Genomic DNA, 72,089 nt, shown 5'->3' on the forward strand with positions numbered 1-72,089 from the left:
AGTTCCAACCAGTTCTCACAATTGCCACCAATCTGTGCTTACAAGTGCCAGCAATCAGTGGCCATTAGTGATGCCAGTCCGTGCTGGCTATCAGTGCTACCCATCAATGCCCATCACTGCTGCCCATCAATGCTCATCACTGCTGCCCATCAATGCCCATCAGTGCCACCTATCAGTGCTGCCTATCCATGCCGTCTATCTGTGCCCACCAGTGCTACCTATTTGTGCCCACCAGTGCTGTTTATCTGTGCCTGCCAGTGCTGCCTATCTGTGCCCTGTGCCCACCAGTGCCACCCATCAGTACTGCCTATCAGTGCTCATCAGTGCCACATATCAGTGCCACCTATCAGTGCCCATAAGTGCGGCCTATTCGTGCCTCCTCATCAGTGCCACCTAATCAGTGCCCATAAGTGCCGCCTTATCATTGCCCATAAGTACCACCTCACCAGTGCCCATCAGTGCAGTCTATCGGTGTCCACCAGTGGCGCCTCATCAGTGTCCATCAGTGAAGGAAAAAAATTACTTATTTATAGAATTTACTGACAGAAACTAAGAAAAACTTTTTTGGTCTTTTTTTTTTAGGAAAGAATGAAAAACCCAGAAGTGATTAAATGCCACCAAAATAAAGCTCTATTTGTGTGAAAAAAAAATGATAACAATTTCACATGGTTACAGTGTAGCATGACCGCACAATTGTCATTCAAAGTGTGACAGTGCTGGAAGCTAAAAAATGGCCTGGGTAGGAAGGGGGATTAAGTGCCATGTATTGAGGTGGTTAAAGTGGTTGTTAACCCACTGTAACTAAATCATCTTATCCCCTCTGTACCATAATAACAAGTGTCCCTGTGCCTGTGTTATGTAAAAAATCTTCCGATCTGTACCTACATTAGCTCCGCTCCTGGCGCTCAGCAGATTCCTCGGCTCACTTCACTCTCTGGCTCACAGCTCCAGTGGGCGGGGGCCGAACCACTCCGCTGACATCAGCCGGGAGGAGAGGAAGAGAGGAGAGAGAGCCGAACGTTAGCTGTGTGCCAGGAGCAGAGCTCATATAAGTACAGATCAGAAGATCTTTTACATTTTTCGAGACTAATACAGCATGGAGAAGGTCCTCTGGTTTGTGAAACTTCAAGGCCAACATAGGAAAAACACCAATCCTTCAAATTACATACATGGGGATTGCCTTTAGATTGTATGAGGTGTTACAGAACAGTATCATTCTCACAAACAGCACCAGAGACACCATATTTTGGCATCATACAGTATATTTAGCAAGTGTAATTACTTTTACGTTATTGCTTGGCTTAAATGCGGTAGTCCCAATATGATTCATTAAACTTGAACACAAAAGTATTTTTTGGTGGTTATTACTGCGACATTTGATTATTTTTTTTAAATCAGATTTTTTTTTCAATCTGATTGTAGTCATCAAACAATATTAAGTCAAACAATTCAACTACAAAGGGGTGGAATACAGCAAGACCATGAGGTAGTAGAACATTGAATAATATCAAAAGGTCAATTCAGAGAAAGTAAGCATACTGTAGGTCGGGACACATAAACATCTTGTGCATCAGTTTAAACATTTAATCTCCCTAGCGGTGATCCCGAGTCTGGCTCAGGTTGGGATTTTAGTTCCACGAGCGGTAACCCCGAGCCAGACTCGGGATCGCATCGCTGGATACAGGGAGGACACGGATAAGTTACTTACCTTGTTCCCTGGATCCAGCGATGTCCTCCGCATTGTGTGATCGAGCTGTCCTCCCCACGATTCACAGTGCCCGAATGCCGCCGAGTTCCGTTCCCTGCGACGTTACGGCGCACGGGAGCGGAGATCGACGCCAAATTCAAAAAAGTAAAAGTACACAAAACACACACAGTACTGTAATCTTATGCCGCGTACACACGAGCGGACTGTATGGCGTACTTAGTCCGTCATACAATCCGACGGACAGTCCGTCATACTTTCGACTGAACGGACTTGACCACACACGGATGCACAAACAGTCCGTCGAAAGCTTGCGCGATGACGTGTACAGCACTTACGACGGGACTAGAAATAGGAAGTCCAATACACAGCAAAGCACCCTTCCGCCGTGTAAATCCTTTCTGAGCATGCGCCATTCTTAGTCCGTCGAACTAGCCTACTGACGAGCGGATTGTCCGCTGAAACCAAAGTACGACGGACAGAATTTCGAAAAATCCGAAATACTTAGTACGCCAGACTGCACGCTGAAAAAGTCCGCTGAAGCCCACACACGAGCGGACTGTCCGCTGAAATGTGTTTCAACTGACTAAGTACGCCATACAGTCCGCCCGTGTGTACGCGGCATTACAGATTACAGTACTGTATAAAAAAAAATACACACCCCCTTTGTCCCTAGTGGTCTGTGCAGTGCCCTGCATGCACTTTTATATTATAAATACTGTTTTTTTCTGCCTGGAATTTGGAGATTGTCCATAGCAACCAGAAAGTGTCCCTTTTTCAGTGTTTTAGGATTTGATTACATTATTGAATAATTTTTATTATTATTTATTATATTATAAACGTTATCATACCCGGGATGTCTGCTAGATGTTTGTTTGAACAGATTTAAGAGAGTTATTCCTAAGAATTACAGGACTACAATATAAAACGCCAAATTTCCATGCAAAATAATTGTACCACTTTCAGCACCTAAAACCAGAACTAATCATACTGCCAGGGAGGTTAAGGAAACCAAAGTGCAGTACGGTTACAACCAAGCCCTAAAAGACTCAGTTACATCTATTATATACATTCTTAGTCACATATGAGTCTAAGCCATCCCCAGCATTGCGCCATCAGCTTTGGTGGGTTAGGTCTCCCTGACATTACATTTTATTATTTGGCCGTTCATCTCTCAAGAGCTATTCATGGGTGTTGACATTCTAATATCAAACAATGGGTCTCCACAGAACAACCCTTTTCTCCCATACCCCTCCCTGCAATTCTCTGGAGTCCGATGCTTCCTCATTTGAACTTACGATCCCATCCTACTATGTCATCCACATGGAAACATTGTAAACATGATTTTAATAACTATGGGGTCTTCCCATTTCCCCTCTCCACTCCCACCAATTTTAGACTATCCTAAATTTCTACAATGAAAAAGAGATCAAACTTTACGCATACTGACAACTATGGATAAATATCTTGCTTTTCATTTGATACAAAATTGAGTGGTTGACTACTCAAAAAATGTCATCTGACCCATCTTTCTCTTCGATTGGACCATTACAAATCCTTCATATCTCAAACTGTTTTCTACCTTACCATTTGCCAACCCATTTGAACGCTCACTTACATAATTTGAAAAAGTATGCCAGAATGCAGGTCCTTTTCCTCATGTCCCTTCTTTCTCATATATACTCTTACTTTCATATGCAATATGACAAGTTCCAGGATTTATTATTATTATTATTATTATGCAGGATTTATATAGCGCCAACAGTTTGAGCAGCGCTTTACAATATGAAGGCAGACAGTACACTTACAATACAAATCAATACAGGAGGGATCAGAGGGCCCTGCTCGTTAGAGCTTACAATCTAGAAGGGAGGGTCAAGTTGAAACAAAAAGGTATTAACTGTGGGGGGGTGAGCTGATGGAGAAAATAAAAATACAGTTAGGTGTGGGTGGGGTAGGCTTCTCTGAAGAGAAGTGTTTTCAGGGATCGTCTAAAAGCTAATAAAGTAGGAGATAAGCGGACAGATTGGGGTAGGGCATTCCATAGGATTGGGGAGGCTTTGGAAAAGTCCTGGAGGCGAGTATGGGAGGAGGTGATGAGGGAGCTAGAGAGCAGGAGGTCTTGAGAGGAACGAAGAGGACGAGTAGGCTGGTATTTAGAGACTAAGCTAGTGATGTAGCTGGGGGCAGAGTTGTCGATGGCTTTGTATGTAGTTGTTAGTATTTTGAATTTAATTCTTTGGCTGAGCAGAAGCCAGTGGAGGGATTGACAGAGAGGAGTAGCAGACACCGAGTGATTGGTAAGGTGGATGAGTCTGGCAGCGGCATTCATAATGGATTGAAGAGGTGATAGACTATGTAGAGGTAAGCCAATGAGAAGGGAGTTGCAGTATTCGAGGCGAGAGATGACCAGCGAGTGAATTAAGAGCTTTGTTGTCTCATTGGTTAGAAAGGGGCATATTTTGGAGATGTTGCGGAGGTTGAGGCGGCAGGATTTGGACAGTGATTGGATGTGTTGCTTAAAGGAGAGTTCAGAGTCCAGGACTACACCTAGAACCTTGGCGTGAGGGGATGGGCTTATGGTTGTGCCATCAATTTTGACAGTGAGATCAGGGGAAGGGGCATATGGGGGAGGAAAAATTATAAGTTTGGTTTTGGATAGATTGATTTTGAGGAAGTGATGTGACATCCAGACTGATATATCTGATAGTAAATTAGTGATACGTGAGGAGACAGAGGGAGTGAGCTGAGGGGTAGAGAAATAGATTTGGGTGTCGTCAGCATAGAGGTGGTATTGGAAGCCGTGGGAGGCTATCAGTTGACCCAGGGAGGAGGTATAGATTGAAAATAGGAGTGGTCCAAGAACAGAACCTTGGGGGACCCCAACAGAGAAAGGAAGAGGAGAGGAGGAAGTAGAGTTGTAGGAAACGCTAAAGGTGCGGTTGGATAAGTAGGAAGAGAACCATCGTAGAGTAAGGTCACGGAGACCAAAGGTGTGGAGTTTTTTGAGAAGGAGGGGGTGGTCAACCGTATCAAAGGCAGCAGAGAGGTCCAGGAGGAGGAGTACAGAATAATGTCGATTGGTTTTGGCCGTTAGTAGATCGTTTGTTAGTTTTAGGAGAGCAGTTTCTGTGGAGTGTTGAGGACGAAATCCAGACTGAAGGGGATCAAGAAGGCTATTATCAGCAAGGTGGACACTCGGTTGTGGGGGGTGGTGCACACGCGCACCCCCCGCCGCCTCTTAAAGGTCAACATACAGGTACGTGATTCTGCCTTTACGTGCCCTTCTGCCGACGTATATCGGTGTGAGGCGGTCGGAAAGCGGTTAAACGAAAAGAGTGACTTTAAAATGATCTAATTACAGCCTTTTTACTATGTTGCTGTAATTAAAATTGTGTTTTCCAAAAAAGTCATCAAAACTGATGTAATTTTTGCTATTAAAGTATAATGTTTGCAGATTGGTATTTTGCTCTACTTCATAATTTAATTTCAGGGAGTTAAAGATAAGATATTTAGGATACTCGCATTGCTAAATCTGATCATACATTTCCGGTGTTGACATCTGGTTATCATTGGTACTGTTTTTTTCACTGTTGATGATAAACCAAACATTACTTACTCATTGCTAGCAGATAATAAAGGACAGTACTCCTCTTTGTCAAGCCCCTTCTCAATGATGAGGGGAGATTTTTTTGCTCTAAGATGAGATGCTGCCAATTAGTTCAATCCACAACATTGGAAATGACGCAAATGACTATCAAAATAGCATATGGCAAATATGACAAATGGCAAACTTTTCTAGAAAATTATCCCCGCTCCCACTGTTTCCTTGTTTTTTTTCTACAAGTGCAATCTGTAAGTTAGTTTGTGTAGTAATTGACAAACCCAGCACAGAATAATTTATAAAATGATTTTATATTTATATATAAAAAAAAGTTCCTTACTAAATAGCATTAAATGCATATTGCATCTATAGAACATCACTAAACACCACAAAATGTTATAACTTTATTTTTATTTATAACATGAAAAAAATAGCAGTCATATAAAAATAATGGCGAAAAAATTTAAATGTTACTAAGGCCTCATGCACACGAGACGCAGATGAAACCTCTGTTAAAAAAAAGCTGAAACGCGCGTTTAGAAACGCGCGTTTTGCCGCGTTTGCATGCCGCGTTTAGATGCGTTTAGACGCGTTTAGACGCGTTTGCGTTTAAACGCGTTTATAAAGATAACATCATGTAGACCCTCCCCAAGCTCTCAAAGCATTTTTTTTAACTATTTCTGCTATTTTGATCAGAGTGAGCAGCAGCAGCATAGAGAGCAGTTGTACACTTGCATTTGCCGTGTCACTTGCCACGGCACCTGCCACAAGTTGTGGATTGTCCACTTGCCACGTCACTTGCCACAAGTTGGGGATTGTCCACTTGCCACATCACCTGCCACGTCACCTGCCACAAATTGTGGATTGTCCACTTGCCACGTCACTTGCCACATCACCTGCCACGTCACTTGCCACGAGATGTGAATTGTCCACTTTCCACGTCATCTGCCATGCCACCTGCCACAAGCTGTGGATTGTCCACTTGCCACGTCACCAGTCACATCACCTGCCACAAGTTGTGGATTGTCCACTTGCCACGTCCCTTGCCACGTCCCCTGCCACGTCACCTGCCACAAGTGGATTGTCCACTTGCCACATCACTTGCCACATCACCTGCCACAAGTTGTGGATTGTCCACTTGCCACGTCACCTGCCACAAGTTGTGGATTGTTCACTTGCCACGTCACCTGCCACGTCACCTGCCACAAGTTGTGGATTGTCCACTTGCCACGTCACTTGCCACAAGCTGTGGATTGTCCACTTGCCACATCACTTGCCACGTCACCTGCCACGTCACTTGCCACGTCACCTGCCACAAGTTTTGGATTGTCCACTTGCCACGTCACTTGCCACGTCAGCTGCCACGTCACTTGCCACGAGATGTGGATTGTCCACTTTCCACGTCATCTGCCATGCCACCTGCCACAAGCTGTGGATTGTCCACTTGCCACGTCACCAGCCACATCACCTGCCACAAGTTGTGGATTGTCCACTTGCCACGTGACTTGCCACATCACCTGCCACGTCACTTGCCACATCACCTGCCACAAGTTGTGGATTGTCTACTTGCCGCGTCACTTGCCACTTCACCTGCCACGTCACTTGCCACGTCACCTGCCACAAGTTGTGGATTGTTCACTTGCCACGTCACCTGCCACAAGTTGTGGATTGTCCACTTGCCACGTCACCTGCCACAAGTTTTGGATTGTCCACTTGCCACGTCACTTGCCACGTCAGCTGCCACGTCACTTGTCACATCACCTGCCACGTCACCTGCCACAAGTTGTGGATTGTCCACTTGCCACGTCACTTGCCACATCACTTGCCACATCACCTGCCACGTCACTTGCCACGAGATGTGGATTGTCCACTTGCCATGTCACTTGCCACGTCACCTGCCACGTCACTTGCCACGTCAGCTGCCACGTCACTTGCCACAAGATGTGGATTGTCCACTTGCCATGTCACTTGCCACGTCACCTGCCACGTCACTTGCCACGTCAGCTGCCACGTCACTTGCTACAAGATGTGGATTGTCCACTTGTCACATCACCTGCCACATCACTTGCCACATCACCTGCCACGTCACCTGCCACAAGTTGTGGATTGTCCACTTGCCACGTCACTTGCCACATCACCTGCCACGTCACTTGCCACAAGATGTGGATTGTCCACTTTCCACGTCACCTGCCATGCCATCTGCCACAAGTTGTGGATTGTCCACTTGCCACACCACTTTCCACGTCACCTGCCACGTCACCTGCCACAAGATGTGGATTGTCCACTTGCCACGTCACCAGCCACATCACCTGCCACAAGTTGTGGATTGTCCACTTGCCACGTCCCTTGCCACGTCCCCTGCCACGTCACCTGCCACAAGTGGATTGTCCACTTGCCACATCACTTGCCACATCACCTGCCACAAGTTGTGGATTGTCCACTTGCCACGTCACCTGACACAAGTTGTGGATTGTCCACTCGCCACGTCACTTGCCACATCCCCTGCCACAAGTGGATTGTCCACTTGCCACATCACTTGCCCCATCACCTGCCACAAGTTGTGGATTGTCCACTTGCCACGTCACCTGACACAAGTTGTGGATTGTCCACTCGCCACGTCACTTGCCACATCACCTGCCACAAGTGGATTGTCCACTTGCCACGTCACTTGCCACATCCCCTGCCACAAGTGGATTGTCCACTTGCCACGTCACTTGCCACGTCACCTGCCACAAGTTATGGATTGTCCACTTGCCACGTCACATGCCAGTCACCTGCCACAAGTTGTTGATTTTCCACTTGCCACGTCACCTGCCAAGTCATTTGCCGCGTCACCTGCCAGGTCACTTGCCACGTCACCTGCCACAAGTTGTCTATTGTCCACTTTCCACATCACTTGCCACTTCTCCTGCCACGTCACTTGCCACAAGTTGTGGATTGTCCACTTGCCACATCACTTGCCACCTGCCATGTCACTTGCCACAAGTTGTGGATTGTCCACTTGCCACGTCACTTGCCACAAGTTGTGGATTGTCCACTTGCAATTGCAATTGTTTAAAATATTTTTCTAATGGTTTTTCATCATTTGCAATCATTTTTGAGATTTTTAATGTAAAAAAAAAGGTCACCTTTAAAAACGCATATAAACGCAAACGCGGCTAAACGCGGCTAAACGCGGTAGCGGCGTTTTGCCGCGTTTTACCGCGTTTTGCCGCGTTTTGCGTCTGAAACGCAGAAATTTTTGTTTCTGAACGCATTTTTTTGCTTCTGGAAAAACGAGATTAAACGCAACTGCATATAAACGGAAAAAAACGAGACTGTGTGCATGGACACATAGGATAACATTGAATGAGTTCAGGTGCAGTTGAAAAAACTGTCCAACTGCATCTGAACGCGCGTTTAACTGTGTCTCGTGTGCATGAGGCCTAACAATACAACACTGTGTGAAAATAAAGGCAAAATCAGAATAAATCCAATAAGTATGTTAATGTGTAAAACACACCTCAAAGTTCACATATGAAGTGCTAGATAACCAAAATACTGTGAACAATCCACAAATATATGTGCACAAAAAAAATTAAGTCCCAATCCTGGTGTGTCCAGAAGGTGTGCGTACTTCTTTAAATTAAACATTGTGACGTGCAGCCTGATTACCAGTATCACTCCAACCTGCTCACCTTCATAATATGACCTCTACAAGAATGACGTCTAGCACATTTGTATCCATACAGGAATGAATTTTACTCAGCTATCCAGATCAAGAGCTGTTTTTAGGTCCTCCAGAAAGAGGATTCATAGTACTCATCACCACATATGCATCCATAACATGTTCCTTTTCTGCTCTGATTGTGAGTGTTTTTAATCCTTCTTGTTGCATATATAATAAAAGCATTCAGAGAGTACTATGAGAGTTTTTTTTTTCTCTGTCATATGGATGCATATGTAGTGATGAGTATTATGCAAATTAATCTTTGGAATCTCTTGGAAGACTTTGGGATGTGTTTTACACATTAACACACTTCTTGGATTTGCTATGATTTTGCCTAAGGCCGCGTACACACGGGCGGACTGTATGGCCTACTTAGTCTGTCGAAACACATTTCAGCGGACAGTCCGCTCGTGTGTGGGCTTCAGCGGACTTTTTCAGCGTGCAGTCTGGCGTACTAAGAATTTCGGATTTTTCGAAATTCTGTCCGTCATACTTTGGTTTCAGCGGACAATCCGCTCGTGAGTAGGCTAGTTCGACGGACTAAGAATGGCGCATGCTCAGAAAGGATTTACACGGCGGAAGGTTGCGTTGCTGTGTATTGGACTTCCTATTTCTAGTCCCGTCGTACGTGCTGTACACGTCATCGCGCAAGCTTTCGACGGACTGTTTGTGCATCTGTGTGTGGTCAAGTCCGTTCATTCGAAAGTATGACGGACTGTCCGTCGGATTGTATGACGGACTAAGTAGGCCATACAGTCCGCCCGTGTGTACGCGGCCTTAGTTTTCACATAGTGTTGTTTTGTTAGTGATATTTGCTGTTTTTTCATCGTTATTTGTATATCGCTTGACTATTGATAGCTTTTTCTGTGAATGACAGAGGGGTGTGACCGATGTTCAGAGATTTGAGTCAGTGTGCGGTGGTAATGCTATATTATATCTTGGAGAAAGATGTGCCCTATCTCTAGAAGCACCTAAATACAGAGTATGGAGTGGTTGGAGCAGTGCTAATCTGTTAAATAACAGTTTCAGTGTCATGGTGAATAAGTGTCATAGTGACAGTGGGTGACAGCAGTGGCACAGCTCTGATTTGACAATGTTTGGTTACTGGTTGACAGCAGTGGCAGAGTGGAATTTTTGGGCAACTGGGCTATGCCTTGTATTGTGGTTGATAACACCGGCAGTTATCAAAATAAAGTTGGATTCGGGATAAAGTGTTACATTTTTGATTTGTTGAGTGGAAATGACATCTAGTTCTGTAAGCAGGGGTAGGCGGGCACCTATGATATATGTTATGTGTTGGTAATACAAATTTTTGCCTGGTAACATGTTATTGTTTTATGGTTGCCCCTTGTGTCCAAGGAGTTAATGTGGTCAGTTATGTGGATCTTTGATGTTCACATGGTCTAGCTTCATGAGCTTATAAATACCAGAGAACGTCATTGGGAGATGGGCTCTCGGACTGTGTGTGTACTGCGAATGAAGTGCAAGATATAAGAACTTTCCTTTGTGGGAATTGCCTCCAGCAGTAACCACGTCTGGGTCCTGGGACACAGACTTTGCCAATTTTGGATCCTTTAATTAGAGACTTAATGCCGAAAAGGTACAATGCTGGAGTTTGGGGCAGGAGCACCAGGGGTGGCACAAGCATTTCAATGCACTTAGAAACATGTGGATAGGCTTGAGAGATTATGTTCTGTCGTGAACTGTGTGAAAGAAATTCTTTAAGTAAAAGAGGTGTTCTACTAAAGAGTCGTTCCTTGGCCTGAATTAATTTGGGGTCACAGAGTAGTATATGCAAGGCATATTCTAGAACAAGGTTACCTAATGGGGCAGACATTTCAAGGTGAAAATACAGTACAAAGGTCTCATGCGTTAACCCACGGAATTAAAGTAACAGTGTCTACTTAAATTATAGAAGCCAGCCAGGATGCGGGGTGACTTGGTGAAGGTCCTCGGTAGTAAAGAAATTGCAGTGCTTGGGTATTTTCCTAGATGTCAGTAACCTGGAATTGGGTGGTACCAGGTGTCCTAGGGACCTGGCCTGAGAGTCACAGAAGGAAGAGAGAGATGCCTTGGGGAATTAAGAGCACAGTGCAGAGCTTCCTGAAACACACAAACAAATTAATGCCAACAAGAAGCAAGGGGTAAAATGTGTCTAATTATGTCACCTAAAGGGATTAAGGGTAATAATTGGTGGTGTCTAATGCAAGCAATGCGGCAATGGATCAGAAATGCTACAGCGTGGGATTACGGGCTGAAGTAAAGGATGTTCTGAAAACAAGGTATATGTGAAGAAAGAGTTCAAATTAAATGTCCATAAGTGTTGCCCATTGATGGAGAATGTCACCTTAACACCACCTCATGTGTTTAATCAAATACCACTGTTGGCCTCTAGGGACATGATTGCATACTTCTCTCGTGTCCTCATCTGAACCTACTTACACACTGGTTAATGGCTAAGACATGAATTTCTGTATCTATTTGCAAATACAAGGCTGTAGAGCTGCATTACATGTGGACACAGGTAGTAGAGGAGATGTGAGATTATTATTTGCTTTTTTTTTTAGAAAACACACATTTTTAATGTCACTTAAAGCACATCTAAACCCCAAAACATTTTTTCTTTAAAATTTCAGTTTAATGGATTTTAGATGTGGTGGCTGCATTCATTTTTTTTTCAGGCTAAGAACACTTTCTGCAAGTACAGACCTGTTGTTTCTACCAGAAATCCAGAGTCCTTGTAACTTTCTGTATATTGAAATAAGATCTCAAACAATATTATCAGCTTTCCAAGCTATCTTATGTGAGCTACAAAATCCCTTCTCCCTATCTAATAAAGATGAGGAGAGGCTGTCTGTAGTCCAAATCAGGAGAGCAGCCTAAGGTGACAGTAATTCTCCCCCAAAGATGCAGCAAAGCAATGTAGATTTACTAAATAGACTGTTTTCTTTGCAAGATAAGTTGCACTTTGCAGGTGAATTTGCCCCAGAGCTTAGTAAATTAGGTAACACTCTGTTTACTTCCATCATCCAATCATGTACAAGCAAAAATGCAGTTTTTTATTTGTCTTGCACTTGATTGAAAAATGTTATAACATTCACTAAACTCTGGGGCAAATCACCCTGCAAAGTGCAATTTCCCTTGAAAAGTGAACAGTGTTTAGTAAATCAACCTCAGTGGGTGTTGTCACACTAGGGGAAGAGGAGGTTTATTTACTAAAGGCAAATAAACAGTTCACTTTGCAAGGGAATTTGCTAGGGAATTTTACCCAGAGTTTAGTGAATGAGGTCAAGCTCTCCTGACTTTCATCATCCAATCATATGGGATTTTTCCATGCACATCATGATATGTTCTTTGCAAAGTGAAATGTCACTACATTCACTAAGATCTGAGGAAAAATCCCTTGCAAAGTGCAACTTCCCTTGCAAAATTAACATTCTATTTGTCTTTAGTAAATCAACCCTGAAGTGTGTTACAGGCAGGAAGTGAAATGAAAATAAAAAATGCCTTCAAATGACTAGTAAGTTGCATTTTATTACATTATTGTTCTTAGGTTTAGATATGCGTTAAGAAATAACGATTTATAATATTACTATTATTATTATTATGGGAGATGTAATTGTGGAAACTGAAACATGAACTAAAAAAGCCCCTACACTCTAAAAATGGTTTGATAGATTTGCTTAAAGAAATGAAGGAATTTTGCATTCAGCTTTTTAATAAATTACAACATAAAATATACATGAACAAAACCTACATTTCTGTTTTAAGTCAAAATCCAGTACTTGACAACGACATTTTACAAGCTATCCTAACTTAACATTCTGTGGTTTACCAAGTAAAGATATTTAGTTAGGAAAACTTAAATTAAGTGAATCATATGAATTTAGAATTTTATGTTGTGTTAACAAAACTTTGCCATATTTATTACAGGCATGTGTGTAGCACTGAAAAATGTGGACAGTATCTTACATACTTTCACATTGCCCCCTGCCCTCAAGAAACTTACAGTCCAAGGTTCCTTTTTCACATACACACAGTATTAACGAACCAGCATGGTCTTTGGAGTCTCATGCAAGCACAAGGAGAACATGCAAACTCTGTGCAGTCAGTGTTATGACCAGGATTTGAAATGAGGACCCCACTGCTGCAAGGTAGAAGTACTAACACCAAGCCAGTTAGTCTTACATTATCTTAGCACTTCCAGTGTGTAATGTAATGTAATGTGGATGCTGGAAAATAATTTTGACAGACCTTTGCTGCTATACTATTTCTTCCTATTAAGTTATTTCTTTGTTACCATATATAAGCAAATTTACTTTAACAAAAAAAAAATGCAAGTAAATTCAACAAACAATTTTTGAAGCATATAATTATTTGTCAGATCATCGATCTTGAAAGCATTTTCAAATGTATTCCCTAAATATTTAAATGTGGCCATCTGAATTATATACAGGCGGTCCCCAGGTTATGAACAAGTTAGGGACTGTAGGTTTGTTCTTATGTTGAATTTGTTTGTAAGTCGGAACACTACATTTCTAAGTGTAACGCCAGCCTGTGCAGTGATGTGGGATGTTCCAGGTGCTTCTGTACATGCAGTCATGCTATTTGGGGCTCTGGGGCCATGCAGTACGGCAGTGTGGGATGTGTCCGATGCTACAAGATGATTGCTCAGCTGTATCCAGGACCAGTTTGGAGCGCAAGTGACTACTCCAATTGTAAGTAGGAGTCGTACATAACTCACACCACCTCTGTTCGTAAGTAGGAGTCGTACATAACTCATGCCGCCTCTGTCCGTAAGTAGGAGTAGTACGTAACTCACGCCACCTCCAATCGTAAGTAGGAGTCGTACATAATTTATGCCGTCTCTGTTCATAAGTAGGAGTCGTATGTAACTCACACCGCCCCCGTTCATAAGTAGGAGTAGTACGTAACTCACACCGCCTCCGTTCATAAGTAGGAGTAGTACGTAACTCCCACTGCTTCCAATCCTAAATAAGAGTCGTACGCAACTCACGCCACCTCCGTTCATATGTAGGAGTCGTATTTAACTCATACCGCCTCCATTCAAAAGTAGGAGTAGTACATAACTTACACCGCCTCCAATCATAAGTAGGAGTCGTACGTAACTCACACAGCCTCCGTCCGTAACTAGGGGTCGTATGTAACTCGGGTGTTCGTAACTTGGGGTTTGTCTGTATATATTTGGAATTTCTTTAAGTTATTAAAGATTCCAGGTCTCATTTTGTCTTCCATTTTTCATGGAAATATTTAGCCTTGCTTTCTCAAACTCCATTGCCTTTTCTTATTAACCACTTGACCTCTGGAAATGCCCTTCATGACAAGGGCATTTTTTTTTATTCAGCATTGTGGGGAGATTTACTAAAATTGGAGCATTCAGAATCTGGTGCAGCTGTGTACGGTAGCCAATTAGCTTCTAACTTCAGCTTGTTCAATTAAGTTTTGGCATAAAAACCTGGAGTCTGATTGCATTTTATTACCACTTTTTTCCTATATAAACAAAAAAATACAGACAATTTTAACACCCCCCCCCCCCCCCCACACACACACACACACACATTTTTCTTAGTTTCTGTTATAAATTTTTGCAAGCAAATAATCTTTCTTCATAAATTTAGGCCTGCGTTTGGCAAAAATAACCCAAATCCGTGTAGATTTTTTAGTCTTTATAAAAGTTATAGTGTCTACAAACTATAGTACATAGCAAAGAACAAAGAGAAGAATACCGCTCCAGGCAAAATCAGGTGCAGGATGGATCACAGGTGCAGACCTCGGCTCACCACTGTGGAAGACGAACAAGACAAGGAATTGGTCGCATACTGGAACTCCAAATTATCTCGATGTCATATTTATTATCAAAAGGGTCAGACAGATACAGGCAACTATAGTATATATATTTGAAAATTGATCAAGTTTGAGGCCCCAAAATGTCAGGAATGTATAAATCCCCCAAATGACCCCTTTTTTTGTAAAGTACTGTACACAAATTATCCGGTATGGTGAGTTTTTTGTTCACATTTTTTTGTCACAAGTTTTTGGAAAATTAACCACTTGAGGACCGCCGTATTGCCATTGTACGTCAGCACAATGGCACAGGCAGGCATAATCACGTACATCTACGTGATTGCCTTCCAGCGGGTGGGGGGTCCGATCGGATCCCCTCCCGCTGGTTACGGCGGTCCGATTCGGTCCAGGAGCGCTCCGTGATGAGGGGATGGCCGTTGGTTTTCGGCCACCCCCTCTGGATCGCTCCTGGCCAATGAGAAGCTTCCTCCCCTGTGTATTGTTTACACAGGAAGGAGGAAGTGATGTCATTCTCCTCGGGGCGGTCTTTTTGACCGGACTACGAGGAGAACAGTAAAAGTAAGTGTGCACCAACACTACACTGACATGTAGGTACACACAGGCACACAAACCCCCCCCGATCCCCCCCCGATCGCCCCCCGATCCCCCCCCGCCCCCCCTCCCCCCCCAGTCACAGTGTCACTGATTGCATTGATCATTTCTTTACTGATCAATGCATTCAGTGTCAGTTGTGACAGTAAAAACTGTCAGGACAGTTAGTGTTAGGTCCAGGGTAGCCCCCTGTCACCCCCCAATAAAGATTTAACCCCCTGATTGCCCCTAGAGTTAACCCTTTCACCCCCTTTTGCCAGTGTCACTAAGCGATCATTTTTCTGATCGCTGCATGTGTCGCTAGTGTCGCTAGGTAGCTAGTTATTTTTTTAGGTTCACCGCCAGGTTTTTATAGCGCTAGGTACCCCGATATACTACCCAATAATGTTTTTAACCCCCTGATTGCCGCTAGTTAACCCTTTCACCCCCTTTTGCCAGTGTCACTAAGCGATCGTTTTTCTGATCGCTGCATTAGTGTCGCTACAGTCGCTAGGTAGCTAGTTATTTTTTTAGGTTCACCGCCAGGTTTTTATAGCGCTAGGTACCCCGATATACTACCCAATAATGTTTTTAACCCCCTGATTGCCGCTAGTTAACCCTTTCACCCCCTTTTGCCAGTGTCACTAAGCGATCATTTTTCTGATCGCTGCATGTGTCGCTAGGTAGCTAGTTATTTTTTTAGGTTCACCGCCAGGTTTTTATATCGCTAGGTACCCCGATATACTACCCAATAATGGTTTTAACCCCCTGATTTCCGCTAGTTAACCCTTTCACCCCCTTTTGCCAGTGTCACTAAGCGATAATTTTTCTGAACGCTGCATCAGTGTCGCTAGTGTCGCTAGGTAGCTAGTTATTTTTTTAGGTTCACCGCCAGGTTTTTATAGCGCTAGGTACCCCGATATACTACCCAATAATGGTTTTAACCCCCTGATTGCTGCTAGTTAACCCTTTCACCCCCTTTCACCAGCGATCACAGTATAAGTGTCACTGGTGACGCAGGTTAGCCAGTTAGTTATTTAGGTTCCTACCTAATAAAAATTTGAACCCCCTGATTGCCCCTAGTTAACCCTTTCACCACTGATCACCGTATAAGTGTTACGGGTGACTCTGATTAGTTTGTTTTTTATAGCATTTTATATTCAAATCCGGAAGGCAGTGCTTGGTTTTCGGGGTCCCGTACGTGGCTAGGCTCCCAAAAAGTCCCCCACATGTGGTATCCCCGTACTCAGGAGAAGCAGCAGAATTTATTTTGGGGTGTAATTTGACTTCTGCACATAGCATGTGTGAGCAATATATCATTTAGTGACAACTTTGTGCAAAAAAAAAAAAAGTTTGTAATATTCCCGCAACTTTTGGCAAAATATAAAATATTCCATGGACTCAACATGCCTCTCAGTAAATAGCTTGGGGTGTCTACTTTCCAAAATGGGGTCATTTGGGGGGGTTTTGTGCTATTTTGGCATTTTATGGCCTTCGAAACTGTGATAGGTAGTGAGGAGTTAAATCAAAAATTTGCACCCTTAGAAATCCTGAAGGTGGTGATTGGTTTTCGGGGTGCCGTGCGCGACTAGACTCCCAAAAAGTCCCACACATGTGGTATCCCCGTACTCGGGAGAAGCAGCAGAATGTATTTTGGGGTGTCATTTCACATATGCCCATAGCATGTGTGAGCAATATATCATTTAGTGACAACTTGGTGCAAAAAAAAAAAAGTTTGTAATATTCCCGCAACTTGTGGCAAAATATAAAATATTCCATGGACTCAACATGCCTCTCAGTAAATAGCTTGGGGTGTCTACTTTCCAAAATGGGGTCATTTTGGGGGGTTTTGTGCTATTTTGGCATTTTATGGCCTTCGAAACTGTGATAGGTAGTGAGGAGTTAAATCAAAAATTTGCACCCTTAGAAATCCTGAAGGTGGTGATTGGTTTTCGGGGTGCCGTGCGCGACTAGACTCCCAAAAAGTCCCACACACGTGGTATCGCCATACTCGGGAGAAGTAGCGGAATATATTTTGGGGTGCAATTCCACATATAACCATGGCATGTGTGAGCAATATATCATTTAGTGACAACTTTTTGTAAAAAAAATTTTTTTTTTTTTTTTTTGTCATTATTCAATCCCTTAGGACAAAAAAAATAAATATTCAATGGGCTCAACATACCCATCAGCAATTTCCTTGGGGTGTCTACTTTCCAAAATGGGGTCATTTGGGGGGGATTTGTACTGCCCTGCCATTTTAGCACCTCAAGAAATGAGATCGGCAGTCATAAATTAAAAGCTGTGTAAATTCCAGAAAATGTACTCTAGTTTGTAGACGCTATAACTTTTGCGCAAACCAAAAAATATACGCTTATTGACATTTTTTTTTACTAAAGACATGTGGCTAAATAAATTTTGCCCTCAATGTATGACTAAAATTTAGTTTATTCGATTTTTCTTATAACAAAAAGAAGAAAATATCTTTTTTTTTCAAAATTTTCGCTCTTTTTCCATTTATATCGCAAAAAAAAAAAATCGCAGAGGCAATCAAATACCATCAAAAGAAAGCTCTATTTGTGGGAAGAAAAGGACGCAAATTTCGTTTGGGTGCAATATTGCATGACCGCGCAATTACCAGTTAAAGCAGCGCAGTGCGAAATTGCAAAAAGACCTCTGGTCCTTAAGGTGTTTATTGGTCCGGAGCTGAAGTGGTTAAGAAAATAAATAATATTTGTTTTTTTTCATTTCTCGTGGATCAGGGATACTGATTGGTGGCAGTATATAAAGAAAAAAGAATATTATCATTTTTTTTCCTTTTTCTTTTATTAACATTTTTTTTAACATACTCTCATCAGAGTAGTTCGATGTCAGCATAGTGACAATGTACTACTGGGGGGAGGGGGGGGGGGGGGTGTTACAGTGATGGTCACTGTAACAGCAAGTGTTTTAACTGTCATGAATGGCTTTCATTCATGACTCAATGTCTACTATTGTGATGCTGTGATTGGCCCACAGCTATTATATTGTACAAGGTGCTGTGATTGGTACCATGTGATTACTGGTGACCAATCACAGATAACAGATACAATAGTAAACAATGATGTCATGAATGTATTCCATTCAAGAGTGATGTTTACAGGGCCACTGTTAGAAATCATGGGGCCCCCTACAGCCTACCTGATGGGGCCACCAGCCTTGCTCCTGACCCAGCATCCCTACCTAAAAGAATGCAGCTTTGTCTTCAAGGAGGACAAAAGGGCGCATTGGTGCTCAATTAGGGGAGATGGGTGTCCTGATGCTAAGTTGGGAGAGATGGGGTTCTGATGCTTAGTGGGGAGACATGGGAGTCCTGGTGCTTAGTGAAGGGAGATGGGGGGGGGTCCTGGTGCTTGTTGGGGAGAGATGGGGGTCCTGGTGCTTTGTGGGGGAGATATGGTGGGTCCTGGTGCTTAGTGGGGAGAGATTGGGGTCCTGGTGCTTTGTGGGGAGAGATGGGGGTCCTGGTGCTTAGTGAGGAGAGATAGGGGGCACCTGGTGCTTAGTGAGGGGAGATGAGGGGTCCTGGTGCTTAGTGAGGGGAGATGAGGGTCCCAGTTCTTAGTGAGGGGAGGAGGGGGTCCCGGTGCTTAGTGAGGGGAGATAGGGAGTCCTGGTGCTTAAAGGGCCAGTTTTGGGCCACTGCTAGTCAGTGGGGGAGGGGTGCACTGGTGCTCCTTACCTGGCTGTTTGATCCATGTGGAATGCTGTAGAAGAATAATCCCCCTCTCAATTTTCTTATCTGCGGATTTTTCATCTGAATGGATGCCAGGATGCCAGTGCAGTGATAGCTCAGACAATCTCACAAAAGACTCTGCTAGGCTCTGACTGATGACATCATATATTGCAAAGCCCAGCGGAGGAAGTCCATTGTGAAAGTTTTCCTTTGATACCAGTTCTTGTTTACTCAGCTGAACTATCACTGCATGGGCTACCCAGCATCCATCCAGGCATGCAGGCACTTCTAGCAGCTCCTCAGTTTGCCTTTATTACTACTTGGATAAAACTCTTCCTGGCCTCAATCATTGTAGTTTGCCCAGGAGCTCCATTGAAAGCCACTCCATCCAGTGCCTGCACTAAGTCAGGAAGACTGCGGGACAAACTTTTAATGAAAATTATGGACAGGCCCCCCTGTGCTCCCATTGGCTGAGGAGGCAGCAGGAGTCTGCATAGGTGGCACCGCCTTCTGCTGCCTCCTCAGCTAATGGGTATCTCATGTTCCCTCATTAGTCCCTCCCTACTATGTCCTGACATCAATCAGGAGTCCCGCCTGCTAGTGTACTGTGGGTGGGCTAGGAGGACGGGACGATCCTTTAATAAAGGTGATAGCAGCAACCCTTATGTATAGTCCCACTTCCGGGCCCATTTGCTGCCTGGTATGGAAGGGCTGCCTGTACCCCCCTTATCAGTGGCCCTGATTGTTTACCCTGTGTCATGCAAACACCTTAATAGCACCCGCGTGCAGCAAATGACTTGTCAGCAACAAGCAAGTGACTTGTTACTGACAGATAACAACATATGGTTTTCAGTGTTTTATGACAAATTGGTGATTTGTCCGAATACAGTAGGGTAAACCATAGATAAAAGATAAAAGTTCATCATACAAAACATTCTTTTTGAGTCGATAGTTCATCTAATAAAGGTTTTTGGATTCAAGGACAAAAAATTTAAAACCACTTTCAGCATGTAGATGTATGTTTTTTCCAATGTTAATTGAACAATTGCACAGAAAATGTTTTTCATTTTCTGTAAATTGAAAGATCTCTTTCATTATATGCCTCTTATATCTTATCAGTTGTAAGAAAACTTTTGTAAATTGTGTTATATGCATGGTGTGGTCCAGTGTGAGATGAATACGTCTAAGACCAACTGTCATTTTTTTCAGTTAATCAGACCTTAAAACTCCAGGAACTGGAGGGATTTTTACTCACTTGTTTTGGCTCAGGGACAGGAAGTGAAGAGAAATCCCCTCAATGGAACACATATGGGCAAAAAAACTGAGAGGAGTTATAACACTCCCTTAGGCCGGGTTCACACTGTTATGACATACACTTGTGTAAGGCTGGGTTCACACTAGTATGACAAATGCTCCGACATTGGGAGCTCATGTCGCATGATGTGTGAAAAGCAATGTTTCCCTATGAGAGCCGTCTTAACTGGTCCGACACAAGTTGGCCTGACTTTGAAAATGCTCCCTGCACTACTTTGGTCTGACTTTGATCCTACTTCAGCCCATTGAATATCACTGATTGGAGCATGATAGGGTGGTGACATCATAAGGGGTGGGGCATCTGTGTGAAATCCCCCCGGTGACCCCGCCCCATGCCAATATAAGTAGTGGCACACCACACACACAGCATTAAAGCTGGAGAGGGCGTTGAGTCAACATCGGAAGAAGAACAGAGGGAGAAGACAGTGGAGAAGACCCAGCAAAAAGAGCGAGAAGATAGCAAAGAAGACCCAGCAGAGGCAGAAGACAGCAGACATGGGGGGGAGAAATGGAGAGGGCTAGAAGACCCGGAGAGGGGAGAAGAACCGGAGCAAGCTACAAGACATCAGCGGAGGAGGCAGAAGAGCGGAGAGGGGAGAAGAGATTGGAAGAGACGCCAGAGCTGCCTCAATAAATTACTTTTTTTTTTTTACTATTTTTGACACTTTTTTTTAGGTGAATAGGTAGGGGTACAATGTACCCCATACTCATTCACATAGGGTGGGGGGCCAGAATCTGGGGGTCATCTTGTTAAAGGGGGCTTCCAGATTCTGATAAGCCCCCCCACCCACAGACTCCGACAACCAATGGCCAGTCCCCATCAACAGGGGGGCAAGGTGCTTTGGGGTGGGGGTGCAGGGCCCCCCTGCCCCAAAGCACCCATCCCCCATGTTGAGAGCATGTGGCCTGGTAAGGTTCAGGAGGGGGGGCACTTGCTCATCCCCATCCCAGTTCCTGACCTGCCGGGCTGCGTGCGTGTATAAGGGTCTGCTATAGATTTTGGGGGGACCTCATGCCGTTCTTTCGGCATGGGGGTTCCCCCTAAAATCCATACCAGACCGAAGAGCCTGGTATGCTCTTGGAGGGGAACCCATGCCGTTTTTTGTTTTCTTACATTTTGCCTGAAAATTTAAAAGTTGAATCCCTGTTTATTGAAGTCGAGACTTCAAGTCGCAGGGCAAAGCCTGTTCCAAAGTGGTACGATTGTCGTGTTGTACCAGTAAGAACCTGTCCTAAATCAATTCCCTATGAGAGACGTCTTAACTGGTCCAACACAAGTCGGTCCCACTTTGAAAAAGGTTTCTACACTACTTTGGTCTGACTTTGGTCCTACTTCAGCCAATCGAATATCATTGAAGTAGGATCAAAGTAGGATCCTTGCCCTAACCATTCGAATTGTGACATACGACATGGTGATTACAGCAGTAGTAAAAGGAATTCATGTCAACTGGGATTGTTTTGATTGGTCAAAGGACAAGTCAAACTATCTCAAAGTCAAGCGCCCCCCCTCCTGAACCGTACCAGGCTGCATGACCTCAACATGGGAGGTGGGTGTTTTGGGGCAGAGGGGCCCTGCGCCCCCCACCCCAAAGCACCTTGTCCTCATATTGATGAGGACAAGAGCCTCTTCCTGAAAATCCTGGCCGTTGGTTTCCAGGGTTTGTGGGCGGTGAGCTTATCGGAATCTGGAAGTCCCCTGATTCTGGCCCCCAACCCTATGTGAATGAGTATGGGGTACATTGTACCCCTTCCCATTCACCTAAAAAAAGTGTGAAAAATAAAACACATTACACATGTTTTTAAAGTAATTTATTATGGCAGCTCCGGCATCTCTTCTGACTTCTTCTCCCCTCTCTGACTCTTCTGCCTCCTCTGCTGATGTCTTCTGCCTCTGCCAGTTCTTCTCCCCTCTCCGGGTCTTCTCCACTTTCTCTCTGGTTCTTCTCCCTCTGTCGGCTTTCTTCTGCCTCTGCTGTGTATTTTCTGCTGTCTTACTGCTCTTTTGCTGGGTCTTCTACGCTGTCTTCTGCCTCTGTTCTTCTTCTGATGTTGACTCAATGCTCTCTCCCGCTCTAATGCTGGGTGCACGGTGTGCTACTATCTATATTGGCATGGGGCGGGATAATCGGAGGCCCACCCCTTATGACATCACTGGCCATCATGCCCTGGGTGGTGAAGTCATAAGGGGCAGGTCCTCCAGATGATTTCACCTGGTCATCTGAAGGCCCGGTCATATATATATATATATATATATATATATAGCACTGACCCCCTAAGGAGCTGCTGATAATTGATTGGGCCTGCACTCTGCCTCTCAACCCCAGAAAATGAACTGGACCCCCTTGGCACAACTGTGTAGTGATGTTAGTTTAAGACCCAATGGTAAGAGCAACACAATAATAACACAATATATTGTATATTTACCGTCACCCCACCAACTGTAGCAACAGATAGAGTCTCACACCAATTGTAAATTAACCACATCAACGGTTTACTGTGAGGAATTTGTTCAATGCATTAGACACAGCAATAATCCCAATATAAAGAATAAAACTAATAACAATCAAAGTGTAGGTGAAACCCAAAACTCAATAGTCACGTAAGCATATGCAGACAGGAAGAGGGTGGTCCTTTTACCCAATATGATAAATTCCTTACACTGAACACAGACCCACACCCTCCTCAGAGCATACACACATTGAATAGGCAGTACACTATCAGATACAATGCAGCAGTATAATACAGTACATATATCTATGGCATATGCTCAAGGGCTCCCCCTAAGTTGTAATGCAGTGCTCAGGATATGTATAACGCTAAAGAATGCTTTATAGTGAATAGTAAAGTCTCTTGTCTTCTTCCTCTTTAGCTAGCTTATTAAACTGCAGTATTTGTAATCCAGGACAAAAGTAAGTAGAAAATCATAGCAAAGGTGATGTGAAGATAACTGTGTGCTCAGTTATATAAATCACCTGTAGAACTTCTTCCTTGCTGGAACATGCAACTCAAAATTAGCTCTGTAGTACAGGGAAAACGAACTCTGAGGTTTCACTGCACACAGTCTTTGAATAAGTGAAACCACTTCTGTGGGACTACAGGTCTCACCAGCTGTCTGAGACCTATTTGCACAGTAACTAAGTATTAAATCAATCTGGGCAAGTGCCCGCTGACCACACAAGGCCCAGATGCTTTTACTGCTCCACTTCTGATATCTCAGTCCCACTCTAAGCTGGCACTGTCACACCGCACCCTCCTTCTGATGATTGGTGACTGCAATGCAGGAAACATTCGGGTTGTCTTGAGCCCTCCAATCCATCCCCATTCTGATCCAGCACATTGTGTTACGGAATTCCTTGGAGGCCACACAATTCCGCTCTGCACCACACAGGCCACAGTCTTTCAATTGCACCCCACAGCTCCCTGCAGGCTAGTCTTTAATGGCGTCCCAGCCAGAGAGACAGAAACGTGACACGCCTGTCCCTTATATGTCCTTGCCCAGCCGGCTGTTTGGTGGCTTGGCTTTGTGGGTAGGTAAGTGGGGCATTGTGGGTAGTTAGTTCCTTGAATAGTTTAAACATATGAGTCACTTCCTCATTCACTACATCTCCCATAATGCTTTGTATTATGGCTTAATGAAACCAAACAAAAGTCTTAGTGACATCAATTAGAATGGACACTAGGGGGAGCCAAACTATTGTTTAAAGAACATCACATATTTACATAGTAACTTAGGTGGCAAAAACACCTGCACTATATATATATATATATATATATATATATATATATATATATATATATATGAAAAAAATAACATTACAGTTATTAAAATGATTTCTAATGACAAATGATTAGCACACCCATTTAGACAAATTAGAATTTTATCTGGATTGGATTAATTTCCCGGGTATGGAAGATTGCTGGAAATGCAATTTGCAGATCTTTGGATTTTTGTGCCACAACAAATCAGTTTATTCAGCCTGTTCCTGCTACATCACGGTGACCAGCTCATCTCAGTAACTGCTCTCCCTGTACCACTTTCACGGAAGCGCTGCGATCAGCCACAAGGGGAGCCCTCTCAGCATCTTGGCCCCACAACTGGTACGTGACAACTATATACATCCTCTGCCATCTGTTTCATAATGATTAATGCCATATTGTATAGCATGCTTATCTGATGTATATACCAACATCTGTAATATACAGCCAGAGTGTATGAACAGGTTTGACTCTGAAAATTGAAAAAGTTAATGGCATGGACTATTGTAGAAACTGCTATACTGGCAAAAAGCTTTTTCTTTTTTTTTACTATGAGTGTATTTTAAATACTATTTGTGGAGTTTTCTTCTCATTAATGATACTTGAATTGCATTAGTGATATTTCATTGTATTTGCTGAAAAGTGTTAAGCTAATAAAATTGTAAAATCATTTTTCTAAGCTTACTGTGAATTTATATTAGTCTTTTCCAACTATAAAAACAGTATGTTAAAACTTTAGAATATATTTATGTTGGAATGTGATCAAATGCAAAGTTGAACTGAAATGCAGTAAATCAGTAGCACCATCAAAGTATGACTTTATAATTAGTGCATTCATTTTGTTTTTTCTTGCATGGCATTTTCTCTTTATTAAAGTTGTTTTGAGTGAATTATTTACACTGGTAAGACATCAAAGAGAAACTACAGAGCCTTATTTTCTTGAGATTCAATTTCTCTGCACTGCAAAGAAAGTTCAGTTCATCATCACTAACTAATCATCTGTAACCGTCGTGTTCTACCAACTAAAACAGTGAGATATGAATAATGGACATTATCTATGTATAAAGTGTAAGATGTCCTATAAAATATGAAGGCAGACTATAATTAAATGCTGCAGGAACATTTCCCTACTCTAGTATATTTAATAAATTATACAACACTGTTGCATTAAGTTTAAACAAAAACGTAATTCATCTAGTTTAAAGAGGAATTCCAACTTACAAAATGCTGGTTTCAAACAAAACAAATGTGTCATTGCTGCCATGTTCTAATACCTGTGGGGTCTGGCAAGTAAAGCCGATAAATAGCACCATTCTGTCAGAAAACAAACCTCAGGCTGCTGTCCAGAAGTTGAAGGTGTGCTTGAAAGTGCATGTTTGCTATTTAAAGAGACGCCATTTAGAGAAAAGTGACAGAGTCTGCATAAAACTCCTCCCCCACCCACTGATACCTTTCCAGTTATCCCCTGATGCATCTTCTAGTGTGCTATCTAGTGTCAGCTGGTCTCAGAGCCTGGCATTAGTGGTGACATCACCCCCTCAGTCATGTGATAGTGCTTGACCCTAGAACTGGCTGCTTGACCTGAGCACTGCGCCATGGGAGCAGAGCACATGTTCCTCCATACTGGGAAGTACAATGTATTTTGTGACTTTTTTTATTGGTTCATTTTCCAAACAATTATGAAAAAAATATTACAACTTCATAAAAAAAAGCCATGCTTCTTACTAAATAACCTGGACTGTCTACTTTCCAAAAAGGGGTCATTGGGGGGGGGGGGGGGTATGTATACTGTCCTGCCATTTTAGGGCCTCAAGGAATGAGATAGCTCATCCGTACATCAGGATTGATTGATTTTCAGATTTACCATAGTTTGTGGAATCTATAACTTTCTTACAGAATAAATATTAAACACTAATTTGGTTTATTTTTACCAAAGAAATGTCGCAGAATACACTTTGGGCTAAATTTTTGAAGAACACTTATTTATTTACAAAATTGTATAACAGAAACTAAGAAAAACGATTTTTTCATTTATTTAGCAAAAAACAAAACAAAAAAAAAACAGTAGTGATTAAATACAACCAAAAGAAAGTTGTGTGAACAAAATGATAAAAACTTAGATTGGGTACAGTGTTGCATGACTGCGCAAATTCAAAGTGCGACAGCACATAATCCACAACTGAGAGAGTTATTTCAGAGGATGGATGGGGCATTCTGTTTTTGGCATGGAGTAAAATTGATCTCCCATCTATTTCTATCCAATGCCGTTTGCTCTCTTGATGATTTTCATAGAGACTTTAATCTCCCCTCCACAGCCTATTTTTGGTACAGTTAGGACATAGGGCTACGGCACAATTTGGCCTACGCATTATCTCCTTACCCCTCTAGAACACCTTCTACATGACCCTTCACACTTTAAACTTATTTCTACATATTTTTCCTCCCTGCTTTACTCTATAACTGATAGACTTAATCTTACTGAGGTTTGGTGGTGCTCAGATATTGCAGAACTTACGGAGGAAGTCTGGCAAGAAATCCTTCCTTTACAGGTTCCCATGGTCATCTACTGAAGGGATAAAGTTATCCACACCAATTTTTTTTATAGGTCCTATTATGCTCCCAGTCTCATATGGTGTTTGAGGAGACTGGGACCATAATAGTTAGCATAGTTTGATGGCACGTTCTATCAGATGGTATGGCGATGCCCAAATGTTAGAGCATTCTGGCCTGAAGTTACCGCTTTTATCAATTCAATTACTCAAATGCCTAATAACTGTAACCCCTAAAGGTGTTTGTATGGATATATCGATGATGAATCTCTACCTCAGAATTTCCAAACTTTTCTACGTTTGTCTCTATTTTATGCCAAATAAAATCTGTCATGATGCACTGGAAATCCACGGCTTCCCCTACTGTAGCTTTCTGGCTTACCTTTATTACTCAGGCACTCCCATGATATAAACTGACATATGAAGCGAGGGGTTGACTTTGCAAATTCCAAAAAAGCAGGGATGTATGGGTAAACTCACACCATACTATACCACCTGCTACTTAAAGCGGAGTTCCACCCAAACTGGAACTTCCACTTTAAGGCCTCCTCCCCAGCTCCTGATGGTGAAACAGAGCTTTTGAGGAGGAGGGGGGTTTTAACAGGTACCCGCAGCCACTTCCGTTCCGGTCTACTTAGGAAGTGGACGTTCTCTTTCCCCCTCCCTCCCAAAGTCTTCTGGGACCTATCACAGGTCCTAGAAGACTTCGGGACCCATTTACAGAGCACAGCGCTGCTCGCACATGTGCAGTGGGCATCCGACTGTGAAGCCGCAAGCTGTAGAAATTCCCACTCCGCCAAGGGAAGTGAGAGGAAGAAAACTGCTTTTGTGAGTGCACCGCTGGACCATGGGACAGGTAAATGTGTGTTTATTAAAAGTCAGCAGCTACACTTTTTGTAGCTGATGACTTTTAAAATGGTTGTAAACCCTTTACAACCACTTTTGCTGTGAATTTTTCCTAAACAGTAAAGGAGATATTCCCTGTATACGCATGTGCCGACATCATCGCCACATGCACCCTGAAGAAACGGCTCATACATGCCATTTCTTCAGCTGCTGTGCCATAACCGGCGGCTCCGGCCAATCACAGTGCTGGAGCCAGCGAAAGGGAGTAACATTCTGGAGACATATCGCCTGTCGCAGCTGTGTATGGGGACCGCTGCAACAGCATTGTTCTAAGGTAAGTATTTCTTAATGAGCTAGTATGCGATGCATACTAGCTCATTATGCCTTTGTTTTGCAGGTTGTTTTTTTGGGGGGTTTTTTTGCAGAGTTTACAACCACTTTAATAAACACACAAATTACTGAAACTTTGCTTTAAGGTACTAAGTGGAGCTAAGGATTACTTGCCGATTCTTTACCGTTTTCTTTTAAAATATTACGCATAGATGCTGCATTTCACTACTGATCTGTACAGTATGTCTTTCTTGATGAGTTTATGATGTATGAACACACTTTCCATAATTCACTGTATATGCATAAAATGGACACTCTGATATTGTTGTGTTGTGATACTTGAGCATTGTTTGCTCTCTTGTCTTTTATTTTGTACTTGCAAGATGTGCAAAAAGTTACCCTTTAAAAAAAGAAAAGAAGTGCGACAGTGCTGAAAGCTGAAAATTGTCCTGGGCAGGAAGGGGGTAAAAGTGCCGGATATTGAAGTGATTAAAGTGTGTCATGAGAAAATTATGTTGGTTGCTGTTGATGACCTTTTGTTTTGAGAATGTTAAGTGTCTGGCTCTCAGGATGAGGCTTTGGCTTTGATTATTTCTGAGTCAAGTACTTGGTACAAGTATGGGGATAGGGAATTCTGTCACTAATTTACAGCATACAATATCTGTAACTCAATACGTATTATAAAGCTGGGGATCTAGCGCTGTCAGTAAAGGTAACACCTATACATCTCTAATGACAGGTGAACCTTAAGGGTAAATGTGTTAATTCATGGCCTACTTACTGGTGCATGCACACTGGCTACTTGATGATGCTTTGCACATGTGTCAAGTACCAAAATGTTCAGCCCTCTCTCTGGTTGTGAATCCTATGTATGTCTCAGTCTGAGTTTGGCTTGCTACTTTGATGCCTCAAATCTTACAAATGGTCTCATTATGCATGAGCCTAACATGTCTACCCTGACCTCAGCTTGTCCCGCTATTTATAAAACGAATCCTCCTACCCTCATCAAGATTTGTTTCATCATTCATGGGTTGTTGTTGATTACCTTTCATTTTGAGAATGTTAGGTGCCTGGCTGTCATGATGATGCTTTGGCTTCAATGATTTGGAACAAGTATAGATATAATGAATTCTCATACTACTTGATAGCATACAAAATCTGTAATGCGGTAAGTATTAAAGTCACACACAGCTGGGCAACCAAATGTAAAACCCATATGTCTCTCATGACAAGTGTATTTTACATGTAAACATGTGTTAATTTATGGACCACTAACTGGTGCATGCACACTTGATGCTTAGCACACATGTCAAGTGCCAAAATGTTCCAATAATATGTGCAACCCTCATTCTGATTGTGACTCCTTTGCATGTCTCAGTGTGAGTTTGGCTTGCTCTTCTGATGTCCCAAATATAACAGTTTGCCTCATAATGTATGAACCTAAGGTGTCTTTCCTGACCTTAGCTTGTCCCACTGTTTATGAAACTGATCCTCCTATTCCCAACAGGATTTGTTCCACCATCCATTAAGTTAAATTGCCTTTCTTGATCTCAGCCTTTTTTCATTATCCTATTTGACCTTATCTGATGCACTGACACATACTTTATGCCTCCTGCTTAATATCTAGTCATCTTGTGACAGTGTTATACTATTCTTTACTAGGTGACCTACTTATCTATAGTCCCAACAATTGACAGTTATTTCTAATCTCTCCCTGCTGTAAACTTTGCTTAGAGCTAGAGCTTATTACCTAGAAATGTCATACAATTAAACCATTACCCCCTTTCAGGGGTGCCTAGTGAAGAAAATATACCACTAAGGACCTTCTGGTCTTAAATGCCTTATATTGGTACCCTTATTTTGATTCTATTTACCCAATAAAGTGTTGACTGCACCCATGCTTTAAGCCCAGCTCCATTCAAAAATCTAATTTTAATAGCGTGTTGTGCATGACTTATCTTACTTCTCTGTGTTGCTTGCAAGCACATCTTCTAGTCCATCCCACAGTGTAATCACTTAAAGTCATAAAGCTTATTTCCTGTCTGTTATCTCTTTGGGGCCGGTCACCTCACTGCCACCCTGCCACTGATAGGAAGTGTTCACATCATGCAGGCAGCCACCCAAAGAAGCACACAAAGATGTAAGCAGAAGAGGAGAGGAGGCTCGGGACCAAATGTCATTTGGCTTTTGGTTAGTAAAAATGGGAATTTAGATTTTCTATTAATCAGAGAGGGTGAGAGGGTGTTTTTGTTTTATCTAGAGGTGGCCTTTAAGTGTATTTCTGGTATAAATATAAGTCTAAACACATTTTTTTCCTATTTCATTGTATAGGAATATGTTTAAAGGGATTATATGATGGTTTTTCATATATATATATATATATATATATATATATATATATATATATATATATATATATATATATATAAATATTTATGAAACATTGCATATTAATATGTTGTATCTTCATCCATCCATTTCAGCTTTGCTAAAAAATCCTGTTTACAGAAACCAATAGATCAAGCTCCAATTTACAGGGCATTGTACAGGGGACTCTGTATAAGAATTCAATCAGACAGTATGATGGCAAACAGCTTCTGCTGTGGTCTCTCTTTGGAAAACCCATAGTTTTCTTTAAATGTTGTAAATCCTTGAGTAAAAATGTGTTTTAAAAAGAGGTAACATTGTGGAGAGTGGAGATAATGAGATAAGGGCACTTGTTGGTATCACTCTCCAAAAACGTACTCGATTTTTTTATTTATTAGGTCATAGTTACAATCTCTTTCAAAACCAGTAAAACATTTGAAATTCTAGGTATTAGGCATGGTGCCCCTCTTGTTTACTATACTGAAGTGCTCTATGTCCAAGTTAGTTATTGTCAGGTCTGAGCACTGTCAAATAAGGGTGTGGTTATGTCTTGTTATATGCAAATACATACTTTCAGAAAAATTGGTTTCCATAGCATCTGCAAAGTCAGTGTTAGATCTGGGTGGCAGGCACAAGCACTAAAAAGGGATCACTTTGTATGACGTTATGACAAGTTTACTTTAAAGTAACCAAGAAAAACTAACATTTGTTTAATTTCCTGCAGTTACTGTATATCTTCCTCTTGCGGACTATAATGCTGCGTACACATGACTGGACTTTCCGGCACACTAGGTCCGACGTTCTTCCCGACAAATTTTCGGCAGAGTTCCGACGGACTTTCCAAACGAACTGACTTGGCCACACATGAATGGACTAAGTCCATTTGAAAGTCTGTTTGTTTTGAACGTGATGAAGTAAAACGGGACTAAAAAAGGAAGTTCATTAGCCAGTAGCCAATAGCATCTTATTTGGTCCGTCGGACCAGCATACAAACTAAGGCCGCATACACACAAGCGGACTGTATGGCCAACTTAGTCCGTCAGACAATCCGACAGACAGTCCGTCCTACTTTCGAATGAACGGACTTGACCACACACAATGAACAAACAGTCCGTTGAAAGCTTGCGCGATGACGTGTACAGCACGTACGACGGGACTAGAAATTGGAAGTCCAATACACAGCAATGCAACCTTTCGCCGTGTAAATCCTTTCTGAGCATGCGCCATACTTAGTCCGTCCAACTAGCCTACTCACGAGCGGACTGTCCGCTGAAACCAAAGTTGGACGGACAATATTACGGAAATTCCGAAATACTTAGTCCGCCAGACTGTCCGCTGAAAAAGTCCGCTGAAGCCCACACACGAGCGGACTATCCGCTGAAATGTGTTTCAGCGGACTAAGTTGGACAGACAGTCCGCCCGTGTGTACGCGGCCTAACGGTTTTCCCCGATAGGAATTGAGTCCATCGGACAGATTTGAAACGTTCTATTTATAGGTCCGCCAGATTTTTTTTAATGAAAAATGATCAGATTAGCCCACACATGATCGGATTATCCGACGGACTGATTCTGTCGGACCTGGTCTTCCGGAAAGTTTGGTCGTGTGTATGCGGCATAACTGGTCAACTGACAATCTACATTTTTCTCATAATATATCAGCTAAATTTAAAAAGCAATTAATTTTCATCCACTTCCAGTCAAAATTTGTAGTCTAAATCTGCAAATGCTACACACAAATAACTAGTTCAGTCTTATCCCCATGCAAGGAACACTAGGAACTATTTTCTGTTTCTGAATGTTTACACGATTGAATGGAATTCAGTTAGACAAATATGTGGCTACTAGAAGCTGTGTGAATCTTGCTGAAAACATTTATAAATAGATCATAGCTGTTCAGAATTAATAGCATGGTGCAACAGATATACCCTTTATTTCATGATTTTATACAAGTAATAAACATATATAAATTACCAGCTTAGTAGCAAAAATATAATAACAAAAAATAAACTTTAAAAAATAATTCTGGCAAAAAACAAATCAGAATTTATTTGCTATGGGAGTAAAGACTGTGCCCTTAATGAAAGTGAATATTCACTGTGCTTGGTGAACGTTCCAACTAGGTGCTACAAAAATCAGTTTTATTTCTCTTATACATGATTAGGTATTGAACAGTGATGCAGCTTCACCTTATTCACTAAACATTCCAAGCAAAATATTTACTCTACTAAGTGAACAGTCTCTACTCTTTTAGTAAATTAAACCCATTAGGTGAATTAACAATTATTCTTACCCCCACCTTTTTTGGACTAATGCCAAAACTCATTCTACTAAAAACCTTGTAATCTGCTATTTTAAGTGGAATGTATTAACAAATACTGTATATACCACGGGATTACACAACATTCCCTTGTGCAGAATTACAGTTAAAGAACATTTGTGATAAATAGTAAACTATGAGCCCAAATTTAGCCTCCAATATCCTTTGAAGTGCTGCATTTTGAACTTCATTCACAGACCTTCTAGCTTCCATCACAAAACACAGTGTTTTAAACTTGAGACAAGTTTGCTTTCAAAGGGAGAACTTTTTTTTATGGTCCAGTGCAGGACACACTATGTACCACAATATCAAAAGAATTTAGAAAAAAACAAGATTGAAGATTTAAATGTGTATTTTCATTTTTTTTCCTTCTTGCTTTAACTTTAAAACAATAATCTGCCCTGACATATGTTTAATAAATGTGAGTGATATATAGCATTATTATTAGGTACATGCTCAATGATGTATTTCCTTTTCTCCAGGGGCCAAGTACAAAAAAGGGAGCTATCTTGTTGATATGTTTAATAACTTCCTCTGGGATTTCAAAATTTCTGCTCTAGCTGTTCAGAGAAAAGAGTTAATCAAGTAATTTCATGGATTAGACAACACAGGGTTACTAATGAGAAACTTTAGCTCGGTGATAAAGTTTTTTCCAAGAATATTTCGAGAGGCCCATAACCTTTGGCTGACACCCAATAAGGCTATTAGTTTAACCATGGGATGCACAAGTAAATGTTACAGTCAGCGGTTTGATGTCTGAAACTTGTACGTAACCTCGTTTGTGAAGACGATTCCAAATCCAGAGTTTAAAAGATTGGGGGCTAGAACACAAAGATCTACATTTACATTCTTTATCATCCATTGGTGAACAATGCTATAGTGTTGACCTCTGTTTTCATAATCCTTTCATTATAACGCACACACCAGTAACTATGGATCCCATTTAAATGTCACGTTGCCCTGTTCTATAAACATGTATCATCCATCACTAAATATTTAGATCTAAATTGTTGGAGTCCAGATCTGTGCCAGGGAAGGGGGATTAATTCCTTCAAGGATTTTGCATGATGAATTCTTTTGCTGGGGTAAACATCCGAGAAGAGCTCACACTACAGCCATAAAATATATAAATAAAGTTTAAAGTTTAATTAAGTCAACATTATTTAAAGTGGCTGTCATATTTTATGGTGAACTCTTGGAGTTTATTTTGCATGCCTCACAATAAACAGTCTCCTCCTCTCAGATATGAGGTTAAAGTTAAAGCCTGTGTGTCTGAAACTGGACAGGGACTCTCATGAGCTCCAAAGGAAACAGTATCTTGTCTTTTACTATCTATTTTTTTTAATGAGCTGAGATATTATACAGACACAGGAAAGAGATTACAATGAAAAAACCTTGTAAATTGCTTAAACAGTTTGCTTTTTTATCAGAGTAATCCACATGCCAGGGAATAAGGATAGCTTTTTAAAGGACAAATACAAATATTTCATCTTTGTCCTATTTGTACCAAAACTGCAACTCTATTGAAATAAAGGGACATATCTCTTTAGAAACTAATGCATACAGCGTTTGCAGCCCCAATTGATCAACATCATGAGGTTGATTTACTAATACTTGAGAGTGCAAAATCTGGTGCAGCTCTGCATAGAAACCAATCAACTTCCAGTTTTTGTTTGTTTGTTTGTTTTGTCAAAGCTTCAAGCGATTGTCAACTATTACCTTGTAAAACAACCAATCAGTTTAATAAAAAAAAAACAAACAATAAAATATGAATAGTTTTCACCCTTTTTTTTATAAGTGATCCTATTCCCTCTTTCCTCAGCTGTATAAGAGTTGGGGTGAGGAGAAACATCAGCACACTGATCTTCCCCAGAAAAAGGCTGTGTGTGGGGGGTGGGGGTCAGGACAAGTCTGATCATTGGAGGAGAGCAGGCTGAGTTCCTATCATAACAAGAGAACCAAATATAGGATAACAATTCAATGCTACCATATTTCCTTTAAAGTGGTTCTAAACCCTTTACAACCACTTTTTACTATAGGCAAGCCTATAATTAGGGTTACCTGTAGCTACAATAGATATCTCCTAACCCTTTTTTGTTCGTTTTTTTGTTGTCAAAGCTTAAAGTGATTTTCAACTTTTCAACTATTACCTTGTAAAACAACCAATTCCATTTAAAATAGAAATTAAATGCAAAACATTTGTTTATATAAAACCAAAGAAATTCTGAATACAGTTTCCTCCCTTTTTTTATAAGTGATCACATTCACTCTTTCCTCAGCTGCATAAGAGTTAGGGTAGGAGAAACATCAGTACACTGATCTTCCCAGCAAAAGGCTGTATGTGTGGGGGGTGGGGGGGCAGGGCAAGTCTGATCATTGGAGGAGAGCAGGCTGAGTTCCCATCATAACTAGAAAACCAAATATAGGGTAACCCTTTACAACCACTTTATACTGCAGGCAAGCCTATAATTAGGCTTACCTGTAGCTACAATGGATATCTCCTAAACCTGCACGGTTTAGGAGATATCCCTGTATTTGCATGTGCTAACATCATCAGCACATGCGCACTTAAGCAAACTGAAGCAACTCTTTGTAGCAATCTTTAAGTTCAGCTAATGATAAATAGAGGCAAACACAAAAGTGTTGCGTTTATCATTTTGCTCAGTGTAAATAATAAAATATATATCAGTTGGCTGCATACAAATCCATGTGTTCCCAGGTGTCAATGACTGAATTCAAATGTTTTTTGCTTCACCTCCCCCAACAAATATGTGTGGCCTTAAATGTTCTATGCTGGACCCTCCAGCAAGGAACACTTTTTTCAAAAATAAGAGGAGCTGAAGCTGCTAGCACCACTTTCACAAGATACCCTTCTACCAGGCTTTGAAACTAAAGGGCCATATACCTGTTTAGTGGAAACCGTATTATTCACCATAAAGGGCTTATTATAAGGAAACGAGTGGAGAGGAGGTTGGAGGAGTAAACCAGATTACAGTCCCAAAGAGGGGAAAACGTGTATGACCTGATTGCAAGCAGGTCTACCTTCAGAGGTGAGCACAATAGTGTGTTGGTGGTAGGAGTCACTGCACTAACCATTGGTGGAAGATTACTTATAGTTGCGGATTTAATCTTACTTTTATCTAAAGGGACAATCACAGAAATAGAACATTGATGTTTATCACATTAGGCAATGCATCACTTAATATGTCTGTTGATAATATACATGATTATATAGTTTGTATGCACTGATATTGTAATACATTTTTGATTATCTGTGCATATCTGTTGGGAGAGGTGCAGCAAAAGACGTTTGAATTCAGTAATTGATAACTGGAGAACTGACTACTATGTGCTCTTCTGTCTAGTGTGGTCAGTTTTTAATAGGAAACAGAGGAACTGTCAAGAAAACCATGGATTTCACATAAAAGAAGCAATACAGAGAGGACAGGATACTTTTTCATACAAGTACATGGTACAGCAGGCACATATCAGGAATATTAAATATTGAGTTTATATATTCTTTAATCAAACAAGCTGATTGGCTACCATGCACAGATGCACTAGATTTTGCACTCTCCAGTTTTAGTAAATTAACCCCAATCTGTTTTCTTTTTAACCTTACCTTTCTTACCTTTGCTTATATGACTGAAATTCTCATGTAGGGGGCAGCAAATGCAGAACAGTAAACAAAGAATCCCAAGGATGTCACTCTATTGATCACAGAGTGCATAGCTACCCATGGTGTTCAGCCCAGATGAAGGAGGCAGTTTTTTCACATACAGAATGCATTGGCCTTGTTTTCACCTATTGACTAAATAATTTGAACCAACATATAGTACACTATTCTTAATTTTTAAATGGATTGCTTATATTATTTTTCTCAGTAAAAAAAAAAATTGTTTTTCTAAAATCGCCAGAAACTTGTCTATAATTGTTGAACGGGCTACTTTAATTGGCAAGGACAGATATCCAAACATTTCCCAGGCTTTCCCTGGACTTGTACCAGAAACAACTGAAGTCTCATCATGTCAGTATGAACTTGAGTATAGCAAGCTAAAAAGAACTTTGACAAAGTGAAGTATAGATTATAAATTTCTAATCCATAGGGATGTAGAACCTATATATAGATTAGCATCTATGTCAGATTACTGTGCTCTAAGTTCCCTATAATGTATTATTTCCAAGTCTCTGTTTAGTTTCTCAGTGGGTATCAGACATGCAACAGGAATTAACTATATAACACATTCTCTGGTTGGATAAGGTAGAAAGCATGACTTCACCAACCTGAAGTGGAGATGACTGGAGTAGCAGTGTATACTTCAGTAATTTTCAGCTTCCAGTGGCTTTGGCTAGGTATGGTATACATAGTTAAATTGGTCCAAGCTGGATGACAAGTAGACAAATGGTCAAGTCATAAATGGTCTTGAGTGAAGTTCAAGGAAAACACATCTGCACTAAGATGCATCTAAGATTGGGGTAGTGGCCTATGTTGACCTATAGCTGAACTTTCATACATCTCAAACTCTGACTAACTAACTTTGGTTAATACTTCATAATTAATTTAGTAATGGACTTACCTCTCTAAAAAGTATCTACTAGAGATGGGCCAAGCACCCCCTGGTTCGGTTTGTGCTAGAACTCTCGAACATCACAAAAGTGCAGACACGAACCCCATTGAAGTCCTCGGGACCCAAACTTGAAAAATCAAAGTGCCAATTTTGAAGGCTTAAATGCAAGTTATTGGCCTTAAAAACGGTATGGGGGCCTGGCTACTCACCTGAGGGACATGTACCAATGCAAAATAAAGTTTTAAAAAAGATTGTTTTTAAAGCAACAGTGATTTTAATGATGCTTAATGTGAAACAACAAAAATGAAAAATGTCTTTAAATATAGTGCCTGGGGTCTAGTCTGCCAGTAAAGTGGTGCATCTGTACCATGTATAGAACCTGCTGCAGCAAAACTGACATTTATAAAGAAAAGAAAATTACATTTAGATTGCAAGTTTTCTTTATTTTGTAAACAACTGCTTGGGGAGCCAGTCTGTATGAGGAGGCCACAATTTAGTGCACTCGAAACAAGATTAGAGTTTTTTGGATAAATTCTGGCGTCCCTTTGGCAGACTTTGGATGGAGCTAACACATTTTTGAACCACAGTGAGCAAGCCCTATTTGAAGAAGCCACATTATAGTACACTCAGGCCAAGATTAAAGCGGAGGTCCACCCTAAAATGGACCTCCGCTCATCGGAATCCCCCCCCCCCTCCGGCGCCACAATTGGTACCTTTCAGGGGGGAGGGGGGTGCAGTTACCTGGATAATCCAGGTAACTGCACCCACTTCCGGGATAGCTGTCTGCGGAAAGGGGCGTAGATTACCCCCCTTTTCCGCAACTGCCCGCCCCTTTGCGCAAGTGCCCCGCTGCCTGCTGGGAAACACACAGTTCCCAGAGGCAGCGGGGACCGTCCGGATTGCGCCGCGCGACTCGCGCATGCGCAGTAGGGAACCGGGAAATGAAGCCGAAAGGCTCCATTTCCTGATTCCCATACCCAAGATGGCGGCGGCAGGACCCGACAGACGACCTAGCGATCGGCTTCGGGTGCCGACATCGTGGGCGCGCTGGACAGGTAAGTGTCGCTATTTTAAAAGTCAGCAGTTACAGTATTTGTAGCTGCTGGCTTTTAAAAAAAAAAAAAAACGCGGAGTCCCGGTGGACTCCCGCTTTAACAATTTTTTTAGATAAAGTCTGGTGTCTCTTTCACAAACTTTGGATAGAAGCAAGAAAAAAATGGTGTTTGGGTGTTGGTGGTGCCTTCACCTTCTTGAGGTATTCTTGATGAAAGCAAGAGCTGGCCTTGCTGTAAAAAAGAAATTCATTTGATGCCCCTGTCATACAGTTGTGGAAAAATTGGGCTTTGGGTGTTGGTGGTGCCTTCACACCATAACCCTATAGAGGTATCCTTGACTAAAGCAAGAATTTGCCTTGCTGTAAAAAATTGAAATGAACCGTGATGTGATGTGATGATCCGGTCAAACACTTGCGAAAAAATTGGTCTGGGTGTTTGTGGTGCTTCACCCCGTAACCTTCTGGAGGTACTCTTGATGAAAGAAAGAATTGGCCTTGCTGTAAAAAAATTCTATTTGATGCCCCTATCAAACAGTTGTGGAAAAATGTGTCTTTGGATGTTGTTGGTGTTTTTACACCATAACCCTTTACTCTTGATGAAAGTAAGAATTGGCCTTGCTGTAAAAAATGTAAATTTGATGCCCCTATCAAACACCTGTGGAAAAATGTGGTTTTGGGTGTTGGTGGTGCCTTCACACCATAACCCTATAGAGGTACTCTTGATAAAAGCAATAATTGCATTACTGCATTACTGGTTAATCAAGAATAAGCGCAGAGGGTTTACATGCATGTAGTCTTGGAACACATTGGCTTGGGACATAATATGCTTAACTACATATTGGCACTTAATGAATCTCCAACAGTTAAATTCCGGGTAAACAGCCACCTATAGAATGCCTTCTCTATTTCAGACAGCACTAGGCAGGGTTGCTCTCTCTCGCCACTTTTGTTCTGATGCTGGAACCCTTACTGAATCGCCTTATAGCAAACAATAACATTAAAGGAATCGAGGTGGCAGGATGCACCTTAAAATAGCAGCGTTTGCGGACGTTATTTTACTGTCCCTTTCTGATCCGCTGACTTCCATTCCTGCACTACTGACAGACTTTGCACATTACAAAAACTTCTCTAATATGCCGATTAACTTCACTAAATCCTTCTCTCTCAACTTGACGCTAACAGCACACAAGGTGAAAACATGCAAAGATAGCTTCCCTTTTGTGAGGCAAAAACAATCGATAACCTACCTTGGGATACAACTCCCAACATCCATCAGACCTTTACACAGTGAACTACTTGCCCCTACTAAGAAAAATCCAAAGTGGCTTGCAAACCTGGCATAAGGGGCTATTCTCATGGTTTGGAGGGGTAGCCATAATAAAAATGAAAGTTCTCCCCCGACCTCCATTATGTACTCCAAACAGTACCTATCCAATTACTCAAGGAATTCTTCACAGCGTATTGAAGAGCCTGCACGCTATTTAACTGGGGACATAAACATCCTAGACTAAGGCCGCGTACACACGCGGGGACTGTTCGCCCAACTTTGTCCGTCAAACAGTTTCGGCAAACAGTCCGCTCAAACTTAGCATGGACGGACATGGCCACACACGACGGACGAACAGTTTGCTGAAACCGTGCGCGATGACGTGAACGGCACGTACGACGGGACGAAAAATACGACGTCCTATACACTGCATTATAACTTTCGGCGTGAAAATCCTTTCTGAGCATGCGCGCAACTTTGTTTGACGAAGAAGCCTACACACGAGCGGACTGTTCGCTGAAACAAGGTTTCAGCAGACAGTTTTTCGGAAATTCCGAAAAACCTTGTCCGTCAAACTGTCCGCTGAAACTGTCCGCTGAAAGCCCACACACGAGCGGACTGTCCGCCCAAACACTGTTCAGCGGACAAAGTTGGGCGAACAGTCCGCCCGTGTGTACGCGGCCTAAGCTTTACCCCTGATGACATCATTTATGATGAAATAATCATCGGGACTGATACGTATGCATGCTACTGTGAATGCGTGATCGCTATGTGGACATTTACAAGGGATTTGTTTGGATTTATGGATCTATCTGTCTGCATTCTACTAGTCTGATGTAAATGCATTACTTTTTATTAAATTCGAAGCTGATACAATATCACACTCTGTGGAGTCTTTTGTTCCATATATACTTCAGCTAGCTGATCTACTGATGGGTTTTGCCACTACTTCCTGGTCTGTTGAGAGCTTTTTGATTTACCAATTAAGGACATCTCAGAGAGCAGCTGGGCTTTTCTTCAGTGATCAATCCAGAAATCCAGTCAAGTACTGTATGACCTTCCTGAGTAAGGGGGTTCGCAGGCTTTCTGGTAAGTCTGCATTTTTACTTTGGTGATGGGTGTCACGCAGCTGAGTGTTTGATCATCATTTCAACACGATTTAGCAATGGATTTTAGTCCCATATAATTTTTTTTGCAGCGATCTGCACCCTTTTTAAATATTGCACTGGTATTTATGTTTGAAATTCATCTCTAGCTGAATTTTCGGTTTTGCACAAATGATGGCACTTATTGCACTTTAATTAGTACATGTTTTATAAAATGTTTGCATATACCTTTTTTATGCAATTGATTTCCTATATTGTTCATACGCTACTGATTGTATTGAATCCACTTTAGTAATCTTTGCACCTGTTATATGCATTGTGTTATATATTGAAAGTATATTTTTAGCGCTGCACTTCTTATTTATATAACCTATACCATGCTTACTCTACACAAACTAATAGGAGGCATAGGTTTTCCTGACATCTACAAATATTATTTAGCATGTCACCTATCCAGAATTGTGGACTGGCATCTTCATCAAAAGATAAAAGCATGGATTTATATAGAACAAGCAGGCTCTGCAGTACCCCTACGATTGATTCCTTGGCTACCCAAACAACACACCTACAGAATATAATGCACACCCAATGTTAGACCCATCCCTACATTGTTTCCGCACAGCATGTAAAGCTTACTCTATTTTGTCTCAGCCAGGTCCACTTACTCCCCTCAGACATAATCCAGGCTTCCTTTCTGGCATTTCCAATCAATTCCTAAAAGACAAACGAGTGTACGCTGAACACTTTTTCCAAAAAGGTGCCTTTCTATCCTTTGAAGCACTACAGGCAAAGATGCAAAATGCCACCTTACCATTCTGGACTTGCATTCATTTACAGCATTTTTTCAGTCACCCGATAACCTCATCAGATTGTTTCTGCTCCCATACTCCATTCAAAGCTATTTGCACAGGACACGTGGCACAATGACACATGAACTCTATCTTGTATTCCCTTTTGTTTTCCACATACACCCCAAGAACTACTAAAGCTTGTCAGACATGGGAGACACAACTTGACCTCAACCTTACAGACACAGACTGGGATAGAATCCTTACTCACATGCACAAAGAGTCAGTAAATGTTAAGGTTAAGGAAACAGGATGTAAACTTTTCTCTGGATGGTACAGAACACCTGCAATCCTCCACACATTTTTTCCCTTAATCATTCCCTTTGTGTTGGAGTTGTGGATCCACACCTGGATCCTTGCTACATATCTGGTGGCCCTGTCCAAAATTACAGGAATTCTGCAAAGCGGTACATGAGGACATAACTAAAATCATCACCTTTACCCTTGACTTTACACCATTAAAATATTTGCTATATCATACTTTCCTTCCAAAATCCAAATATCCCAAATTTCTCGCTCTTCATTTAGTAAATGCCACTAGGCACAGTATCCCAGCAATATGGGGTAATACCACAACCTCAACGTTAATGGACTGGTATTGTCAGATTAGCCTCACAGCTGAAAAGGAGGAGCTGATCAGTGTCACACAGGACAACTCCGCTAAATCCACCCGCACATGGAAATGTTGGCTCCACTGTAAAGGAACCCTGAATACAATGACAACACAAAATGTGACTGTTTAACTAGTCGACACCCATCTTTATTGATAAACCATCTTTAACACAATATAGTTAGCAGTTGTTTGGCACCCTATCAACTCATTTCCCATTCTAAACATAGTTTCAGATGTAAATGATACACCCTACACTCCTCAGGCTGTACAAACCATGGGTCTTTCCCTCACACCCTTTTCCCTCACACACTTTGTAGTTTCCCAACTCCCATTACCTTCAACTCTCTCCACCTACTTATCTTATAACTGCAAGGTTGCATATCTCCATATAAATGAACTTGACCTAAGTATTGCTGCAAAAAATATTAATCTGGCACCACTACTGCAATGAGATGTCAAATCAAGTTAATTGTTGTGTTCGTTTTTCACAATGAATATGTTCATTTTGGAAATACTATACTCTACTATACATGACCATGCCGCTTTACTTCTTTGTATCACTATAAAAACCTAATAACATCTTTGAAAAAGAAAGCAAGAATTGCCCTTGCTTTAAAAAATTGAAATTTGATGCCCCGGTCTTTGAGTGTTAGTGGTGCCTTCACCCTGTAACCTTCTAGAGGTACTCTTGATTAAAGCAAGAATTGACCTTGCTGAAAAAAAAATTAAATTTGATGCACCTGGCAAACAGGTGCAGAAAAATTGGTCCTTGGGTGTTATTGTACCATTGAAATCTATACCAAAAAATGACTTCAAGATAAAATCAACACTCACAAAGCCTAGACAGCCTTGCAGAAATTTGAGATCCCAATAACACTTAATCAGTGACATTGGCATTGGGCAGTTGATAGCTGCTGCTAATCCAGGACTGATTCATGTTGGTTGACAAATGTCAGTCAGTCAATGGAGTCTGTGGACATACGTGTGGACATACCCATTGGGAAAGCAAGCTGGATGCAGGGCAGCCCAGCAGTTCAGTTGCATACTGGGTAAGTTCTAGCCAGTGGTCTATTCGCATGACCCAGAAACTCAGTAGATCATTTACTGGAAAGCTCTCCATGTCTGTTTTCACCCATAGGTAAACGTTCACCATATAATGCAGATGCTGCTAATGGAATGTTGAAGCTGACAGCCCTGACCACCGAAGACTAAAAAAAATTTGACATGCATTTACTGCTCCATCTTTGACCAATAGAAGCCTCAAAACTAGCTTTTCCATGAGGTTTTAACCTACTAGATTCTGGAAAGGCGTTACATAAACTCTTCTTAAGGTGTCCTCAAGATATTTCATCATGTGCTACCTCTGTGAGGGCAGGATGAGTTTGAAAACTTTCCCCTTATAACAGTGGTCAAGGAGGGTTGCCAACCAATAATAATCCTTATCCTTGATGCCACTAATTCTCTGGTCCTTTCGCAGGCTTTGCAGAATAAGGGAGCCATGCATCGCAGGTTTGTGGAGGCATGAGAAGCAGAGTCCTCTGGGTCACTGAAGATTACAGTATCTGGAACTGCCTCCTCCCAGCCACGTACTATTGCCAAGGCTTCTTCTCCTCTTGTGTGTTATGTGGTGTCACAAGAATGGTGTATGCATAAAGCAGGCCTTGAGAGGAAAGCTAGTCCTCCTCTTCCTCCCACTGTTCTGCCTCGAGTGCCCTGTCCATGATTCCATTCAGAGTATGCTCCAGCAGGAACACAAGAGGGATTGTATCACTGATGCATATACTGTCATGGCTCACCATCCTTGTTGCCTTCTCAAATGGTGATAGTACAGTACATGCATCCTCTATCAACAGCCATTGGCGTGGAGAAAAAAATCTGAGCCACCCTGAGCCTGTCGTTGTGCCATACTCACATAGGTATGACGGCCCTCTGCTGCATATGCAGCCAAATTTAAGTTCCACCTGGTGGGCATGTCACAAATCAGACGGTTTAAAGGCAGGTGGAATTCCCACTGAATTTCAAATAGACCAAACACTGGCTGTGTATATGGATGAGCTGAACACCCACCGGTTCGGTTTGCACAAGAACTTTCGAACGGACTGAAAATTTGTGCGAACTTTAGAACCCCATTGAAGTCTATGGGACTCGAACGTTCGAAATAAAAAGTGCTAATTTTAATGGCTAATATGCAAGATATTGTCCTAAAAAGGGTTTGGGGACCTGACTCCTGCCCCAGGTGACGTGGGTCAATGCCTAATTTTTTTTTTAAAACTGCAGTTTTTTCGGGAGCACTGATTTTAATGACAATTAAAGTGAAAACAAAAAGTGAAATATTCCTTTAAATATCGTGCCTGGGGCTGTCTATAGTATGCCTGTGAAGTGGCACGTGTTTCCCGTGTTTAGAACAGTCCCTGCACAAAATGACAAATGACATTTAACAGAAAAAAGTAATTTAAAACTGCTTGCGGTTTTAATGTAATATCTGGTTCCGGCAATATGGATGAAAATCATTGAGAAAAATGGCATAGGTAGCCCCCTCTGCCAATTCCCAGCCCCTTTGGGTCTTGTGCGGATATTAAGGGGAACCCTGTACCCATATTAAAAAAAGGAAAGGCGTGGGGCCCCCAGACCCTATATACTCAGAACAGGAGTATACAGGCGGTGCAAACAAGACAGGGACTGTGTAGGTTTGTTGTGTTAAGTAGAATCTGTTTGTAATTTTCAACTGGTACATTTTTAAAGTGTAGCTCCAGTCAAAAAATCTATTTTTAAGCTTTTAGGAAAACATAGGAAAGGGTTATCACCCCTGTATAATTTGATTTGCCGTCCATCTTTTTTCATCTCACTTCCTGTTCTCTCCTTCCATTTGCAAGTAGGAGACGTTTGTAAGTTGGATGTTTGAAAGTAGGGGCATGCCCTATATGCTCTGCAGAAATGGCGGAACAAGGTGTTGGTGTTGCCACATCAATGTAAGCCCTCAAAGTGACTCTTGGTGGGCGCTGGAGTGCCCTGCTGTGAACGATTATATCAAGAATTGTAATTACATGTCATTGTTAAATAGTGGTAGAAAAATTGGGCCTTTGGTGGTTGTGGTGGTGGTGCTGGTGCCACAACACTATAAATCTTCACAGTTACTCTCAGTGGGCACAGGAATGGGCCCTGCTGTGAAATATTATATCAAGAATTGGAACTACATGCCCCTGTTAAACAGGGGCTGAAAAATTGGGCCTTAGGCACTGCTTGCTGGTGCCACAACACTGTAACCTCTCCCAGATACTCTAGTTGGAGTGCAGGAATGAGCCCTGCTGCAATGCATTGCATCAAAAATTGTATTACATGCCCCTGTTAAACAGGAGCTGAAAAATTGGGCCTATACACTGCAACGTCTACCATATACTCTAGTTAGATTGCAGGAATGAGCCCTGCTGCAAAGCATTGAATCAAAAATTGTAATTACATGTCCCTGTTAAACAGGAGCTGAAAAATTGGGCCTTAGGCACTGGTGCTGGTGCCACGACACTGCAACCTCTCACAAATACTCTATTTGGAGTGCAGGAATGAGCCTTGCTGCAAAGCATTGCATCAAAAATTGTAATTACATGTCCCTGTTAAACAGGAGCTGAAAAATTGGGCCTTAGGCACTGGTGCTGGTGCCACGACACTGCAACCTCTCCCATATACTCTAGTTGGAGTGCAGGAATGAGCCTTGCTGCAAAGTATTGCATCAAAAATTGTAATTACACACCCCTGTTAAACAGGGGCAGAAAAATTGGGCTGGTGGCATCGCCCAGAACCAAAAATGTTCTTCCAAGATATCAGCGGAGGAGGAAGAGGATAGACAGTCAACATAACAGGACAGTCACTCAGCATCAGCATAGGCAGTCTTGAAGGGATGTGATATTTAAAAAAAAATTGTTCGGTTACATCAGCTTCAGGTGCTTGGTCAGTCAGTGGACAGGTGCACCCTGTGATCGGTTACAAAGCCACCAGCAGCACTGAAGGTGCGTTCCGAAAGAACGCTGGATGCAGGACAGGCCAGTAGCTCAATTGCATACTGTGCAAGCTCTGGCGAGTGATCCATCCTCAAGACCCTGTAAGCCAGAGGATTTTCGGTGGGAAAGGTGTCCAAGTCTGACCTTGCCCCTAGGTATTCCTACACCATGTAAATCAGACGCTGGCGATGGTTGCTGGAACCGATCATAACTTGGGGATGCGGGCTAAAAATTGTCTGAATGCATCGGTCAGACGGCCACCTTCTCCACCACTCCTTCTGACCGAAGCCTCAGCAACACGTTGTCCAGGACCAGGAGTTTGTAACCTCCCAGTCTCTGGGAACGCGTTGCACAGACCTTTCTGCAAGGCCTCCTGGAGGTGTCTCATCCTCTGCTCCCTCTGCGATGGCAAGATAAGGTCAGCAACCTTACCCTTGTACCGTGGATCAAGGAGAGGGGCCAGCCAGTAATGGTCCCTCTCCTTGATCCGAAGAATACGAGGATACTTCCGCAGGCTTTGTAGGATCAGGGAGGCCATGCAGCTTAGGTTAGCTGAGGCATTCGGTCCGGAGTCCTCTGGGTCACTAAGGACAACATGATCCGCAGCCACCTCCTCCCAGCCACTTACAAGTCCACGGGTTTCTTGGGACTGTAAATCATCCCTACAAGACTGCTGCTGATGCTGAGTGCCAGGCTCCACCTCCATACTGACACAAGCATCCTCCTCCTCCTCCTCATCCTCCTCCTGTGTGATGGGTAGGACAGCAGGAACACTGTCTGGATAAAGGGGGCCTTGAGAGGCAAGGAAGTCCTCCTCTTCCTGTTTCTGTTCTGCCTCAAGTGCCCTGTCCATTATTCCACGCAGTGTATGTTCCAACAGGTGGACAAGAGGTACAATGTCACTGATGCATGCACTGTCACTGCTCACCATCCTTGTGGCCTCAAACGGTGACAGGACAGTGCATGCATCCCTGATCATAGAAAAATTGAGAAACCCCCTAGAAGTGGGACTTTATAGGTACTACCATATTCACATACGTAGGAAAATATATATAAAAAATGTTTTATTATACAAAACAAATACATAATTACAATATCACAGAAACATATAAATAAGGATGCATAACAATACACAAAAAATCATGGATAGGTGTAATGGAGTAACCCAAACCCAACGAAGTTTCAGAGATAAGACGTATTCTCCTTCATCAGGGTGTTTTTTTCGGATAACACCATATATCCTAATCAATAGATAGGTACATTCTTGCATCCAAAACAATTTTAAAATAAATGCAGAAGAGACATCCTGACGCAGGGGCCAATCTGAATCCCGTCCAACCAGATATTCTTTAAAGAGTATATAGATGGTAAACAAGAAACAGGAAAATTGGAAAAGGCATGGGAATAATATTGCATTCCCCCACTTAATCACCTATCCTATCAGCCACACTGCAGTCCAAAATATCGGACCAACAGGGGGCCTACATGTGCACTGGGGCCCAGAAGAGGCTGGAGAATCTTAGTCAAACAGTGATGTCGCTTACAGGCCACTAATAAACAGGACAGGGACGCATCAAGGGCCCCGGGGTCCCATGAAGTTGTACCCACTGCACAGGCTGGGTTCAAGTCATGGCCCCACCGAGTATGCCAAAACCAGTGTCCATCTCTAAGACCCTTCCATATGCCTTCCACATGCCGGTAGAGAGCCAAAATCGCCTTCCGTGAGAAAAAGTGGTGTTTAGGGACCTGCCACTGAAGAACCGCACATTGCAAAAACTCACGGAAGGGGGCCGAATCTACCAACGGAAAAGGCAGCAGTTGAAGTGCTAGCAATTTAGCCAAGCTAGCATTCAACCGCTGGGCATGTGGATGGCTGGGAGTGAAATTCTTTCTACGGTCCAGCAGCTGGGGCAGGGAAATTTTCCTGCTACAATCGGACATGGGTATACTGCTAGCAGAGTGCCCACAAGCACTTGGCTGTGACACACCTAATTCTACACCTTCATTCCTCTCAGAGCAGGTTTCAGAGAGGACTGAAGGTCTAGTGGGGTTGGAGATCCCAGCTGATGAGGAACAAGGAGAGGTCCACTTTGTTCTTTGGTGTGGGTCTTTGAGGTACGCTTGCCAACGAACTGCATGACAGGTCAACATATGTCTGGTCAAGCATGTGGTGCCCAAGCGGCTGATGTTTTGGCCACGCAAGATATGCTTGAGACATATGTTGCAAATAGCAGTGGTGCGATCTGATGCACTCGTCTCAAAAAAGGCCCACATCAAAGAACTTTTAGAATAACGCGTAGAGGCAGCGCCCTGCACAGGCGGAGCTCTGCAGTGTGATTCCGTCGGTGTGCTGCCCCTAAGCTGGCCCCCGGAGGGCATCCTGCCTCATTGGAGATGTGCCTCCTCCTCCCTCCTACCAGGCACCCCTCGTGGAGTCAGTGACCTCATCATCCCCTCCCTCTTCATCACTGGAGCAAACCTGGAAGTATGGTGCAGCTGGTGGAACATAACTGCCAGATTGCTGTCCTTCTTGAGCATCCCCTCTCTCTGCGCTCACGATACTGCCTTCCTCTAGATGAGTATCATCATCAGAGCTTACAAAACACTGGGCATCCTCCTGGAGCATGTACCCAACACTGTGCTCAAACAGTCCGGGGTACTACTCAGGAGGACATGCTGGGTCTAGGGAAGGAGTGGCTGATGATGACATTGAGATGAAGGAAGAAGATGCGTTGGCAGCTGCTTTGCTAGTACCCTGAGCCTGGGTGAGAGGGGATGAGGAGGATGAAGAGAGCTTGGTCATCCACTCTACCAAGTCTTCGACATGATGCGGCTCAACACGTCCGGCTGCCGAAAATAAGGACAAGCGTGTCCCATGGCCACGCGCTGATGACGATGCACCGTGTCCACGACCAGCACTGTTGTCTCTAGACACAGAGCCTGCTTGCCCTCTTTTATTGGCTCATGCCTGTCTGCCTCTCCTTGTTGGCTTTCCAGACATGGTAATGGCCTGCAGGGAGATGGGAAAACCAGCAATTGGGTAGTGTAATTTGTGTGTGAAGCACACAACACCCACTAACTCCTGCAGATGCCTGTATGACAGAACACCAGCAATAAAGGGTAGATACAGGTGTATACTGTGCTGTGCTGGAGGCACACAACACCCACTAACTCCTGCAGATGGCTCTATTAGAGAACAGAAATAAAGGGTAGATACAGGTGTATACTGCGCTGGAGGCACACAACACCAACTAACTCCTGCAGATGGCTGTATTAGAGAACACCAGCAATAAAGGGTAGATACAGGTGTATATTGTCCTGTGCTGGAGGCACACAACACCCATTAATTCCTGCAGATGGCTGTATTAGAGAACACCAGCAATAAAGGGTAGATACAGGTGTATATAGTGCTGTGCTGGAGGCACACAACACCCACTAATTCCTGCAGATGGCTCTATTAGAGAACAGCAATAAAGGTAGATACAGGTGTATAATGCGCTGGAGGCACACAACACCCGCTAACTCCTGCAGATGGCTGTATTGGAAAACACCAGCAATAAAGGGTAGATACAGGTGTATATTGTGCTGTGCTGGAGACACACAACACCCACTAACTCCTGCAGATGCCTTTATTATAGAACACCAGCAATAAAGGGTAGATACAGGTGTATACTGTGCTGTGCTGGAGGCACACAGCACCCACTAACTCCTGCAGATGGCTCTATTGGAGAACAGCAATAAAGGTAGATACAGGGGTATACTGTGCTGGAAACACACAACACCCACTAACTTCTGCAGATGGCTCAATTAGAGAACAGCAATAAAGGTAGATACAGGTGTATACTGCGCTGGAAGCACACAACACCCACTAACTCCTGCAGATGGCTCTAATAGAGAACAACAATAAACGTAGATACAGGTGTATACTGCGCTGGAGGCACACAACACCCACTAACTCCTGCAGATGGTTCAATTAGAGAACAGCAATAGAGGTAGATACAGGTGTATACTGCGCTGGAAGCATACAACACCCACTAACTCCTGCAGATGGCTCTAATAGAGAACAGCAATAAACGTAGATACAGGTGTATACTGCGCTGGAGGCACACAACACCCACTAACTCCTGCAGATGGCTCAATTAGAGAACAGCAATAAAGGGTAGATACAGGTGTATACTGCGCTGAAGGCGCACAACACCCACTAACTCCTGCAGTTCGACTCGAACATCAAGCTCATCCCTAGCTGTGTATGACCACCTGAAATGGCCACAGACTCTCCTGGCCTGCTTCAGAAGATCTTGCAAACCAATCAAAGTGAGGACATGTGCCAGGCATAGCACATGTGTCAACTTTCCCTGTCTAAGGGTGGACAGAAGGTTAGTGCCATTATCACACACCAACATTCCTGGCTCAAGCTTCCATGGTGTGAATCAACTCTGGGCCTACCCCTGCAGAGCTGAAAGAATCTCTGCTCCGGTGTGATACTTTTTCATATGGAAGTAAATCTGTACCCAGGATAAGTTGGCATTAAAGCTGGGTTCATTGGGCTGAATAAATCACTGCAGCACATCTACATCACACCTCTCAGACCCTTTGATTTGGTAGCCATACAGTAGTTCTGCAGCATCCTCACTAGGGACAAGAAAAAGCTGCAGCGTTAGCAGCTGTTAGCTCTTATACCAACTAATGACTATTATAGTAGTCATTAACCACTTCAGACCTGGAAGATTTGGCTGCTCAATGACCAGAGCATTTTTTGAGATACGGCACTACGTTGCTTCAACTGACAATTGTGCGGTCTTGCGACACTGTACCCAAACAAAATTGACGTCCTTTTTTTCCCACAAATAGAGCTTTCTTTTGGTGGTATTTGATCATCTACATTTTTTTTAAAAAAAGCTACATTTTTTCTCAATTTAGGCCAATATGTATTCTACATATTTTTGGTAAAAAAAATGCAATAAGCATATATAGATTGGTTTACGCAAAAGTTATAGCGTCTACAAAATAGGGTATAGATTTATGGCATTTTTATTATTATAATTTCTTTACTAGTAATGGCGGTGACCTGTGATTTTTAACATGACTGCGACATTGTGGTGGACACATCAGACACTTTTGACAGATTTTTCAGACGATTGACAATTATACAGCAATCAGTGCTATAAAAATGCACTGATTACTATATAAATGTCAATGGCAGGGAAGGGGTTAACTGTGTTCCCTGACTGTATGTTCTAACTGTAGGGGGAGAGGATTGACTAGAGGGGGTGACAGATCATGGTTCCTAGCTATTAGGAACTCACAATCTGTCTCTCCTCACAGAACAGAACAGGGATGTGTGTGTTTACACTCATGTCCCTGTTCTGCCTCTCGTGCCCATGATCGCTCGTGGCCGGTGGTCATCGTGACCGTTGGCCACGAGCATCAGCACCCCCATAGTGCAGCAAGCGCATGCCTGCTATCCAACTTAAAGGAGCCGAGGTATAGCTACGATGGCTCGCGGGAACCTGCCACAGTATGACAGTGGCTAGTCAGCAAGCAGTTAATGAATGACACTTACAGCATCATATTGGACTTAACCTTCAATTATTCTGAACTCTGCACTGTACTGAAGATCAGGTAGACACTATTTAAGTAATTTTTTTACTTTTAAACATTTTTTTCACTGTTGCTTATGTTTGTTTTGTGATACCATTTATGTAAATATCTCTTGCACTGTTTTTGTTTTTTTTACTTTTCATTAAACATTAATGAATTAAAATCAATTCAAAATATGTAAAAAAACATTAAAGTTGTATTAAACACAAAATCAACACTTTTTTTTATATATGCAGTTTACTAATTATTAGATGTGATGGCTGCATTTGTTTTCTTTTTAGGCTTTCTGTCTTCTTTTCTCATCTGGTGATCCAGCCAGGAAGTCTGTGTTTTTTTTTTTCAAAAGAACAAGCTCACTTTCAGAGGTATCAGTTTACAGGGATGAGACAAACCATTCAACGCTGACAAGGGTATTTACAATGATCTCCTTTCATTTATTAATGTAAAACCTTTATCTCAAGAGGAAAACAACTGTTTGTTGTAACTGATTATAACGTGTTCTCTGGAGTTTGACTTTCATTTTCAGTGTATTCAAATCTGCTAGTACATTTAACACTCCCTTCCCCTTGACTGACTATGCTGCTATCCAAAGGTGCCCCATGTGCTCTTTCCTCTGGTGAGGCTAAGGTTTCATTCACACGGGCACTTTAGCTTCTCTAAATGCAGGAGAAGTTATCTGGGAAGTATAAACAACTTTTGTTCTTCCTAGTTTACTTTTTCCTGCTTATAGATATTTGTGCATTAAAGCAGGTATTAGGTGTGTTTAGACACATTTAGGTGCACTCGGATGCTTTCAGTCACATGCGGGTTTACACACGTTTTTAATCCATTTCTAGGGCATTTTAATGAGCCCCAGTGCTATTTTATTTTTTTTTTCACTTGAAAATGTCTTTATGTGCAGTCCAGTGAATTTACACACATTTACGTGCATTTACATATAATCTGGTTAAAAAAAATGTATGCTGCTGTCATTTTTTTTTATAGCACTAGAACTGAACACAGTGGTATGAACTAGAGTGATAGAAAGACATTGATTTTACAATGCATGCGCTCAGCAAGCATTTAAAAAATGCACCTGATTGCACCTGGCGTGACAAGGTCTTTGATCATCTAGTTGGATCCTGGACACACTGAATTCTAATTCTATCCTGCCATACTCTTCAAAACCCTGCCATACTCTGCAATACCCTGCAATACTCTGTCATACTCTGCCATGCTCTGCCATACTCTGCCATACCCTGCCATACTCTGCAATACCCAGCCATACCCAGCCCTACTCTGGAACCCAGTCATACCCAGCCATGCTCTGCAATACCCAGCCATACTCTGCAATACTTGGTGATACCCAGTCATACTCTGCCATACCCAGCCATACCCAGCCATACCCAGCCATACTCAGCCATGCTCGGCCATGCTCTGCCATGCTCAGCCATACTCGGCTGTACTCTGCCTCTGTATGTGGCCAGGCTGTGGAAATCTCACACATGTGATCGCCGTACTCAGGAGAAGTAGGAGAATCAATTTTGGGGTGTAATTTTTGGTATGTACATGCTATGTCTTAGAAATATTGTATAAATGGACAACTTTGTGTTAAAAAAAATGCATTTTAACCACTTCCCGCCCGCCGGCCGTCATATGACTTCCTTGACTTTGTGTGGGGATATCTGAATGATGCCTGCAGCTACATTCTCATTCAGATATCAGCTTTTTCAGCTGGCGATTCCCTACACCATACGAATGATCATAGCGGCTTTTCCACTGCTGGATCGTTCTTACGGGAAGCTAGAGGAGACAACCTTCCGCCGCCCTCTGGTGCTTCTACAGACTCACCGCTACGATCAAAGTCAGGATCGTTTTCTTTTTTTTAATTTCAGGCTTCCCAGCCTAGAGGTGAGATGTGGGGTCTTATTGACCCCACATCTCATTGTAAAGAGAACCTGTCATGCCATATTCCTATTATAAGGGATGTTTACATTCCTTGTAATAGGAATAAAAGTGATCAAAAAATGTATTTTTTGGAAAAAAGTGTCAAACTAAAATAAATAAAATAAAATGAACAATAAAAAAATAATAATTTTAAAGCGCCCCTGTCCTCGATCGCATAGATAAGTCCCACCCAGAAATGAAAACCACACATGTGAGATATCGCTGCGAATGTTAGAGTGAGAGCAATAATTTTGACCCTAGACCTCCTCTGTAACTAAAAACATGTAACCAGTAAAACATTTTTAAAGTGTTTCCTATGGTGATTTTTAAGTAGTGAACTTTGGCGCCATTCCACGAACGTGTGCAATTTTGAAGGCGTGACATGTTAGGTATCTATTTACTCTACGTAACTTATTATTATAAAAACTTTGGGCTAACTTTACTGTTTTGTTTTTTTTTCTTTCCCAAAAAAATAAGTTCTGTCACCGCTGCCGCTATCGCCGTCTTCTGTTCTTCTGTTCTTCTCTTCAGGAGATGTTGCCTCGTCGCTGTCTCCGCTCACTATGACAGAACACGCGGCGTGCGGCGACTTATATAGGGAAATCACCAGATGAGCATCCTCTGGGACTGTGACATCATAATGGGCGGGGACATCATCCGGGATGTCCCTATATAAGTATATAAGTCGCCGCATGCCGCGTCCCTGTCATTGTCCTCTTTATTTTCTCAGATGGTAAAGCTGCCCATTCTTCTTGATAAAAAGCCTCTAGTTCCTGTAAATTCTTGGTCTTGCATGAACTACATGTTTCAGATCTCCCCAGAGTGGCTCAATGATATTGAGGTCAGGAGACTGAGATGGCCACTCCAGAACCTTCACTTTATTCTTTTATCAAGATTGGTGTCCAAACACCAAGTATTAAAGAACCAGCAAGACTTTTGTCAGGAATTAATGTCCATACACCAAGAGATCACACTCTATTCCTCATCAATGAGTGCAGTCCTTCATATTCATATTCATACAATCTTCTCAGATATCTGGGTGTGTATGGGTATGGTCCTACACCTTCACCATGAGCTGTTCCACCTCCGTGAATATGTATATAGATGGCTGCTTACCAGATTCCAATCACTTTAGAGCCTATCTCCACTATGTGGAACTCCTCTGTTACCTTTTATTTAGGATTGAAAAAATTCCTTACCCCCCTTACATAATATGCTTACATTTAAAACAACTTAAAACCAGCGTATAACATATGTGGTGTAAGTGCTGCCGCACGATCGTCTCACCGGTAGGCTGCAGATCTCATCCAACACAGTCTCCGTGTGTGGACCCGGGTCCTTGTCGGCTAACACTCACCCTCTTGCTCGTGTGATCACCGCACTGACGCGTTTCGTGTTTTCACGTCTTCAGAGAGCGTGATCACACGATATACTAAGCAATCTTATATAGTTATGTGTATTTAAAACCAGGGCGGCAGCACTTACACCACATATGTTATACGCTGGTTTTAAGTTCTTTTAAATGTAAGCATATTATGTAAGGGGGGTAAGGAATTTTTTCAATCCTAAATAAAAGGTATCACACTATATGAGACCCCTTGAATCTTTTGCATGTCTACTACCAATGTGAGAGCAATCAGCGGGACACACAGAACCAGACAGAGGAGTTCCACATAGTGGAGATAGGCTCTAAAGTGATTGGAATCTGGTAAGCAGCCATCTATATACATATTCACGGAGGTGGAACAGCTCATGGTGAAGGTGTAGGACCATACCCATACACACCCAGATATCTGAGAAGATTGTATGAATATGAATATGAAGGACTGCACTCATTGATGAGGAATAGAGTGTGATCTCTTGGTGTATGGACATTAATTCCTGACAAAAGTCTTGCTGGTTCTTTAATACTTGGTGTTTGGACACCAATCTTGATAAAAGACTTGCTGGTTTTTTAAAAAGTACTACATGCTCAACATAGACAAATTGTTTGTTGTATATGGAGATGTGGTATCAGCGCTGTTAGTGGTTGTATTTGAATTCTCAGGTTAACCAATTATTTTGTTTTTTATGCATGATAAGTTTTATTTTATAACGGCAGCTAAGTATTAAGAACCATCCCCAGGTGGGAGTAAGTTGACTGCACCCTATGAGCGCTGGGAGTAGAGGTAAGCATATCAATTTTTTTGAGTGCATACCTCTGCCAGATTAGACTTCACTTTATTCTGCTGTAGCCAATGACAGGTTGACGTGGCCTTGTGTTTTGGATCATTGTCATGTTGGAATGTCCAAGTATGTCCCATTCGCAGCTTCCTGGCTGATGAATGCAAATGTTCCTCCATTATTTTTTTGATAACATACTGCATTCATCTTGCCAACAATTTTGACCAAATTTCCTCTGCCTTTGTAGCTCACACATCCCCAAAACATCAGCGATCTACCTTTCATCATAAGCCTTGTTGACTCCTCTCCAAATGTAGCATTTATGGTTGTGTCCAAAAGCTAAATTTTGCACTCATCACCCCAAATGACTTTGTGCCCGAAGGTTTGAGGCTTGTCTCCGTGCTGTTTTGCATTTTGTAAGTGGGATACTTTGTGAAATTTGAAAATTAATGGCTTTCTTCCGGCGACTTTACCCATCTTTCTTCAAGTGCCTCCTTATTGTGCATCTTGAAACAGCCACACCACATGTTTTCATAGAGTCCTGTATTTCACCTGCAATTTATTTGTGGGGTTTTCTTTCCTCCCTAACTATTTTCCTGGCAGTTGTGGTTGAAATTTTAGTTGGTCTACCTGACCATGGTTTGGTTTCAACAGAACCCCTCATTTTCCACTTCTTGATTAGATTATCCCTTTCCTGTTTTATACAGTTCAACTACCTTTTCCCGCAGGCAATTTGTCAATTCTTTTTCTTCCCCCATGACTCAGAATCCAGAAAAGTCAGTGCAGCACTGGATAAAAGATGCAAGGGTCTGTCAGGAGTCCAGAAACGCATTGACCTTTTACACACACACTAACTACAAGAAAACAGATCACAGGTGAGGATGGTTACCTTTAATAGCCATTCAAACCCCTTTGTGTCAACTTGTGTGCATGTTATCAGGCTAAAATCACCAGGGTATGTCAATTTTGGATCAGGGTCATTTGGGTAGTTTCTGTTGCCATTATGATTTAAAAAGATTAAACACAGTTGATTGATAATAAATGGCTGCAACCAAACGTTAACATGAGTGAAAAAAAATGTTTTTGTGTTATCATTCATATTCTCTGAAGAATGACCAAGAAATCATACATTCTGTCAGGGTATGTAAACATATGAGCACAACTGTATGTGAACAGAATTAATTATTTGTTATTTTTTTATTTATTTTTACACTTGATACATGCTATGCTATAAAGTGTAGAAAGTGTAGACGTGTAAAGTGTAGAAATTTAACTTAAAGAGGAAGTAAACCCTTCCAAACAACTTGGACCTATAGGTAAGACTAGATTAAGGCTTACCTGTAGGTCCAAGCAATATCTCCTAAACCTATATGGTTTAGGAGATATTTGCCCGAAAATGGGCACCGCTGTCTACGGTGCATGCGCCGTAGACAGCAGCGCGCAGGCGCACTAAATGCGGCAAATCCAAGAATGGATTTGCCTAATTTGTCGACTCCCGTGCGCATGCACGGGAGTGACGTCATCGCGGCTTCGCCGTATGGCAGCGGCGGAGCTGCGAGACGCGACTCCCGTGCGCATGCGCGGGAGTGACGTCATCGCGGCTGCGCCGCTGTGATTCGTCGGAGCTGCGAGACGCCACCAGCAACATGGATGCGGCGGACTACAGGGGACATCGGCGACTTCGCTGGCTCCTGTGTCAGGTAAGTGACACATAATGAGCTACTATGCGATGCATAGTAGTCCATTATGCTTTACCTTTGCAGGGAAAAAAAGAGGAAGTAAACCCATCGGGGTTTACTTCCTCTTTAACTGAAGAAACATACAGAGACCTTGACTGAACCTTTTATTCCATGATTAGCATGCTTTACAAGGTTTTATTTACACAAACATATCATAATTAGTACTTACGGGCACACAAAAATTGCTTGCTACAGCACAGAGATACTAGTTTGATTTGGCATTAAACAAGCCAACTTTTTAACTAACAAATCAAGCTATAATTATTATGCCAAGGTTATATTTACAGTATTTTGATTTGGACTATCCTTTATACAGGATATACATTATTTATTCAATACATAAGTTGCATCTGTAATACGTACAATACGTTTATTTTGCATTATTGATTGAATTACATAAAACAGCAAATATGATTTCAAAGAGAAAATGTTTTTTTCAAGGACAACGACTGTTTGGTGTAGCAGTGATAAAACATTATTGAGCCCTGGAAGTAGCAGGGACAAGATGGGTAAAGTCTATTGCAAAGTATATAGTTTGAAAAAATAAAACTAACACTATCAACTTCATCATATCTCACATACCATATCTTGTCATCTTCTTCATACCACACTGTATTGTGTAAAAAGTTTTTTTTTTTACATGTCAACCAAAATTGCACCAAAACATCCCCAAAACACTTCAGAGATGAGGCAAGTATTAACCACTTGCCAGCCACTGTCAGCATATATACATCGACAGAATGGCATAATGGCGCATGCCACGAGCTCCATGACCATGCCCACGGGACCCGTGGACTCGATCACCACGGGGATACCCGCGATCGTGTCGCAGAGCTCAAGAACGGGGAGATGCCGATGTAAACAGCATCTCCCCGTTCTGCCTAATGACAGGACAGTGATCGTCTTCTCCCTGTCATTGGGAGCAGCGATCAATGTCCACGTCACATACAGTCCATCCCCCAGACAGTTAGAAAGACTCCCCTAGGACACACTTAACCCCTCCCCACCCCCTAGTGGTTAACCCCTTCACTGCCAGTGATATTTTTACAGTAATCAATGCAATTTTATAGCATTGATCGCTGTATTAATGCCAATGGTCCCAAAAAATTATCAAAATTGTCCGATGTGTCCGCCATAATGTCACAGTTATGATAAAAATTGCTAATAGCCACCATTACTAGTAAAAAAAAAATTATTAATAAAAATGCCATAAAACTATCCCCTATTTTGTAGACTATAACTTTTGCGCAAACCAATCATTAAACGCTTATTGCGATTTGTTTACCAAAAATATGTAGAAGAATACATATCGGTCTAAACAGAGGAAAAAAAAGTATTTTTATATATTTTGGGGGGATATTTATTATAGCAAAAAGTAAAAAAAATAATGCTTTTTTTCATAATTGACGCTTTTTTTTGTTTATATCGCAAAAAATAAAAAACGCAGGGGTGATCAAATATCACCAAAAGAACGCTCTATTTGTGGGAAAAAAAGGACACCAATTTTGTTTGGGAGCCACGTCGCATGACTGCGCAATTGTCAGTTAAAATGACACAGTGGCGAATCGCAAAAAGTGCTCTGGTCAGGAGGGAGTAAATCCTTCCGGGGCTGAAGTGGTTAAGACAAACTAAAAAATAGTTTTAGGGACAACAACCAAACATGTGGCACAGAGGCTGAAAAATATGTAAGCAGTTTGATTGGGGCCCAGAGCAGCAATGTAAGAAGGATATATCAGTTTTGTTTCAAGAAATAACTGAGTATGATATTTCAAAGACAGTTATAAATATTGTATAGACTTGCTGCACATTATGCTAAGCCAAGCATATTACTTGGCTACTTATAGGAAGAGATGAGGCATATGTTATTACAGAAGAAAATTATGTCCCAGTCAAGAGCCATGCAGCATGCAGATTTCATCGTGATTAAACAAATACCAGTGTACTTTTGTGAAACTGAAGACGGAAAAATAGTTCACATTTGCAGCAGATTTTTTAAAGCCTTTTTCAGTCTGTCATTTCAGAGGGAGAGATCATGCAGATTTCATGTTCAAACAAAAAAAAAAACGATTTTTCTATTTCTTAAGATTGAAGATCAAAACATTACACACATTTGCAGCACAACTGTTAGAAATGCCATAATTTATGAGGGAGAGAGCAAGCACATTGCAACTAGAAATATACATAAATTTTTAGACTGAACATGGAAAAATGTGCCATATTCATTGAACTGAACATGGAAATATTTTACAGATTTGAACCACATATATTACACCTGAATGCACCAGCTTCAATCTCAGAATGATTGAGCTGGCATATTACATATGTAAATAAAAATTAATGACTTGATTCAGAGACTTATAAGGTCTAAATTTTACAGTTTAGCACCACATATGTTAAGCCTGTATGGACAGGCTCTAAATTCTAAGTGACTGAGCAGACATATTATGTCAGGAAATAAAAAAAAGTTTTAGATTCAAAGTTTTTACAGTTTAGAACCACTGCTATTAAGTTTTTTGGACAGGCCTCAATTTCTTAGGGGTTAAGCAAGCATATTGAAACAAGAAAACAATAGTGCCTATTCTATCTGTTTCAAACTTTAAAGAAAATATCTGCATAGATTTGCTGCACACTTTTTAATCCTGTTATAGACTTGCACCTTAGATCTTAAGCCTGTATGGACAGGTTAACATTTCTTAGCAACTGAGCAGGCATATTGCATCTGAAAACAAAAAAATTGTGTCTTGGTTCAGTTTGCTGATGGAAACATTTACAATTCAGCACATTGGCTATTAAGTCTTTTTGAATAGGCCCCGGTCTCATAGGTATTGAACTGGCATAAGGCACGTGGAAAGAAACAAACTAGCGTCCATTTGTTTCGAATTTAAAAGAAAAAAAATTGCACAAATTTTCATCTCTACTTTAGATTTTTCTTAGATAAGCTGCATTTTCTAAAGGAAAGAACAAACATATTGCATCTGGAAATAAAGATAATCAGTTTTTAGGAGACTGAAGATGGAAAAATGTTAGATATGTACTGCTGATCTTAAACCTGTATGGACAGTATGCAAATGAGCAGACATTTTGCATCAGGAAATAAAAAAATTACAGTCTTGGTTGAGAGACTGTGGAGGAAAGTTTAAATTTTTTTTCAAATATTTTATTTTTACCAGAAACAGCAGTTCCAGGTCAATAAGACAATAGTACAAAATAATATAATACAAATGCTAATGAAAATAAATTAACACAAGTGAAAAAAGACTTAGAAAAAAGACTAATGAAGAGTCCCAAATCCACAGTCCATATGTAGAAAGATGTAAACAAAGACCAATATCCGTGCTCCGTGTGGATAAAGAATCCTGCTCCACACCCGGTGAGAGTAAGTATATCCTGCTTATCAGCTGTCCGTGACCACTGAATAGTGGTCTCACCAAGCGCAGGGAATTGGGTCTCCCTAGGGATATTAATGCTTGCTAGAATCCCCACTATTCATATGGAACTTGGAAATGGAAACAAAAGCAAAAAGTTCTCCCATAGGGCAGTACTTTAACCACTTGTCGACCGCCAAACGCCAATATACGTTCACTCCTCACTTTGAGGACGGATATCGTTGTTATGGCAGCACTAGCTGCCATAGCCCCGGTGTCCCTGTGTTTGGTCGGCTACAAGATAAAAGTGGTCTCTGTGGTGGATTCACTGCAAGATCACTTTTACCGGTGGTGGGAGAGGGGCCCCCCTCCCGCCGCGCTCCAGTGCCCTCCGCCGCTTACCAGGACCATCGGCAGCAGCGGAGGCAATTGGATCCTTCTTGTGGAGGAGACGAGTGAGGGGAAGATGGCCCCCAGCTGTCTCCATGACACTGCAGGGCGGAAGTGACGTCAAAACGTCACTTCCGCCAATAGCTCTTAAAGGGCCATTTTTTTTTAAATAATTGTTCTAAATTACAATTTTTTTTAATTGTATTTTAGTGTAAATATGAGATCTGAGGTCTTTTTAACCCCAGATCTCATATTTAAGAGGTCTTGTCATACTTTTTTCTATTACAAGAGATGTTTACATTCCTTGCAATAAGAATAAAAGTGACAATTTTTTTTTTTAAATCAGTGTGAAAATAAAAAATAAAAGGTAAAATATTTTTTAAATGCGCCCCATTCCGCCGAGTTCGAGTGCAGAAGCGATCGAATATGGGAGTAGCGCCCGCATATGAAAACGGTGTTCAAACCCCACATGTGAGGTATTGCTGCGATCGGTAGAGTGAGAGCAAAAATTTTAGCCCTAGACCTCCTCTGTAACCTCCTCTGTAACCTCCTCTGTAACTCAAAACATGCAACCATGTCATTTTTTTAACTTCATTTTTTAAACGTTGCCTATTGAAATTTTTAAGGGTAAAAGTTTGTCACCATTCCATGAGTAGGCACAATTTTGAAGCGTGACATGTTGGGTATTAATTTACTCAGAATAACATTATCTTTCATAATATCATAAAAATTGGCTACCTTTACTGTTGTCTTATTTTTTTTTATTCAAAAAAGTGTATTGTTTCTAAAAAAAAGTGCACTTATAAATACGGTATGACAGAAAGTATTGCAACGACTGCCATTTTATTCCCTAGGGTGTTAGAAAAAAATTTATAATGTTTGTGGGTTCTAAGTAATTTTCTAGCAAAAAAATAAAAATCCAAATTTAATGGTAATAAAGATTGCACTTACAAGATAAAAGCATCATAACAGCATGTAATTGAATTGCAGCGTCCCTACAAGCTTCACTTTCTGGTTTGTTTGTGTGTCGACCTTTCAGGAGGTATAGCATGATGATGTCACCGTTGTAGGTTCCACCCTACGCATTTTGTCACAAAGAACGCTGTCTGGGGATTGGCCAGGTGATCCTGTCATCACGCCCATCCATTATATAGCCCCACAGCACCATCTTAACAGGTTAGTCTTTTTTTCACTTGTGTTCATTTATTTTCATTAGCGCATTATATTATTTGTTGAGTCTGTATTTGACTTTAGGGTGCTGGCAGCTGAAATTCCACCTGTTTTTTTCAAGCGCATCATTAGCCTTTGGCTTGTTTTTGAATAGTACAAAATAGTGGTACACCAGTATACTATAGACATAATCAACTAGTAAATGAAATCTGGCTATACACAGATATCAACAAGTCTACAGAATGGCAAATATATATACAATATTCTTTACAAAGATGTAAAATCCCTATGGGACTGGTCACAATAAGAAAAACACAGGACTGGCCAACCTTTTTTTTTTTTTTTTAAATAAAGCAAAAAGAAGTCAATCTTAGTAAATCCCCCTATTATTTTCAGCCAAGGAAGCTTCCATCTTTGCCTCTGTTTAATTTACAACTGCCATGATGCTGCACACGTGATCAGTTATGACAACAGCCATTAGATGGTTTGACAGTTTGGTTGAGAGCGCACAACCAATGTGCCAGGCACGTGCCGGAATTGAAACTGTTTTATATATGGGTTTACTTCTGCTTTAACGGAGAGAGAGAGAGACAGGGCAGAAAAAAAAAAGAAACAAGGGGGTATTTACTTTTTAGCACATTAGTTATCAAGTGATTGTAAAGGCTCCATTTTTTTATAACTAAAATAACATATGTTATACTTACCTGCTCTCTGCAATGTCTTTACACAGAGCAATCCTAATCCTCCTCTTCTCGAATGCCTTGCCTGAAATCTCCCCACGAGTGCCCACATAAAAAGCAGCTTTCTATGGGAGCACTCATGTGGGCTTGTTCCTGAGCTGCCCTGCCTGCATCTATTGACACAGTCGGTGGGGCTCGTCCCCACCCCCAGTCCCCCCCATTGGATTGACAGGAGTGGGAGCCAATTGCAAAATAATTGTATTAATAAATTTAATTGAGCTGAATCACATTCTTAAGTATGTGATAGGATTTTTGGAGGCAGAGAATATCCATATTTCACCCAGAAATTTTGGGTAAAACGTTATTTTTCCAGAGATCCTATAAAAACATCGTACACATTTGAGGCACCAAATCTCACCCTGTTTAATGGGATGCAAATTGGAATGCAGGGAGTATTTATCAAGCAAAAATGTAGTTCCTTGAATATGAAAATTGAACAGATTTAATGCATGGAATCACATCTTTTTTAAGCCAAGAAAACTTCAGAAGCATGTAGAAATAATATTTCAGCCAGGAATAAGCAATGTGACTGTTCTTTTTCAAAGATACTACATTTTAATGTGCTAGTGTGCTGCATTGCTGCTGCTTTTATATTAGTTATGATCTGTTGGAACTGTTTGAGGGATAACTCAAAAGTAAGCATATGTTTTTGATGCTGTTGGTGGACAATTTGCTGGAACAGACTTCTCTCAAAGTAAGGTTTCTGCAGTGCACATATGCATTTTAACAATTCTAGGGAACATGTTCATGCTGCTCAGCTGGTCAAGATACAGTTTAACCGCTTTCTGCCCGGGACATTGTAAAATTATGCCCGAATGGGAGCCCTATTGTTCTTCGGGGAGGTCATATGATCTCCACCCATGAACGTGCCTCATGCATGCCTCACGGCCCGCACTCCAGTGCAATCTGTCACCCGCTGATGAGTGTACCGGCCTGCTGTCGGTTCCATGTGATCTGCTGTGACCAATCACAGCAGATCACATGACAATTGTAAGAAATGAATGGCTTCAATTCATGCCATTCATTGTGTACAATTGTGCTACTAGCTGGAATTGGTCACAGTGATCACATGGTACAGACAGGGCCAGACAGGGCCAATCACAGCCCAACTGCACCATGTGATTAGCTGTGGCCAATCACAGCTAATCACAATACACACTGAATGAATATATTTCATTCCGTAAAATGCTTGCTTATAGCAGTGGAATTGCAGCTTAATTTTGTACAAAGATCAGATTATTAATATAGCACAGGGATCTCAAACTGGTGGCCCTCCAGCTGTTGCGGAACTCCAAGTCCCATCATGCCTCTGTCTTTGGGAGTCATGCTTGTAACTGTCAGCCTTGCAATGCTTCATGGGACTTGTAGTTTTGCAACAGCTGGAGGGCCACCAGTTTGAGACCCCTGATATAGCATCTGGCAGTGTAGAAACTAAAATGCAGCAGTTCTATAATGAACTCATATGAAAATGCTTTTGTATGAAGCAGTGTATAAAAAAAAATCCTGATCACCTCCCCAGAGTAGTACAGTGTTACTGTGGCAACACTGTATTGCTCTGCTCACAGTATGTAACAAAAAGTAAACGTAAATGTACATACTTTCACTAGTCAGTGCCCCTTCTCACCACCACACCAGTTATATGATGATGCTGTACTGCACTGGTGACTTTTTCTAAAGAATTGTGAAAAAAAAAAAAACTTGTACCATGCCTCTTACTAAATACTTTGGACTGTCAACTTTCCAAAAAGAGGTAATTTGTGGGATATATGTACTGTTCTGGTTCTAGGGCATCAGTACATCAGGATTGATCAATTTTTAGCTACTGTATATATACCATAGTTTGTGGACTTTCCTACAGACTATATAATATAGACTGATTTTGGTTATTTTCACCAAAGAAATGTAGCAGAATAGATTTTGGCCTAAATGTATGAAGAAATAATATTTATTTGCAAAATTTTATAACAGGAACGAAGAAAAATACTTTTTTTTTTCCAAACCTTTCAGCCTTTTTTACATAATTTTTTAGCAAAAAGTAAAAACCCCAGTGGTGATTAAATTCCACCTAAAGAAAGTTCTATTTGTGTGAAAAAAAATTATAAAAATTTAATTTATGTACAGTTTGCATGACTGCGCATTTGTCATTCAAAGTGTGACAATTCTGAAAGCTGAAAATTGGCCTGGGCAGGAAGGGGTAAAAGTGGTATTGAAGTGGTTAAGCATCAAAAACTGTCTGATTAGCACCTGTTCTAGATAAGTAGTTGACAACACACCATACTTACAATCTTAAAAATTATTCGATCCAAGCCATGGTTATTCTAAAACTAATGGGCAATTTGTAAGAGCTTGTTCACACTGGCACTGTAAAATCTGCATTTATGTGTTTAGATGACATTTTAAAAAGCATCAGTATAAATGCATGTAATCATTTTTCATTTTTAATCATTTTTATTTAGTATTTCAAATAGAAGTACATAAACCTGGCATTTGTAATTATAACAAATAGTGTATGTTGGCTGCACACCAGGGTATAAAACTTGACATCAAAAAAGGGTACACGTTCGCAATAAACATAGTTTATCCTCACCCGCATAATATAAATTTACAAAGCTAAGCAATGGGGAATGTAATAATTTTTCAATGGTGCCATACGCACTGCAGTAACCTGCATTTACATGTGGTCAGTTTAGAGGAGATGCGCCCTGAGCTCTCTGAGTTGTGAAGAGACAAGAGCGTAGCCGATTATAGTCTCTGAGCTAAAGGGAGGAGTTCCGTTCGAGAGAGTTGAGCCCATGCAGGAGCCTGTGGTTCAGAGGACTGTTGCGCTCGTGGTGTAGGTAATGTAGGCGAGGGTGCATGGTACAAGAATGAATGCTCTTCGAGTTGTGCTCATTTCAGTGGAGTGAGTGTCGAGGCCAGAAAGGGTTCCCATCTGTAGTAGAAGCGCTTTTTAGCTTTGTCATGCGACAGATTTGTGTTGAGTTTGTCTCTAAATAGGAGCTATAGAAGGTCTCTTTTGACTTGAGGAATGGTTGGCTTTGAGTTGGAGATGCAGTTAGTTAGGATGGCTCTCCTGGCGAGCAGGAGGCATATCAAAGACCAATCCTTGCCAGGAGGTATGGGGGTAAGTGACCAGGGGAGCAGTTGGGGGTCCCAGTGCCCAAAGATAAGGAGCAGAGGATCTTTAGGTAGTTTCAGCAAAGCTATCTCGAAGATATAGGCTAGTATTTGGTCCCAGAAGGTTGAGATAGAAGAGCAGGTCCAGAAACGATGCGTCAGAGAGGGCTTGGGGTGTTGGCAGAGAGGACACGTCGAATCTGTTTTCAACTGAGGTGTGGAAAGGAAGGGGATATGGGCCCTCTAGGTTTCATTAGGGACCAACTTGTAGACGGTATTAAGGCCATGTAGGATTTTGTCCACCAGGTCGACGTCCGGAAAGTCTTTTGCCCAGTTGGCCGCTGATGAGGTTTTCAGGGGGGGGGGGTAGTTTTCAAGAGAAGAGGAGTATAGATGTCTGAGATCTTGTAGGAATCCTTTTGTAGGAGGACATCTGTAAAGGATGTTTTGAACTTTGTGAGGTCGTCTCTGTAGGTTTTTCTTAGAAAGCTGATGCATTGACCATAGTGGAAAGCATGCCATTTTGCTGACTGCCTTCTCCACAGATGCTGCTATCGTAGGGGAGAGGAGAGCAGCTACTGCCTGGGCCAAGAGCTCCGTGTGTGTCATGTACCTAATGGTTTTGAGCCCGAATTGCAGAGGAGGGCCTCCCTTACGGCTCCCACTACCGGTTCCCTGGTAAGGTAACAGGAGACACAGGAGTAAGGAGGGGCACGTGTGCCTGGCAGGATCAACAGACTGGAAGGGATGAACAGACTGGGTCAGCTCCGCAGACAGGAACAGCTTGGCCAACAGGATCAACTCAGCAGACTGGATAAGCTTAGCAGACTGGAACAGCTTGGCAAGTAGGATCAGCTAAGCAAACTGGATCAGCTTAGCAGATAGGATCAGCTCAGCAAACTGGATCAGCTTAGCAGACTGGATCGTCAAACAGGCCGGGTCAGGTAACAGGCTTAAATAGCCCATCTGGCGCCAACAGGGGCGTGAGCCAGAGGGCCTGGGGTGCAGATTTCTGGCAGGATCTCCATGACAGTGTGGTGGTCCTGTGCTAACTGTGGCATGATGCTCTGCTGTGCAGGCAGGGTTTATGGAGGACCAGTACTCTGTGGTGGGGCAGGGATCTGCTGCTGAGCGGTGTCATGCTGCGATGTGTGGGGCAATGTGCTGTCCCCTACCTCCATCTCTGGCGCTGCTTCCGCAGGAGGAGCCGTGTAGGCCGCAGCCGGGGCCTCGATTTGCGGCTGTGCCATCCGCGCCGCCACGGTACGATCACGGCCTGTTTTTTTCGGCGGATTTTCCGGTTTTATAGGCCGATTTCGGGGTTGATCTGCGGGAGCTGTGAGGAGAGACAGCTACTCCATGCGACGCCGGAACCAGAAGTCTCGGGTTATTTTAACAGTGAGAGACAGAATAACAACAACAACAAAAATCGAGAAAAATGCATTTCAAAAAAGTTATAAATTGATTTGCTTTTTGATGAGTGAAATAAGTATTTGACCCCTTTACAAAGCATGACTTGGTGGCAAAACCCTTGTTGGCAACCACAGAGGTCAAACATTTCTTGTAGTTGGCCACCAGGTTTGCACACATCTCAGGAGGGATTTTGTCCCACTCCTCTTTGCAGATCCTCTCCAAGTCATTAAGGTTTCGAGGCTGATGTTTGGTAACTCGAACCTTCAGCTCCCTCCACATACAGTATTTTCTATGGGATTAAGATCTGAAGACTGGCTAGGCCACTCCAAGACCTTAATGTGTTTCTTTTTGAGCCCCTCCCTTGTTTACATGGCTATGTGTTTTGGGTCATTGTCATGCTGGAATACCCATCTACAACCCATTTTCAATGCCCTATCTAAGGGAAGGAGGTTCCTTCCAATATTTAAATGTACATTGCCCCGTCCATTGTCCTTTTGAGGTGGTGAAGTTGTCCTGTCCCCTTAGCATAAAAACACCCTCAAAGCTTGTTCCCACCTCCATGTTTGATGGTGGGGATGGTGTTCTTGAGGTCATAGGCAGCATTCCTCCTCCAAACACGGTGAGTTGAGTTGATGCCAAAGAGCTTGATTTTGGTCTCATCTGACCACAACACTTTCACTCAGTTCTCCTCTTAATCATTCAGATGTTCATTAGCAAACTTCAGACGAGCCTGAATGTGATGTGCTTTCTTGAGCAGGTGCTACATGATGTCAGTCCTTCACGACGTAGTGTGTTACCAATTGTTTTCTTGCTGCCTTGAGATCATTGACAAGATTTTCCCATTTGGTTCTGGGCTGATTCCTCACCATTCTCATTGTCATTGAAACTCCGTGAGGTGAGATCTTGCATGGAGCCCCAGACAAACTAACTGTTGTCTCCCTCTCACCAAGCTGCTTGTCAATGGTCTTGTAACCCATTCAAGCCTTGTGTAGGTCTACAATCTTGTCCCTGACATCCTTGGAAAGCTCTTTGGTCTTGGCCATGAGAGATTGGAATCTGATTAATTAATTGCTTCTGTGGATAGATGTCTTTTATATGAGTAACAAGCTGAGAATAGGAGCACTCCCTTTATGAGAGTGCTCCTAATCTCAGCTTGTTGCCTGTATAGAAGACACCTGAGAGCCAGAAATCTCACCTAGATATATGGCTAAATAGCACCCATGCAAAGTAGGTTTAGTAATGATGCATTATATACTGCATATGTTATGGCTTGAGTGGGAGAAAGCACTTGGCAGGTAGTTCTTGTAGTGCCATAGTGCCATATATTTCCATCTGCATGTATTCATGCAACAGTTTGAATGCTGCTTGGTATGGAACCTCATCTTCTGCTCTTCAGAAACAAAAGCTAGAAACCATCACTACATAGCTTGCTTTCGAGGCACTGTCACTGATTTGGAACAAAGCCCCTTTGTCCCTCTTTCCTCCTCATATGTCCTTCACTTTTGCGGAAACCAATCAATATACTCTTATTGTTATTTATTTTACCACAAATATGTAGAAGAATATATATCGGCCTAAACTGATGAAGAAATCATTTTTCTTTACATGGGGGGGGGGGGGGGTATTTATTATAGCAAATAGTATAAAATATTGTTTTTTTGGTTTCAAAATTGTCGCTTTTGTTTTGTTTATAGCGCAAAAAATAAAAACCACAGAGGTGATAAAATACCACCAAAAGAAAGCTCTATTAGTGGGAAAAAAAGGACATCAATTTTATTTGGGTACAGTGTTGCACAACTGCGCAATTGTCAGTTAAAGCGATGCAGTGCCGTATCGCAAAAAATGGCCTGGTCATTAAGGGGAAAATTCTAACTGTCCTTAAGTGATTAACTGACAATTGCGCGGGCATGCGACTTTGTACCCAAACAAAACTGATGTCCTTTTTTCCCACAAATAGAGCTTTTTTTGGTGGTATATGATCACTTCTGCGGTCTTATCTGCCAATATATAATCTGCTAAATATTTTGGGTAAAAAAAAATCGCAATAAGCTTATATTGGTTGGTTTGCACAAAAGTTATAGCGTTTATACAACAGGGGAAAGATTTAGGGACTTTTTATTTTTTTAATTGTTTTACTACTAATGGGGGCGATCTGCAATTTTTAGCGGGTCTGCGACATTGCAGCAGACAAATCTGACCCTTAAGCCTCGTACACATGATCGAATTTTCAATGAGAAATATGTGATGACAGGCTGTTGGCGGAAAATCTGACCGTTTGTATGCTCCATTGGACAATTGTTGTTGCATTTTCCATGGACAAATGTTGGATGGCAGGTTTTATTTTTTCCGCGAACAAATGTCTGTTGTCAGATTTTCCGAGCATGTGTACACAAGTTTATCAGACAAAAGTCCAAAGTACAAATACGCATGCTCGGAAGCAAGGACGAGCCAGAAGCAGTCAGCCTTGTAAACTAGCATTCATAATGGAGAATTAACATTCGTGACTTGCCAAATTATGAAATCTCAAAATGCAGCGCACATTCTCTTCTTCTTTATTGGGATAATAATGAAGCTGCTTTGCTGGTGATACTGATGAAGTTATTGCAAACTAATTTTCAAAAGATTTTTTTTCTAGTGATATTGAGAATAATATTATTATGCTTATTTGGCCAAGTTACCACACCATTATCCCATAGTTTTTAAGATAAAAGATACAAAGTTCCGTAGACCTGGTGTATTTGGATTTTGCAAAATGTGGAATTCCCTTCCACAGGCGGTGGTCTCAGCAGGGGGCATTGATAATTTCAAAAAACTATTAGATAAGCACCTGAATGACCTCAACATACAGGGATATACAATGTTATACCGACATGTAATCACACAGATAGGTTGGACTTGATGGACTTGTGTTTTTTTTCAACCTCACCTACTATGTAACAACTATGTTGGTGTCCCTTGTCAATTTTACATTGTGTTTTTTGAAATGTAACTGCCTACTCCCAAACTGTCATTTGAAGTAAAACACATAGCCAAGTATTATTCTGCACAATTCTTTTATTGTGCATTAAAAAAAGAAAACAAATAAAATTAGACATGCTATCTGCCAATAGAACTTAACCAAAAAGTGCATTCTATGCATCCAAAAATATAGAAAATATATGCGTCCTAATATAGGAGGTCAACAATGCTAAGAGTTGGTGGAAGCAGGGATCCATCATCCAGAGATAATTCTGAAAATCATCTGGATTATTCTCCTGGAGCTCCCGCAGCAAAGGCATATGACATAATTGATCACGATTTAATAAAGCAACCATTTTTGGGTCCAAGAAATCCTGCTCCTCCTGTTCCCGGACTGGACTTGAGTCAAAACAATAACTCCAAGGCCAATACACATTATCTCCTCCAATTGTGCAACATGTCTGGTTGACGAACAACCTTTCAGAAACAAACTGAAAAGCACGAACTGAAAAGCGCAAAATGAAAAGCGAGAAATGAAAAGCGTGAATCAACACTCACCAAATTTCTACTAACCTGAAATTAGAAGAAGAAGACCAAAGGGTGGTGCTAAAAAGCTGTAAAACCACTTAGTACGTCAGTATGTTTGTGTTTGTTGGCTGACAATTCCTTGCCCTTTGTATGCAAGACAAAATCCAGGCACACGCCTTCGGATAAAAGTCAGAGGTTTTGTCTGCGGAAAATCCAATGGTGTGTACGAGGCTTAAGTGACCAGTGTCACCAATACAGTGATCAGTGCTATAAAAATAGACTGATCATTGTATAAATAACACTGACAGGGAGGGATTAACACTAGAGGGCGATCAAGGGGTTAGGTGTTCCCTAGGGAGGTGTTTATAACTGTATAGGGGGCTGAATGACTGGGAGAAGAGAGAGATCGCTGTTCCTATTCACTAGGAACAGCTGATCTCTCTCTCCTCCCCTGTCAGAACGTAGATCCGCCTTGTTTACACTGGCAGATCCCCATTCTGCCTCTTTCCCACAATCGCAAGTGGTCGGCGGACATCGAGTCCACCGGACCTTCGGGCGAGCTCCGTGCAAAAGTTAGTGCACGAACCACTGTACATGTACGGCAATTCGTGCAGTGGAGCCAACCTGCCACAGTATAACTGCGGAGGCTGGTGGGGAACTGGTTAGGGGAGGAGGCAAGGAGTGTGTCCTATGCCTACATACATTTGCTAATAGGTGTCCCTTGTTCCTATCTCAGAAAGTTGGGAGGTATGTCACTATAATATGGGTACACGGTTTGTCATATGCTCGAAATTCATGAGACATATTTGATGTAAAAAGTAGTTCATTTCAATGACAATGCAGTTTTAGGCCTGTCAAGTAAACACAAGCGCTATTTTAAACTAAGCCAGACTCTGTCGCCTGAATTATACAAAAAGGACTAC

The sequence above is a fragment of the Lithobates pipiens genome, unplaced genomic scaffold, assembly GCF_037356315.1.
Source record: "Lithobates pipiens isolate NorthernLeopardFrog02 unplaced genomic scaffold, aLitPip1_a1.2 Scaffold_18, whole genome shotgun sequence".
NCBI classification, from domain to species: domain Eukaryota; kingdom Metazoa; phylum Chordata; class Amphibia; order Anura; family Ranidae; genus Lithobates; species Lithobates pipiens.